This window comes from Cimex lectularius, unplaced genomic scaffold (genome assembly GCF_000648675.2).
Source record: "Cimex lectularius strain Harlan isolate CLEC.00 unplaced genomic scaffold, Clec_2.1 scaffold196, whole genome shotgun sequence".
In the NCBI taxonomy this organism is placed as follows: domain Eukaryota; kingdom Metazoa; phylum Arthropoda; class Insecta; order Hemiptera; family Cimicidae; genus Cimex; species Cimex lectularius.
In genome coordinates this window covers 884,973-948,879 of record NW_019392958.1, presented here as the reverse complement: position 1 = coordinate 948,879, position 63,907 = coordinate 884,973, and the positions used below count along the sequence as shown (strand labels likewise).

The following is a 63,907-nucleotide window of genomic DNA, read 5'->3' as shown; positions in this document are numbered from 1 at the left end:
CAGAAATCGTGAGATGCGGTCTGGTGTGATGTAGGTTTCAGAAAAACATTTTCTTTATCGTGCCAACGTTTCGATCTTTATTGAGCCCTGAAGATGATCGCAATAAACATCGAAACGTTGGCACGATAAAGAAAATGTTTTTCTGAAACCTGCATCATACCAGACCGCATCTCACGATTTCTAAATAAATATCGATTAACGGTCACTAATCACCACACGTAACTTTAACTTTTTTCTTTATGAAGAATGTATCCAACTTATTTGACAAAACGAACATTTGTATCAGGTACGTCATTTTTGATGAGTATCCTCACTTTATTGCAAATATCAGGTACAAATTATTATTTGACGATCGTGATATGCGATCTGGTGTGACTTAGGTTTAGAAAAACATTTTCTTTATCGTGCCAACCTTTCGTTCTTTACTGAGAACATCTTCAGAGCCTGGAATTTATAAACATTGTTTAAATTATACAAATACATGTAAATGTGAACCTACGTCACACCAGACCTCATTTTACAACATTCAAATAATCATTAACTATCGGTCACCAAACACCACCAATTTCAGGTACAAATCTTAAGCTTTTATAAATCCTAGTGATACCTGTTTCTACGAAGGACTCCCTTGAGGGGGGAAGCTAGAAAATATTTTGGTTAAATTTTGATTAATTAGCATTACAACCAAGGAATGAGGATAGCCATTAGACTTCAAGATCTTGAGTGCTCTCTCCTTACCCTCCTCCCAATATTGTTCATTAGAAAATAGGATTCTAAATGTAAATCTTTTGACTACAATGTTATTAAAAAAAACCAATATAGTAAGTATTTACCTGTCTCACAAATTGGTAATTGTTTGTATTTATAAAATATCTGTTAATTTATTGCTTTTAATTTGTTGAAAAATATAGGCCCTGATGATGACTTTGAATCCCGGGTCGAAATTTTGCCAATTTTAAATTTTGTTTTTATCCATGACCATAAAAGTGATCACACATCAATTTATTATTGGTGCGAAGTTATTTTATTTTCTATCGGATCGAAATAATGGCCAATTTCTCTCAAACAATCCTTGAAGTTTGTTTCCTTGAATACGGTAGTTGTTTTTTTATTCTCGTAGAAAATTTCCTTCTATTTTGGCCCATGTAGCAGATTCCGCAAAACCATGTAGATTTGTACAATACTTTTTTTAAATGACAATTTTGTCTTAGACGTTGCGTAACATTGATCCTATTTTTTCATTGTATTCCGATGGAAATAGCCAAAGGAATAAAAACCGACCTAAATTTTAGGAATGCCCCAGGATAACACGATAAAATTAAAAAAACTTTCTATAAAAGATTATCGAAATTGACGAATTGATTTAATATATATAATAAGAATGACATTGTCAGTCCTTTTTTGATTATTCAAGGATATTTGAGATCGCCTGTAACAAACATAAATATATTAATCTGTTGACATAGTTAAGATTGTTTTGTCCTGATGATGACCTTAAAATAGGTCGAAACTTGGCAGTAACAACTGCATTTGTTTTTTTTTTGTTGTTTTTTTGTCAAGACCTTTATCCTTTTTCGTGATATCTTCTTATTCAGGAATTCGGCCGTTTTTATCTCTGTTGAATATTTGATACTACCCGGCGAATTGGTAGTTTTGTGAAGCTTAATTAAGCTGTAAAGTAGGGGAACCTGAGCTTCTTGATTGGCAGTGTTTTTGTCCTTTCCGAAGTCGTTTTTCTTCTCTGAGATTAATCTTCTGATAGTTCATTATAACTATTGTATCCCATTTTCCAGCTTTTTCGAGAAGCAATTCTTCATTTTTTAGTTTCTTTTTATTTTCATTTTGTATTTTTAGAATTATCAGAACTTTATGTAAGTCGACACACAATTCAGTTTTATGTCCTATGATACAAATTCTACTTTTTAGGCTTTATTTGTTGTTCGTATAAAGTATTTAATTAATTACTTAGAGATTAAAAACATAAAACTATGACCTAGTTCACGTGAAAATGGTTTGGGTTTTAGACTTTTTTGGTTATGCATAAGCGTTGATAGCTTTTATTATCTTTTTTTTGCAATCTACGTAAAAAATGCTGTGAAACGATATATTTACATGGGTGATTTGAGCAAATAGAACAGCAAAAAAATATTAAAAAAATTCATTACAGTCCGTGGTCCGATTGACCAATTAACATTTTTGAATTAATTAATATTTATGAAAAGTGTTGGTTAAGATTAAAAGTTAGTGTCACAAGCGGGATTCGAACATACGAACTTCGGCTAAATTCGCCGCTCTCTACCACTTGAGATATCGTGACTTCCTTTTTACTATTTTTCAAATGTCGTGTAATCAGGTTTCGATTCTCGGCCACAAATGAAATTGCCACGGAGAGCTTTGGCCAAGTATACTTCAGTTTAATTATTACATCCATTACAGTTCGTGATCCGATTGACCAATTAACTTTTTTCAATTAATTAATATTTATGAAAGGTATTGGTTGAGATAAAAAAGTCACTGCCACGAGCGGGATTCGAACCCACGACCTTCGGCTAGGTACGCCGCTACTCTACCACTTGAGCTATCTTGGCCATTTCATATGTCGCCGAGAATCAAATAGATTACACGACATTTTAAAAATGGCAAAAAGGAGGAAAAATTCAAAAGGTGGGGTTGAGATGGGAAGTTAGTGTCAGATCGAAGTCACGATAGCTCAAGTGGTAGAGCAACGGCGTACCTAGCCGAAGGTCATGGGCTCGAATCCCATTCGTGACACTGACTTTTTTATCCTAACCAATACCTTTCATAAATATTAATTAATTAGAAAAAGGAAATTTTCCACTTTAATTTTTTTTGGCGAAACCAGAGCCTATTCCCAAGAAATGTTGGATACATGTCCGATCTTTTAGATGATAGAAAAAACTGCATGTGTATACAAAATACAGTACACACTCTTATTATTAATTATTTCTCTTTGACTTAACAGAGTGTGTTCGGGATAGCTAGATTGAAGATTTCATGAATTAAACCTATAAACCGAACAGAACATTAAACTATAATGGTTCAATATTTCGACACGTAGACGCGTGTGCAAAGAGCAATTAAATCTTTTGATTAAGGCAGACCGAATCGCTTTGAAGCTTTAAACATAAGATAGTGGGGTACCGAATCAATTACTGGGGAGTATAATATTGTAATTAATCTCCATAATTTATAACGTGAAAACACGACACACGCACACGTGTGAACACACCTGAAAAAATGTGTTTCCTCTTTATTTTAATAATTATGTATTGACTGATTTAAACGGTAAGATGCCTGACCAATATACAGTTCATTTTGAAGTAAAAATACAAATTTGTCCAAATGAAAAAACTGACAACTTATTTTTGGTGATACTACTTTCCAAAATATCGGACATGTATCCACCACAACTTGTCAATGGGTCCTGATTTGTCCCAAAAAATTTAAAAGTGGAAAATGTCCGTTTTTTATTATTTTTACTGGGCCGTTCTGTATGGTCAAATCAACGATGAAAATATGTAGTTTCTACAGCATTTTTTATGTAGATTGCAATAAAAACATAACAAAATCTATCAATTATCCGTAACAAAATATTTCTGAAAACCAAATATTTTTTCGTTGTTTAATTAGAATGTTCTATGTTTTTAATCTCTAAATAATTAATGAAATACTTTATCACAAACTGTTCAGGCTTTCTCACCCTACTTCTTTTTCCAAACGAATACAAAATTGCTTCCCATGTTTACATTTTCATTGCATAAATAAAAACTTATGACTTCCAGATAATATGTTACCAAAAAAATTAGCTATTCTAGTAATAAAAAAAATACTGATTTAGAGAAGTAGAAAGCTATGTCAAAGAGAAATAATNATTTATTTATAGGATATGTATCCAGCATTTTTTATGAATTCGCCCTGGTTTCGCCAAAAAAATTTAAAAGTGGAAATTTTACTTTTTTTAATATTTTTATTTTGCCGTTCTTTTTTCTCACATCAACTATGTAAATATACCATTTCAACCATTTCAGAGAATTTTTTCCTTTCTTTGTAATAAAAATATAAAAATGCATAATGTAAAAATGTTTAAAAACGAAAAATTTTTCGTGTAAACTAGTTTTTCGTTTTTTAATTAGATTATTCTATGTTTTTAATCTGTGTATAATTAATAAAATACTTTATCAAAAAACTGTTCAGACTTCCTCACCCAACTTCTTTTACAAAATAAAAACAATATCGCTCCTTATGTTTACATTTTGATTACATAACAATCAACAAAATCTTATAAAAAATTAGCCAATATAAAAATACTTATTTAGGCAACTAGCATTTTTTTGTCAGTTTCGAATGCAGGGCCGCTGGATTCGAACCCAGGACCTTCCTCTTACAGTGTGTCGACGCCTAAACATTAATATTAGGGATTATTATTGTTATATATTAATCAAAATTACTTATTACTGTTATTATGATGTATTCAATTTGTGTATGAATTAATTATTATGTTCTGTTCAAATTATCATAGTAGACTCCTCTGACGGTCTGAGAGAAGTTGTTGTCCGAGTGGATCGAAGTAACGATAGATCAAGTGGCAGACCAGCGGCGTATTTAGCCGAAGGTCGTGGGTTCGAATCCCGCTCGTGACACAAGCTTTTTCATTTCAACTAATACGTAGCATAAAGACTAATTAATTGAAATAATAATAATATAGCTATTAGCCGAAAATTTGGGAACTGAATATATAAAAATTAAAAATATTTGAGATCAATAAACAGATTTTAAGTAGTATTGCAGGTTTATTGCAGGCTGGCATCAGAACCCATAAATAGTAAATTAGTTAGTCATATAATCAAACAGAAATAATAATTATTATTAATTCTTTCTTGGAAGAAAAAAAAATTAAAAAGGGTTTGTTCTTTACAATTAATTAAGGTTTTGGTAGAGATAAAAAATTCAGTGTCACTAGCGTAATTCGAACCCATGACTTTCGGCTAAATACGCCGCTGCTCTACCACTTGAGCTATCGTGAGTTTGATCCACTCGGACACCAACTTCCCATCTGAACCCCACCTTTTGAATTTTCCATCCTTTTTTGCCATTTTTCGAATGTGGTGTAATCTATTTGATTCTCGGCGACAAATGAAATGGTCAAGATAGGTTCGAATCCCGCTTGTGACAATGACTTTTTGATCTCAACCAACACCTTAATTAATTGAAAAATAATTTATTTGATCAAGCGGGCCACGAAACCTAATAAAAAGTTATTCTTTACTATTTTTCACAGTTTCATGATGGTAGCATTTCAGTCTAAGATGCACCAGTTACAAAAAATGAAAACTAATAAACGTTAGGTTTTCGGAATTAGCTTTTACAAAGAAAGCGAATTTCACGTAATGGTAAAACCCTGAATTTATACAGACAGAGCGTCTTGCGGTCGAAGACAAATCATGATAGGGCCACATACGGCTTTTTCGGCCTCGATAAGGAGCCGATTCCATATGTAAACTGCCGCCTGGTGGATGTTAGGATGGAGTGTTGAAGTTCGTTAGACCCTCAGGTGGCCCGGATTTACATATGAAGGGCCACCGCTAATGAGGGAGCGAGGCAATGTTCGACACCTGGTTCTTAGCTGGCACAGAAACGAACATATGTTCATGTTATAACGTTGTGATAAACTGGATCCATTGAAAGCCAGCTCACGAATTCTAAAAACGTTTCTTTCCTCCGGTACGGCTCGTTAAACTCATATTTTGCTATAATTTTTTTTTTTTCATTCAATCCACAACCCTACCAAATATATTATTTAGTTTTCTTTTTTAATTGGTTAAGATGTTTTAAATATTTTTCAAAAGTCTTATTTTTAAATAATCAACTGTCCGAAAAAAGCTGATTGGCTAAAAAGGATAACAAGTACCATAAAAAGATCCATAAAGAAACCTAATGTTGGTAATATTGGATAATACTGGAGAACAAAATATAGGAACGTACGCATGGCAAAAAACACAACTTGTAAAATCAACCTAATTGTAGACAAAACAATTACTCATAAAACATCCTAATACGATCAGACAGTAAATCTCCTTAAAAGCATTGCGTAAAACCGTCATACACAAAAAAATTCGGCGAATGCATCAAAAATCTTCAAAACCTGAATATCTCGGCTGCAAGGCACAAAGGAATTCTGATGAATGAACAAGAAGATAAACTAGCCAGAGTAGGTCCTGCTGAACCATAAATAGACCCAGAACCCAGGATAAAGATAACACGATCAAACATTGGCTTCTACCTGTCAGAATGAGACCACAAAAAAAGCAGAAGTGGACGAACTGTCAAGTGTAGTCAACCCATGAGTAAAAAAATGCTCTCATCAAAATTGCCATATTTCTCTAATTAAATAAAGTGAAAAAGAATTATAGATTGATCACTGGCATCTGACAAAACACTTACACAACAGAAAAGGACCACAAACCATAACAAATATTTTTACAGGAGATGATCTTCTTAAATTACTCATAAAACATCCTGATACGATTAGACAGCAAATCTCCTTTAAATCATTGCGTAAAACCGTCATACACAAAAAATTCGGCTAATGCATCAAAACTCTTCAAAACCTGAATATCTCGAGTGCCAGGCACAAATATATTCTGATGAATGAACAAGAAGATAAACCAGACAGAGGAAGTCCTGCAAAATCATATATAGACCCAGAACCCAGGATAAAGGTAACAAGATCAAGCGTTGGCTCCTCCTACTCAGAATGAGACCACAAAAAAAGCAGAAGTGGACAAACTTTCAAGCATAAACCCATGAATAAAAAAATTCTCAGCAAAATTACCACATATCTTCAATTAGACTGAGTAAAATATAATTATAGAACGGTCATTGGCATCTGACAAAACACTTACTCAACAGAAAAGAACCACAAACCATAACAAGTATTTTTACAGGACATGATCCACTTAAATTCCTCAAAAAACTTCCTGATATGATCAGACAGTTAATTTCCTTAAAAGCATTGTATAAAACCGTCCTACACAAAAAATTCGTGCATCAAAAATCTCCAAAACCTGAATATCTCGAGTGCCAGCACAATTAAATTCTGATGATTGAACAAGAACATAAACTAGACCGAGGAAGTCCTGCAAAATCATATATAGACCCAGAACCCAGGATAAAGATAACAAGATCAAGCGTTGGCTCCTCCTACTCAGAATGAGTCCACAAAAATAGGAGAAGTTGATAAACTTCGGAGGTGTTTAGCATAGTAAACCGATGAGTAAAAAAATATCCTCACCAAAATTGCAATATTTCATCCATCAGACAGAGTAAACTAGCTTCTCCCTGTTAGAATGAGACCACAAAAAAAAGCAGAAGTGGACAAACTGTCAAGCATAGTAAACCCATGAATAAAACAATTCTCAGCAAAATTACCACATATCTTCAGTTAGACAGTAAAATAGGATTATAGAAGGGTCACCGGTATCTGAGAAAACACCTACACAACATGGGAATTTTCAATAATGACCTTATTTGTAGGCAATGCAATGAAGAAAAACAGCCGACGATATTATCATCGGGTTCGAAACCTTAACTAGAGTTCCAAGAAATCCTGGGAAATAGAATTGTTGCCGTCAATAATCTATTACTTCGTAAAAGTTGAAGTAAACTAAGGAACTGGGAAAAATATATTATGCCAAAAGACTGCAGGGCTTGGTAACAAAAATCCTCAATTCGTAGTATCCATCATCATTATCATTCTGAACCCTTTAAAAATTAAGACTTCGAATAGATAACCAATGGCATCTACGTCTAAAGGAAACAAAGGTAGAGCATATGCTATTCAAGTGAACAACAAGTCGATACCATACCCATGTGAAGAACGAAACGAACATATTCCAGAAATTACTAGCAGATTTGGACCACAAACGAAAATTCCCTATGTCTTCAAAATCTGACTTCTGTTTAATGTTTAATTACCTGTATTTTTCATTTCTTGTTTCTCTCCCATTCTTTTATTTATATATTATGTTTTAGTTTTCTTTCCTTTACTATTTCCTTTGATTCTCACTTTCATCTCATGAATAATAACATGTGAAATAGGCCCAAAGGATAAAAATCTAGATACGCTATGTATTTGAAAATGTTGACGCTGGTGAATAATTAAAACATTATACAATGCATGCTGCTCAATTTTTTTTATCGTAGAAAATTTTTGAGGTTTAAGTACGTTCCGCCTGTTAATGTTCACATTAAAGATGAATCTGCCCTGTAGGAAAGGGGGGACATATTGAAGGTTGCCTCCTCCTTATTTATTCAATCCATCCCAGATTCCTCATTGGGTGTGGTTCGTCAGTTCAGCTCAATTTATCGATCGGGTTCTGATGGAAATTTACATTCGAAATAAGCTTTGCCGTATTTGAACCACGCTGTTGTTTAAGCACACTGTTTAATCGTATATAACGCAAACTTAGATATTTTCAGCGGAAATATGTGTTCGGATAAATTAATTTCCCCCTTTTAAAATTTTGCGAGCTTTACTTAATTAGTTGTGTGTGTGTGTGTGTGTGTGTGGTGATTGGGCACTCTCAACATGCAAATGGCACAATTACGCAGAAAACAAACACTTTGAGCCCTGAAGATGATCTCAATAAAGATCGAAACGTTGGCACGATAAAGAAAATGTTTTCCTGAAACCTACAACACACCAGCCCGCATCTCACGATTTCTGAATAATAATGATTAATTAACAACTTTTAAACTTTTAAATCTGTCCTTTTGATACATATCTGGAAAGTATATAATTTTTTAAAGATTTTTTCAATGGCTCTATATTTTTGCTTTTTTGAATTCGGTAAATTTGAGAACCCTTTTGACTAAAACCCCTTTAACTAAAAACTAATTACTAAGCATTTTATTATTATGTTTTCCAACCTGGATATGCCTATTTATATTGCTAGTGTGCAGATGTTGAACGTCATCTTTAATTTTGATCTTCTTATGTAAGCACTGAGATTTTTTTAAATTTTATTATTTTGTACATAGTGCACGCAATATTGTAATCTATCACGACTTTTATTTTTTTAAATTTAGTAATTTAAATTTGTCGTACACTCTCTCAACTTTTTTTAAGTTTAGTGTATACCTAAAATACATATTTAATCATATTTGTAAATCTTCGAACTTGATATGAATAAAATTTTTCAAAAAATTTCATAAACTTTTTTCCTCGTTTAAAATAACTCATTTGTGCCTGCATTGAGAAGCATTACTGAAATTAGCTATTTTTAAGAAAAAAAGAACACAGAACGTAAACAAAAAATGAAAAAAACGACAGTTTAAATATGAGCGGCTTTATTTTATGGTCGTGTGGAAGTAGCGATAAGTGTCCGACACGCTGAAAGCCTCGGTGAATCTCTTTTTATTACTCGTAAAGCAAAGGCCCTTAAGAGAAACACACCTGGGCCTGGTTTTATAGTTCCAATCTCTTATTTCAGTTAATTCTATTGTCTATTGTAGAAGCAAACAGCATCAGGGGGCCGGCATCAAATGTAATTTGACTTTTGCTCACCACCCTGCTTTTTTTTTGCGTTGATGTTTTTATTTTGCCTTGTAAAAACGACGCTCCGACCTCCACAGCCAATTTGTCAGCTATTTAAATTTCCTGATTGAGAGTAGGTAATTTATTACATTCATCTTAGACCAAAGTATATTTAAATAATTTCAAAAATTATTTGATAGCGCGTATAATACAAACGACCAACTATTCTCGTTTTAAACATTAAAATATTTTTAAAAAATGTATACATCTATTTTTCATTTTCTACTAATCTGTCTTGATCTATCATTTTTTTGCCGTTGGCCGGTTTTCGCATCTTTTGGTGCAGGTCATCCAGCCCCAACTCCCCTGCACCATAGGTCCATTTCACGTAGCGTATATATACAGGGTGAATTGCTACTCGTGCTACAAACTTCTCCAGTAGATTCTTCACCCTAAAATGAACAAAAAAGTTCATATTGACCATGGTCCGATTNTGTGAAGACATGGTTTAAATTATTACGGCAACAATGACGGATTCAGAAGAAAAGCCAATCCTGACAAATGATGGACCCGAGATATGTGTCTCTAACTCTCTAAGGAAAGGAAGGTAATAGGAATTTTGCCTCCATCGTTGGTTATCCCTAAGCACCAGAGCTGATGGTATGGCTTGAGCTGGGGAATGTTACCCTATGAGATGAAAAACCCTAACCATCCCTCCTAGACTTTGCTTTCCTGCATACTCGGTCGTCCTTAAAAGGACAATGAGGATCTTTAACGTCCACACCTAGCCTTCCGGACTTATCGGACGTTTTGATTCTCAAGATGAAAGCTGACGCACCTCCGCATACGACAGAAGTGGGTTACTGCCGCAGCATTGGTGTAGAGGCAGTTCAGTCCCGAGAGGCCAAGACAACCTCGCTCCCCGCTGGCCCATTCCGAGTGGTCGGGTCCTCATTAAGCATCGAACCGTATGCCGCGCGCAAAGTGCTACCTAGGCCGAAATACATCAGCCTGGTCTCCCGCGCTATCCCTAGATAGAAAAGAAGAGAGTATTAAGGCTTCCCCAGCGTAGAAACTTCCGGATCCTCTCCGGCCGCGGTTTCGTTTAAAGTGGAATTGCTACCCACCCCCTAGAGGAGACTGCCTACAGCAGTGATAAAAGCCACCAATCGAGCACATTACGTTCATCTGCCACCAAAGCACACTCGAATAGGAGCAACCGATTCATTACCCATTTCCATCCGCCACTACTCACGCATTCGCGGGACTCCGTCAGCGTAGTCTGAGCATCCTCAAAGCGATACGCCTCGATTGTCCGATCCTTCACATCCCGAGAGGCCGGGTGAATAACAATGGTCATACGCAAGTTTCGTGCGAAGGTCACAGATAGAATACAGCTTCTTCTCCAGGTACCCGACAGGGGTGTCACCACGGCCAACTTCCATTCCCAGTGTAACAGGGGCTGAACCTTGGAACATTTCTGTTACCCCGTAGAACAGATGGTTATGCACCTTCTCACGTATTTGCAGACAGGACGGGGATTAACGGGGATTTCAACGGTGCTTATAGATTTTNACTACGGCCACGAATGAAACACAGCCTCTCCTCTAGGCTCCTTCCAGGGGTCTCGTCACTCATTGTGAGACCTTACCCATTCAGCTGGGCTTGAACTTCGAAAGAAAATACGCTGCGCCGCAGTTCAATTAGTTTGCACCCTCCCCCGTCCGTATATTGACAGGATATGGTACACTAACTCTGATGCAGCACCGGCCGTTCGTGGCCAGCTCTCAAACCAGCCACTCCCTTAACGCTTCTCGAGGTAGGCTAGTCTTAGCATCCTCGCAAGCTATACGCTTCGTAGGTTCTATCGTCCAAATGCATGTAGAGGCTGCTTAAAAGAGGAAACATGAGCCAGCTTGTGCTTTAGAGAGTGCGTCACGTTTACGTGCGTCACCATTATTTTGTGCCTGGAAACCCCCCTTGCAACCAAGGGTTGGGAAGGGTCTGCTGGAGTCTTCTTGGAGCCCCGTTGCACAGTCCCGGCATTTGGTTTGAGAAAAGGAAAAATTTATTAAATTAATGTAACAATTTGTATTAATTAACTAAATTTATTAACATACAAATAAGAATGACAGAAATACTAACAGCTACCTTGTACTATTTGGATGAACCGCCTAAATACAATTTAAAAACTATAATTCTAGGAGACAGATATATATATATATGGCGCATGGCGGGAGAAGATTGTGTAACTAATTGATAATTCATTTTGTAAGGATTATTGTATTATTGCATTGGATCATTACAATGAGGATGTGTCCAGGTAATGTACCGTATAATGAAACTGGAGGGTAATAGCTGCCAAGGGGAAGAAAGCCCCATGTTGTGCTCTCTGGGGAGGTTTTGGCAAAGAACCGTTGCTGCAAAAAGTGGTTGCACTTTTTCGAGTTATTGGATGAACTTGTACAGACTAGTCAGATAGTTGAGGAAATGGATCAGCTAGACCTTTGTCAGCTTGTCATGGAATGTGCGTTCTTTAGAGTGTATTGTCTGACTTGGGCTTCGATGCATCCTTTGTGAACTTTACTTGATTAAACGTTGTTATGAAATGTGAAGACATGGTTTAAATTATTACGGCAACAATGACGGATTCAGAAGAAAAGCCAATCCTGACAAATGATGGACCCGAGATATGTGTCTCTAACTCTCTAACTCTTTTTCTTTTCTCATCAGAATTGGAATTGGAATTCTCTTTCTTTTCGTATATATAATTCGAGTCTGATTCATTAGTTATTTTACTGATACCTTAAGGAAAAAAATACAAAATCGGTTAGAAGAACATAAACTTTTACAAGTTTCCAGACAGATATGGCGCTTACAGAAAATTCCCATATACTAAGTTAACGAAGTAGTTTTTGTTGGAGATATTGTCCAATTAAAATAAATATCATTTGAAAAATGGCAAAAGGAGGGAAAACTCATAAGTTGGGGTTGAGATGGGGAGTTGATGTCCGAGTGGATCGAGTTCACGATAACTCAGGTGGTAGAGCAGCGGCGTAACTAGCCGAAGGTCGTGGGTTCGAATCACTCTCGTGCCATTAACTTTTTTTCATCTCAACTAAAAACCTTAATTAATTGTGAAATAAATACAATTATATATAAATATGGAAATATTTTAAAATTATTCATTTTATAGTTTACATTTTACAATTCGTATGTTTTCATGAAACCCGACTTCTAAAAATGTATGTACATTTGTTGTTTCAATATTAAAATATTTATGTGTTTTATTAACAAACATATGTTTCCCACTAGGGTCGCAATACATTTACCATGGAGGTTCTTTTGCGTCCGCACTTAACTGTCAGGCGTTACCAAACGTTTAAATTTTCATGTTAGGAGTGACTCACCGCGCACGGTAAATCTGCTTCTTCCGTGAGGTCCGGTGTAGAAGCCCACATCATCCCGCAGCATGCTGCCGACATGTCGACTTTTCCCGNTAGAAATATAGCAAGTTATATATCTTTCCTTCAATAAAACCATATTAATTGTGTAAAACAGGCGAGGTATTGGATGTGGTTGTAATATATATATATATGGTTAACTAACTGCACCGTAATATTTTAGTTTGCTAAGCTAAATGCTTTTTTTTCTTAAAAGTTTTTGACACCTTTTGCCCTCAATCTCATTTAAACTTAACTTGCCTCCATCGCCCGGTAATGTTTATTTTGTACGTTTACGCTTCTGCAACTACCAGGTCCTTAGCATCCTTGCGTCAATACGTTAAATATAAAGGTGACCTTGAAATAGCGCAAACGTCTAATCTGCCGTTTTAATTTCAGTCCAATATATTTTATGTCGAACCAACAGCCCTCGCCACCGTCCAGTCTTCTTTTTCTTGATTCTTCGAGCAAACGTAAATGTAATTAGTGATCTTTAAAAGAATTCTACTAAATTACGAGAGTTTCTACCGAATGGTAAATTCGTTTCGCAATAAACTTGTGGAATTATTGGAAAAAAGATTTAACGTTTTGGCCCATGGAGAAAAGTTGCGTAAATTATTCTCAATTAAGGTAATGAATCAAAAAACAAACTTCGTAAACACTTCAAAGGAGAATATTAAAAAGCGAATAAGTTATTATGTACATGTAGGCTTTTTGACGGGAAATGTATTTTACAATTAATACAAAATATTTAATTAATTTTGTGATATTTTTATTAATTCAAGAAAAACACCCAAATAATGCTGCTTTCTCGATCTAGAATTAATTGAAATATTGCTTTCTCTGTCTTGATTTAGAACAGGATCGAGTCTGGCACTGGGGTTTCCTTTAGAAACTTGTTTTATTGAGTAGAAACAAGTATCATATAAACTTAGAATGTTACAACATAAATTTAATTTAAACAAAGTAGTTCTTATACAATAATACGATAGAGAAAGCTATTTTTAAATGTCCAATTTATTTACGTCAATCAGATTTTGTTCCAGCAACACTGGTTAACCGGCATTCTTTTCCCAGTGCACACCGTATGATTGATTATGTTTTTCGTATAATATGCATTTGAAAATAGTGTGGGATCATGTCTGCATGACACATTGGTCGCAACGGCTTGCTGACCTGTCCTCGAGGTCAAAGCTGTACTGATGTACGTGGCATTTCCAAGACCGGTATTATTTGGGTTCATTTACGATTCTGGGGTAGTTGAATTAAGCACCTTTTTTCACTGATGAAACAGTCAGATCTTGCATTTTAGGCACTTTGCCACAGTTTTTCACACTTGAGTGGACATTCACTAAGTCGCCGATTGATTGCGCTCTTGTATTATTCCAGTGCAACGCCTCCTAGGCGACGAATCCTTCTCATTCCGGCTTATTCCCACATGAGCACCTCTCCTCTCGTTAAATCGATACTGAGCAGTTCCTTACGAATGGTCTCCATTGAAAATCCATGATTCCAGAGCATATGGGAACGCCTGTCAAGCAGAAAAGTAAATAGGTATATCACACGTGTGTTTCATCCAGTACATACCTTTTAAAATTCTAGTAAATTACGTTACGTTATTGGAGCATATATATAACTAAAAAGCATAATGAATTATTATTTTATATTTTATATTTTTCATCTGTTTGAGGTTCGAATACCTTTGATGATTACGCAATGCTACCAATCGTTTGACACAATCAAAATCTTTCTGGGAGTACGGATGTAAAGTGGGGGCTCAAACAAGGATTCAATTTATTTTAAAATGAAACAACTTTCACCCCCATCAGCTCAATGTTGCCCAAACATTGTCTTACATATCCCATCCTTTAATCCTGTAAAGTGTCTCAGGCATATCATAGTTATGCGATCTCCTTTTTGAGGAATCGTGCTAAACTATTGAAGTGAGGCAAATAAGAAGAAGAATAACATTGATTATTTGCTACCCTTAATGTAAATAGGGTGATCCGTTCAATTTTTTTATTGTTGCTCACGGAAGCATTTTGAATCCTTTACTTTTCAGAATGGATGATGATGTTGATAGAAGTGTATACTAGGAAGCATTATGATTTATTTAGAGACTAATGTTGACCCGTTATTTTTATATACCTTCAAACTTCATTNAATGATTCTGTTGTGAACTACCATTAATACTAGAAGGAAACGTTTGTTTCTCCTCCCTGTTAAATCATGCTACTTTTTTTGTCCGTTTTAATTTTTTAATTTGGATGGAAGCCAAAGGTACAAATAATACCGAGTGTCTAGGTTTTTGTTTTATCAATGTCCATTGTGAAAATTTAAGCAGTAATGTGTGATAATAGATGTGAGTACAATTATTTTGAAACGTTCTAATTTTAATTAATTTCTTGAAATTCATGTTAAGGAATGTAAAGTTTTTGGGAAAAAAGTAAAATAATTTAATTAATTTTTTCTATTGGCGAACGTTTTCAGAGGAAATATTTTCTATAATTTAAGGTTTATAATCAACAACATACCTGACCTTAACTCATATTTACAATCTTTTCTGTTTTTCAGTGTCGAATCAATGTTTCATATGCCGAGATAGTATTTTTTTCAAATTTCTCTTGAGATTTTTTTCAAATTCGAACTTTGAGAAGTGAAGGTAATTTTCCTTTTATCCGTTTCTGTGCTGGAGGTCTCAAACCGTTGACCTGTACTTTTAGTGATGATATTTGACAAAGTTTTTGTTCATTTTTATATTTTCCTGTTTCATTTCTCTCTTTATTATTGATTATTGATGAGAAGGTATCGACCACTTGGTTGTGACCATTTGATGCATGATCAGTTTGCCAATTTTCGACCCCGGCTTCAAGTTCATCATCAGGACCTATATTTTAAATTAACAGTTATTATATAAAAACAAACAAATACCACTTTTTGGTACAGGTAAATACTTACTATATTGTTTTGTTTTTTAAAATAAAATTTGTAGTAAAAAGATATTACAAAAACAGGAATGGTAACTCTTATTAATTTATACATAAACAATTCAAAAACTCCAACCAAACAATTATTGGGAAGGACACGTGATAACATAATCACACCTGTGACGTATTTCTCATACAAATTGTAACAAACCCGAATGAGCTGGACTGATTTTTTGAAAATCCTTCTTTACATTACCAGAGTTCTTTTCCAAGTTAATGTACAAAGTCTACTTTACTTTTCTTCCTACTTCTGAAGATTCTTTAAGCAACACGACAACCTTATCAAAATCCAAATTGTGCCCGGTGTTGTGTGGATTTTTACAGTCATGTTTATGTCCATACATTCTATTTTTTAGCCTGCATGGTCTGACCAATATATTTGACATCCCATACAAGATACTCTATAAATAACATTTATGAAAAGTATTGGTTGAGATAAAAAAAGTCAGTGTCACGAGCGGGATTCGAACCCACGACCATCGGCTAAATACGCCGCTACTCTACCTGAGATGGGAAGTTAGTGTCCGAGCGGAACGAAGGCATGATAGCTCAAATGGTAGAGAAGCGGCGTATTTAGCCGATGGTCGTGGGTTCGAATCCCGCTCGTGACACTGGCTTTTTTATCTCAACCAATACCTTTCATTTCATACTAATTAATTGAAAAATGTTAATTGGACCACGAACTATGGATGGATCTATAAATAATGTTAGAATTGTTACATAACTTTAACTTAATCTTACAGAAAAAAGTTAAAGTTATGTGTGGTGATTAGTGACCGTTAATCGATTATCCAACTAAAAACCTTAATTAATTGATTAAATTACTCTTGTTACTGATGTTTTTTCTTCTCCTGCTTCTCAATCTTTTGTATTTGTATGTTTTAAGTCTTGGTTTCTTTTTCAAGGGTGGAATATGATATATTAAGAAAAATTACACATTTTGCGAAATAGTTTTTTTTCGCGAAGTTCACCTCTTCAAATATCAGAGTACAATTTTCGTCCATCCTCTCTCCCCCATACGAATGGCCCCGTGTTCTCGACGCAGGACGTGTTGGGAATTCGCCGGGAATAAACAAGCACCTCCTGTAACGGGTTCCCCAATTATCCCATTAGGGTTTGTGTGCGCACTAGGCCGACTCAGGTGGCCACATACTCAGGCAACTTATATTGGAAAACTTGTAAAGCTGGAATTAGTAACTAGTTAGATTGCGTTTTGTACTCTGCCGCGACCCGAGTTATGTCTGTATGCTTCTCCGCCGACGACGCATGAGCCACTTCTGACTACTCCAGGAAACAGCTTTACAATGAAAATTCAACTAATAAAACAAAAGCAGAGGTTGCTCGGTTTGTAAATAAATAAACATAATATATGAAAAACCTACTGTATTGTTAAAAATTTAGTAAAATAAAAAAACAATAAAATCCGAATAGTAATGGAACCGAACCTGTGTGAAATATTACGTTTACTTTTTCTAGTAAAATTCCTGTTTTTAAAATAGTCAACCTTTTTCTTTTTTCTTTTATGCCTCAATATCGTAAATAAACTCACCTGAAAACGAAAAAATACAAAATATATATAATTTATCTATATTTAATAAATTATTGTATACAGGGTGTATCAACTTCTACAGTCCACACATTTAATTTGGAACCGGTTAACTTTAGCAAAAATAATTTTGTACAAACCTCAAGTTGATTTTGGCTAAGAATCGCGTGGTGGTAATAATCATTTAACACAACTTTCTCACCTAGCTGGGAAATGACACTAGCTTGTTTTTTTAATTTATTTTATTTTTTTATTTTTTTTAAATGAGAATACCACATTTTATTTTACATTTCGATTCTAGAGCTTATTTTATGCCACTTTTACTGAAAGGAAAATTTTGATTGAATCGACCATTTCTGAGTTATGCCCGACTTTTTTATTTGGTAAGAAAAAAATACGTTCTCACTTGTTTTGACCGAGTTACGGATTAAAAATTCAACCATAGGAATTTTTGAAAAACTGACGAAATTTTTTTTTTTAATGAGAACCACATTTTATTTTAAATTTCGATTCTAGAGCTTATTTTATGCCACTTTTACTGAAAGGAAAATTTTGATTGAATCGACCATTTCTGAGTTATGCCCGACTTTTTTATTTGGTAAGAAAAAAATACGTTCTCACTTGTTTTGACCGAGTTACGGATTAAAAATTCAACCATAGGAATTTTTGAAAAACTGACGAAAAACTAAGAAGGACATGTTTTTTATTTTTTATAAAGTAAATTTTTTACTTTAATTAAAACAAAATTTTCTAAGGAAATGGACAAATATATTGTTACAGGTAATGCTGGCTGCTGGTGCGCGAGTCGGTGAACTGAACCAAGTCACTTTTTAGGTCCATCTTCTCTTCAGAGTTTGTTGTACTACTTAAGCACGTTCGGCATTTCGCCATCTTCTGCGAGAAACTCGTTACTTCCTTTACTAGTTCCTCACTGAAGATGGTCCAATGCCGAAACGCCTTTAAGTAGTACAAAAAACTCCGGAGTAAAGATGGACCTAAAAAGTGACCCAAGGTTCAGCAATGTAGAGTTGTTAGGAACTTTGAAATCATAATAATTTCACATTTATGTTTTGTTTGATTCTTGTCTTACAAATTGAGGTTTACATTTTTCTCTAGTTTCAAACCAAAAATCTGGACGCCTCCTATCTCCATTTTCTTTTAAATGGCGGTCGAAAGTTTGATTCATCGAGGAATCGAAATAACAACTCAGACCAGGGCCGCCTATTTGACGAAGTTATCGGAGACTTGGGAAAGTTGGCCGAGTGACTATACGGTTGGGAATTCGTGTCGTATCTCTCTGTTAGCCGAGGTTTTATCTGGGTCGAACTTTTAGAATGTGGGACGTTATCGGCTTACGTTCCCATATCGGGTGAGCGTGTCGACGGCGACGCAATGGCCCTCGGCTTGAACGAAGCCCAAAGCGCAGAAACACTCGTAGCCGCCTTTCGTGTTGACGCACGTCTCCGAAGACTTGTCGCACACGTTGGCCTTTTCGTAGCACTCATCGAAATCGACGCACATGCCAAACCTATAAATAAAAAGTACCCAGGTTTTATCAGATGTAAATCTAACCTCAAGCCCAGAGGCTAAAATTAACTTAAATATATTTTTAAAAAAGAAAAAAAAAGGAAGGAAAAACTCGAGAATTTACAAAATACGACTGCAACAGACGGATAAAACAAGATTTTTATAATACTTAAACATGTATGACCAAAAACTTTATTAATCCTATTATTTCCGCCCCCCTTCACTGATAATGTTCAGTATGTTTTGTTTGATTCTTGATGTACCATCTGAAATAAACATTATTTATTTAAAAGTTCAAAATAGTATTTTAATTAGAAATAAATTTAGTTTTCTGAAGATAGTGTACTAATGATAGTAATAACAACAATATCTGGGGGGCGTATGCGGCCGCAAGGCTTACGCGTTGATACGGCGCTCATTTCTGTAAGGTAAAGTTCTCGGGTTCGAATCCAGCGGCCCTGCATTCGGACCCGATATGCTTGCGAATGGGCTTTTTTCCAAAACACCGGCATACTGAGGGTTGATATGACCTCTGCTGTTGTTAACCCTCGTAAAAAATAACAACAATAATAATAAAACATAATACAATATACTTAATAATAATAACAATAATATATTCTCTCAAATATTATTTTTTATGTGTGGTGATTAGTGACTGTTAGTCAATGTATATTCGGAAATCGTGAGATGCGGTCTGGTGTGATGTAGCTTTCAGAAAAACGTGTGGCGATTAGTGACCGTCAGTCGATAATTATTCAGAAATTGTGAGATGCGGTCTGGTGTGATGTAGCTTTCAGAAAAACGTGTGGCGATTAGTGACCGTTAGTCGATAATTATTCAGAAATAGTGAGATGCGGTCTGGTGTGATGTAGCTTTTAGAAAACCGTGTGGCGATTAGTGACCGTTAGTCGATAATTATTCAAAAATTGTGAGATGCGGTCTGGTTGGACGTAGGTTTCGGAAAAACATTTTCTTTATCGCGCCAATGGGGTGAAAAATGAAACTCCCGGAGTTCGGTCAGACCAGGAGGAGAGAAAAAAATCGAAGAAAAACCGAAAAAATGAGACTGATTGAACATAAGAAAATTATGATTTACCGTGCCGAATGCAATAGAAAAATCAAGTAGAATAATAATATTTAGTAAACGTTTTATCTACAATAGCTAAGAGGATATCATTTGAGATTTTGAGAAAGGGTGTCTCACACTTATAAAATTTACAGAAGTCAAATTAAAAATGAAATATAACGTCATGAGAGTTAATAAGTAAGCAGATTTGTTTAAATAAAATCTTCCCGAAAACATTAGATAGTGATGGAAGAATCCTAATATATATTAATACACACTAAAAAATGTGGGTTTATTTTCTTGGATAAAGCAACTTCGGACTTCCTCCGTGCTGAAGGAAAACAGGATGAGGCGAGGGAGTGGGTCTTGTATTTTAAGGTAATAGAAAGGAAAAAGTGATAACTTTGAAAGGAATAAGATTGCAACCTGTAGCGTTAGATTTACTTGAAAGTATAGATTCAAAATAATTCATGGCTAATATTTCAAAAACTAAAAGACAATTTTCGGTGATGTAGTTGAGCAGGAAATGGGGTTTCAATTATGGGAGATAAGGAGCTGGAAACAAGAAACGCGTTTAATTCGTTGCTACCAGGGCATTTCAGAGAACGATCATTTTTGGTTTTATGACCAAGTTTTCTAACATTGTCTCATAGTGACTTAGGCGGGAGGATATGATCGAGCAATTTATGAAATGTCATTTTCTGCGATTAAGTACAGAATGCAGTCTGGTGTGATGTAGATTTCAGAAAAATATTTTCTTTATCGTGCCAACTTTACTCTCTTTAGTACTAAGAAAAGAAGGGATAGAACTTGAAACTTTAACTCCCGAAGTTCGGTCAGACAGGAGGAGAGAAAATAATCGAAGAAAACCCGAAAAAAATGAGTCTGTTTGAACATCAGAAAAGTACATAACAAAGTACTTTATTTCTGAATAATTATCGATTAATGGTCACTAATCACCACACATTTATACAGAATGCATTTCTTCCTTCATTTCTTAGCATTTTAAATCTAGATATATTCAATAGATTCTAGGTGAATTTCCTTTTATAGGCTGAATCACGAGGTTTAAAAGCAAATTTAATTTGTATGAAATGTAAAAGGTATAGTATTTATGTCACCACGTATGTAAATAATTGCAATTGTGTACTTATCTCCGAATTACTCGTTATGACTGGGAAGTTATTTTTATTGCCTCTATTATCCTCATTTCTTTCTCATAGATTTTTGAATGTGATGAATGCGGGTCAGTGGTTGAAATAAGTGGTCTGAAAGTAAGTCTGGGCTTTAAGGGTGGAAAGAGCGATTAACGGTCGATCCCCCTCCATTCATTTTTTCCGAATGAACGACCGGACGGCTATTTCAAACCAAAATATGGCAATAAATGGGATTTATACTATAATTACTCTGTAATTGTTTTCGCTTAAATAAGAAATCTGATGAAACAAAGCGTACATGTGATTTCTTTTTTTTGGGGGGGGGACAAATTGCCCTCGCGCATTCGATAGTCGGATCGCCTGAGGATTATGTAAACACAATGTAATATAACAATGGTAGATATTTGCAAATATTCGGGCAATGAAGCATTTTATAAAAAAAACTATTATTGCATAAAAATCTCATTTCTCCATTGAATTTGCAATTAAAATTTAAAAGGATTTGAATACAATGAATTTTTTTATGAATTGCGGAGTTTATAATTTTTTTGTGTGTGTGGATTGAAAATTGTATGCATATTTGTAAATCAAGATTAATTAACAATTGTTGTGAAAATAATGGATCCAATGCGATCGACCAACACACAATACCGAAGTTTTTGATGAATTTGGGTTGTGGTCAAAAGGAACAAATACTAGTGTTGTAAGAACGCCAAGCTTTCGACAGTTTTTATTGTCTTCCTCAGGGCGCTACAGTGACAGATAACAGTTAATAAAATAATAATACAATTTTTGTTTCATGTTTGCTTCTTACAGATACTCAGTCAATATGTAAACAAATGGTTATACATCATGTCGCTCATTTTTTACTTCTTCTTCACACATTTATTTTAAGATATATGTACATAAATAAATATGCAACTTGTTACAGGTACATATATTACAAGTGTTTTTCCAGATGAATTGCAATACTTGTTTTCACGTGGGAGGTTCTTAGAACTGCCACCAACAGGACTAAGTTTTTTTTCTTTTCTTTTACAAGGATTTCTTAAAAACAATTATCACAACCTGTTTATCTAAACCGAAAAAAAAGAAGAAAAAATTTAATTATTAGTTGGTGGCAGTTTTAAGAACCTCCCACGTGATAACAAGTATTGCAATTCATCTAGAAAACACCTGTGATATATGTAACTGTAACAAGTTTTTTATTTATTTATGTACATATATCTTATAATAATTGTGTGACGACGAGGTAAAAAATGAGTGACATGATGTATAACCATTTGTTTACATATTGACTATCTGTGAGAAGCCAAAATGAAACAAAAATTGTATTATTATTTTATTAATTGTTATCTGTCTTTGTAGTGCCCTGAGGAAGACAATAAAACTTATCGATAGCTTGGCGTTGATACAAACCTAGTATTTATTCCTTTTGATCACAACCCAAATTCAACGGAAACATTAGTGTTGAAAGATAAAAAAAACACTAAGAGGTAGAAAAAGTGGCCACATTTAATATTTTTAATTATCTCTTAGAAGTCCTCCGTTGATTATCATGCAACAATATTTTGTTCGTTTTTAAAATAAATAAAAGATAAAATCTCTCATTCGTGTTTACCATTGGATTTTCTAAATAAATTATTGATTATTCAAACTTTTTTTATTGGTTTTTTGATTAAGCTTTTTCTGACGTTCCGTTGGTTCGAGTTTTCTAAGCTGTATCAAATAGTTCGTTTATTCGTTTAATTTCAAATTTGTGTGTGTGATGGTTTTAGGCAATACAGATTCGGCTATAATTGTTTGAAGATGGAAGAAGTCATGCATTTGTGGCCAGGGTGCCTAACATTCCCACAACCACTGTCCTCAGTGTCCTCCATCGCTAACAAGATACTGGAGGTTACTCAAGAAGGCATAAATCAGAGAGATGATCGTTTTATTGCTACGAATGTATTTCGTAATCAACATTCTCATCTCACGGCATATTTCCGGTTTTTTAGTGGCTAAGAACAGTAAACATAGTATTAGTAGTTTAAAAAAACAAACAAGAGAACTAAGATACCAATGTGTAGTGTTTAGTGACCATTAGTCAATGATTATTTGGAGATCGTGAGATGCGGTCTGGTATGACGTAGGTTTTAGAAAAACATTTTTTTATCGTGCCAACGTTTCGATGTTTATTGAGATCATCTTCAGGGCCTGGGATTTATAAATAAATATTGTTTGAATTTTACAAATACATGTGGGTTGTGGAAAAAAATTATGAATTTATACAATGCTAGAAAATTTTATTGATTTATTGGAGTGCAAATGCTTTGATTGAATCTAAAAATTTTAGCATTGTATAAATTCTTTGTTTTTATTTACAATTTTCTAGCGTTGAATAAATTCATTCTTTTTTTAATCTAAAATTTTCTAGCATTGTATATTTCATTTAAAATTTTCTAGCGTTGAATAAATTCATTCTTTCTTTTTTTATCTAAAATTTTCTTGCATTGCATAAATTCATTCTTTTTTTAATCCAAAATTTTCTAACATTGTATAAATTCATTCTTTATTTTTTAATCTAAAATTTTCTAGCATTATATATATATATTTTTTTTAAATTTACAATTGTCTAGCTTTGTATAAATTTTTTTTCCCTCCACATCCTACATGTATTTGTAAAATTCAAACAATGTTTATTTATAAATCCCAGGCCCTGAAGATGATCTCAACAAAGATCGAAACGTTGGCACGATAAAGAAAATTTTTACCTAAAACGTACGTTACACCAGACCGCATCTCATGATCTCCGAATAATCATTGACTAATGGTCACTAAACACCACACACACACACACACACACACGTATTATGTTACTTTTATTCGCCTAATTAACCAGATATATTTTATATTAATTTAAATTCTTCTTTATTTTATAAAACATGAACCATACATTCCTGACAAAACATCAGTAAGAAGATACGATAAAATTGATTGTTTTCATTATTTTAAACGCTTTGAAATTTTTTTCTAAATTCGTAATTATTTTCTGTTCATTCATGGAAATGCGTTCGATCAAAGTGAGGCCGCTTTATTCGTTTTCAAGAGAGTAAACATTTACGTTTCCCGAGGGGATGTCAACTTCCATTCTCCATCGCCGATCTCCCTCTGGGGATGGAAAAAACAACAGTTCTCTCTTTCTTGATTGCCTTTTTTAAAAAAAAGGATTATTTCGCTTGTTTGAAATTACATTTTCTTGCAATTAACAGAGAGGGGGGTTTACAATTTATCAACTCGACAACTAAAAGCTTTTCAAGGGTTACTCCACGGAGGACATATTTAAAATTCGCTTAATTAAAAAAACACATAAAAATGAGGGAAAATCATTATTGCATTGGAGAGCTAGATTAAAACTTTTGGTTTTATATAAGGTTTTTAAAAATCGATAATCATATTTTTTTAGAAAGAGTCAGCCATTTTGTTTGAATAGATTCTTTCTTTTACAGCACCTTTTGCTTTAGCAATCAATTATGTTAATTATAAAATAAAATTAATCATGCCAATTTTTGTTTGTTATATAAATTATGAAACTGCAGAAGAAAAGGTCTATTAATTTACCTTGAGTCCCAGATGAAACCTGGCATGCAGTTGCAAGTGACGTTCCATCTGTTTTTGATCATTGAAGTCAAATCTCGATTTTTGCTCCGTTCAAATTTGCAGATTTCGTTCACCGTCGAGTTGTTCCTGCAAGGGTTGGTCGGCGAAGACTCGCACTCGGCCAAATCCCGAACATATTTGAGAGGACAGCAAATATCTGGGCAGAAACTATAAAGTATAACGTTAACTTGGCTGTTTTTTTTCTATTTTTGTTTCGTTGTCCTGATAATATATATCATCATTGAATGTTTAACGGGGAGAAGAAGAAAATATTTTTTTACAGATTTATTTGCATTGAAAGTTTGCATTGCTTCCGAATAAGCGAGTGTAAAGATTTTCTTTCATTCTTTTTTTTCTTTGAACTTATTTTGAAAATTTCTTGTAAATATTGGGCAAAAAATTGAGCCCATTTATATATTCGTATCGTAACTGTTTTTCTAAAAAGAATCATGTTTAATATCAGAGATATACAGATTATAACAATAAACCCTTTTTTAAACAGAACCCAACATTTGTTTTGGCTGTTGGATAGCTTCCAAATTCTGTTTTTTAATGTATTTTTGTGTGCTTCTTTTTATATTGTTTACTATTTCTTGTTACCCAAAATTAGATGATGCTGTTGAAACGTCGTAAAATTCAATCAATTTAATCGAATAGTACTAGTAGAAAAATTTACTAATATGAATGGTTTATTATCACATAAATAAGATTGCTCTTGTCTATTTTAATTTTTGTTTTTTAGCTTTTCACGTAACAAAATGTTCCAAATTTAACAAAACAAAAATAAGCAGTCGATGATTTACACAAATGAACGACTTGTGATAATATATATTTTTTAAATATTTATCCAAAGCTCATTTTTTTATAAAAAAAAATCTTTTTATATAACGGCGCTATGGTAATTAAATATAATTTTATGTACTTTTTTGTTGTTTTTGCTATTTTATACAGTACGCAGAATGTAATTACGAAGAAAGAAACCTCCTCAGGCAGAATTAATCTCCATTGTGTAATATAAAAAATACAATCTTGGTAAATTTATATATATATTACTAGAATTATTGTTATTACTAGAATAACATTTTTATTGAATTATTGTTTAAAAAAATTGTGGCCCTCATATCTCTGCTAGTTAGGGACGAATATATTTTTCTGGTTATTAAACTACCTTTTCATCAGGTCTAAATGTATTATTAACGGACAAAGATTAAAACGACTCAAAGAAGCGACATTGGACATGTGTCAGTTGTGATTAAAGCGGGGAACGAACTTACGCTATGCTACCCTACTCTACGCTCTGCGATCCCCACTGTCCAGATTCGTCGGGTAGCATCGAGTACAGTCGAAGACAAAAGAACCGGACACTCATATTTTTACTTCAAACTATATGTATTATTGTCGTTATATTAATTAAAGCATACTTATTTTAATATTAGCCAAATTAAGAGAGATCAAAAATTCATTAGTTTTATTTAAAAAAAAAATAATTTTAATGATTTTGCAGACAGTTGGTCAAAACAACGGAATACCGTTTATTGATAGAATGAATTTAACTAACGATTTATTTCATCGATTTGCTCATAAAATTTAACTAACAATAAATTACATGGTTTCGTTCATAAAATTTAACTAACAATTTATTACATGGTTTTGCTCATAAAATTACACCATTTTCGTCGCCTAGCGTCAGAACTCGACACTCATATTTTTCGTAGTTTATTTAGAACTTTGTATATGTAATTTGTCGTTATGTTAATTACAACATGCTGATTTTAGTGTAAACCAAATTAAACGAGATCAAAAATTCAGGAATTTTTAATTTACCAATTCCATGGAATACCATTTATTGATAAAATTAATTTAACTAACAATTTGTTTCATGGTTTTTTTCATAAAATTTAAGTAACAATTTATTACATGGTTTTGCTCATAAAATTACACCATTTTCATTGAATAGCGTCAGAACCGGACACTCATACTTTTTGAGCTTTATTTCGAACTACGTATATGTAATTTTGTAGTTATATTAATTACAACTTAGGGCACTCTCAACACGACACCAAATAATGACACATCTGCATAGAAAACGAACACTTTGAGCTCTGAAGATGATCTCAATAAAGATCGAAACGTTGGCACGATATAGAAAATGCTTTTCTAAAAGCTACATTACACCAGACCGCGACTCACTATCTCCAAATAATCATTAACTAACCGTCACTAAACCCCACACATTAATTACAACATACTTATTTTAATGTAAACCAAATTAAATGAGGTCAAAAATTCACGAGTTTTTATAAGAATTATTTAATTATCATGGTTAGTCAGAAAATTTATCGAAACACCTGAATAACTTTATTTAAAACAATTGAATTTAACTAACAATATATTGCATCGTTGTGCTCGTAAAATTTAAATAACAATTTATTACAAGGTTTTGCTCAAAATAGTGCATTAAGAACAAAAGAGGCGTTGCGATTATGATAGTGATTATTGTGATACACGCTGTGTGACTGACTGAACGCTTGACGTCGCATAGATGTGCACACCCTACCAAAACGAGACAAGGCGTCGAGTAGCATCGGGTAGCGTCGCATAGCGTTGCATAGGGCATGTTCCCCGCTTTATGCGAAACAATGTACAACAACGGGCCGCTGCTAGCTGACTATTCGCAGTGTAATTTCCTGGCATCCACATACTCACTAATCTCTTCTTTTGCCGTTGTCATAATCTTATTGTTGGCCTAAGGCGTACGTAATAATGAGTTGAAAGGCAGAAAAGAAATTGATCTAAAAAAACGACATCAAAACAATAAACTTTCACTTTCTACCAGACATATCTTTTTATTTTCAATATAAAAATATTTTCTCCGCTCAATTCTAAATGAAACTAGCCCTGCTAATGAAAATGTTTCGCTAGTTAAAAAATCAGCAAGGGAAACAATAACAACTAGATAACAAAGGATTATTTTTAGAAGAATTTCATCTATGAAAATGTTAAAATTACTTCATTTAATTAAAAGTGCTTATTAATAAAATGGGCTAAATGAAAAATTATAGAATTTAGTTAATTTTGATTTAACAAAAAAAAATTCATTAGTACAATGGAAAAACCATTGAAAAAAAAAAATAGAAATATATGATTTGAGAATATTAAAAGAGAATGTATACATCAACCTGAATGCTTTCCGAGAAATTATGACGAGAGAAAAAGTTTTTTTAATACAATATATTTAACAGACAATTCTTAATATTTGTAGAGCCATCAGCAAAGCTAAAAAATAATTGACTGTTACATTTACCTGTACATTGCACAGAAAAATGGTTGGGTGTCGTCCGCTCTCGGGTCTTTATTGCTGAACTCCAAGTCACCCCAAGCGCAGGATGCAAAAGAATCGCACGGCTCACCGAATGTGGCTAATTCTGGGTTTTCCTATAAAAACAATAAAGATTCTAAAAAATCACGTTTTAATACAAATCAGAAGGCACGTAGGGTGCGATATAATTTTTATAATCTTGGGTAAAATTTTAACGTATGAAACATTTTAAAATAAATAAAGTTTATTAATTTCTTATTAAATAACACAGTCAACATTTTAACAAACTGTTTATTCTGATTTTTAAAAGGATTGTTAATCAGACAAACGATTTTTTCATTTAAAAACAATTTCAGTCCGAGGTGCCGAAAGGGAACATTTGATTTCTGAAAACTTCCCTCTTTTATTTACAATTTGCCGATAAGAATTATCCCAATCTTATGTCCATTTTAGAACCTTGTACGATCTTTATTTAAGAACGATCCACCAAGCCATAACATTTTGTACAATTAAATTTTATATTATAAAAAACGGAAAGGAAGCTGAAGAAATAAAAATTAATGAGGGATAGAGATTGTAATGATCTAAAGAATAAGTGAGTGAGAAACAGAGGGAGGGAGGGAGGGAGAGAAAGAGAGAGAGAGAGAGAGAGAGAGAGAGAGAGAGANGGGAGATAAAAAAGAAGGAGCGAAATACGAATATATAAGTAGACCCATACATGTTCTAAATTTTTGCATACAGAAAAAGATAAATATAAAATGAATAAGACTCAAAGGCACAGAAAAAGGAGATACAGACAGAAAAGAAGAATTAATAAAAATAAAAGTGTAAGAGAGACAAATAAATCGATATGTAGGGAAATGGAGAGAAATCGATAAATTCATTCACTCAGCCAAGACGTTCCCCCCAAAGAAACATAAAGCTAAACGCAACTGTTCATTCAGTGGAGTACCAAATACTGACTGGTCCGGCTGGTCTTTGGGGATGGACTGGTCCGAGATGTCGGCCTGCGAAGCTTCGTGGACGCCCGTTACCCATTGGGGGGAGGCTGACCACCTCTCCACCTGAATTCACCCATACATCTGAGAATGAACAGCTTTGATCCGAAGTGTGTGCCGGTCGTTCGGCGCTTGAAGGTCCATCTCATCTCTTCTATCCATCCACCCAGGGGAACCATAGCCCACATAATGTGGAACTACTGTGGCAATGGTTGGTACAGTGGTCGAGGCGGGACGTGTAACCTGAAAAGGCGAGCGTCGTGTCCTCGGTCACTTCCCTTTCCCAATCCATGTCCTTCGGCATACTTCCTTGAGACCGCTTCCAATCCTTGGATGCAGGAGGGGTATCTAGGAAGAAAATGTTCTATGTCTATACCTGCTACATGGGAATGGCCTCGTAGTGGCTTAGTGGCGGTGCTCCTGGCGGGAACTGAGAGAATAGGCTGTTCTTCTGTCTGTGACCTCCGCCTACAAACTTGCGTCTGACCTTCGTTTCAACCCCCGGCCTGACGGGATACGAAGGATAGGACCATCGAAGCGTATAGCGTTGAGGACGCTTAGACTAAGCTGACGGAGTCCCTCGAATGTGTGAGGAGTGGTGGATGGGAACAAATAGTGGTTAGTGGTGCCTGCATGGGCTTCCTTTACCGAAGGGAGTCTCCTCTAGGGGATGGTTAGAAATTCCACTTTAAACAAAACAGCGGCCGGAGCAGATCCAGAAGTTATAATGCTGGAGGAGTCCCAATACTCTGGGAGATAGAATCGCCTTCTCTATCTAGGGAGTGCGAGGGAGACCAGGCTGATGCATTTCAGTCACCTTGGGTAGCCCTTTACGCGCGGCATATGGTCTGATGCACAATGCAGACCCGACCACTCGGAATGGGCAAGCGGGGAGTGAGGTTCTTCTCTATTTCTGTTCGACGACTTCTACACCAACGCTTGCTGCTCTAACACCCATCGGGTCGCGAGCGGAGGTGCGATATCTCACATCTTGAGAATCAAAAAGTCCGGTAAGGCCAGGTGCTACATACCGACGCTAAAGATCCTCATTGTCCTTTTAAGGAAGACCGAGTATTTGGAAACGTAGTAAAGCTAAAAGAAACGACTATATTTAGGATTAATATAATATTTAGATTATTACAATTAATTAAGGTTTTTAGTTGAGATAAAAAAGGCAATGGCCCGAGCGGGATTCGAACCCACGATCTTCGGCTAGATACACCGCTGCTCTACCACTTGAGCTATCGTGACCTCGATCCACTCGGACACGAACTTCCCATCTCAACCCCACCTTTTGAAGTTTCCCTCCTTTTTGCCATTTTTCTAATGCCGTGTAATCGGATTGGATTCTGGACGACAAATGCTTTAGTTAAGTGTACTTCATTTTAATTCATTAAATTCTCTAATTTCGTGGTCCGCTTGACCAATTAATACATTACAATTAATTAAGGTTTTTAGTTGAGATGAAAAAAAGTTAATGGCACGAGCGGGATTCGAACCCACATTCTTCGGCTAGATACGCCGCTGCTCTACCACTTGAGCTATCGTGACCTCGATCCACTCGGACATCAACTTCCTATCTCAACCCCACCTTTTGAGTTTTCCCTCCTTTTTGCCATTTTTCAAACACAAAAGGTGGGGTTGAGAAGGGAAGCTGATGTCCGAGTGGATCGAGGTCACGATAGCTCAAGTGGTAGAGCAGCGAAGATCGTGGGTTCGAATCACGCTCGTGCCATTGACTTTTTTTATCTGAAACAAAACCTTAATTAAAAATTAATTAATTGAAAAGAATTAAATTGGTCAATCGGACCACGAAATTAGTGAATTTAATGAATATTTAGAATGATCGATTTTAGTTGGTCGATTTTATTGTACGCTGTATGCAATTTTTTTTTAATTATTTAAATATAATTTGGTTTCGAGGCAAATATAAAAAATAAAAAATTCAGAAATTCAGTAAATAGCCACATATTCTTACCTCCAACGTAAACAGGCACATGTAGTATGACGCTGTCGTCCTCCATCTGAATTTGGCTATAGGACCTTCAAATAGATCCGTGTCTTTCGAATCCATATCACGCAAGGTTTTGCATTCATCGTCCGCTGCGGAGATTTTTTCTCGGTCTTTGTCTTTATTCCATCCGTTTATACGAACGACGTAACTCGTGTCTCTCACCCTCTGTGAAATCGAATAAGTCAAAACCGTGCTCGAACACGTGGATAGGTTGGCTTAATAAATCTTAGGCTTAGAAAGGATATATGTAAGGGTGAATAATCCGGCTATGAGTAGAAGTTATAACTCGGTTTGACTTTAACTTGTTGCTGTTCCGAAAACAACAACATTACAAGTCTGTTCACGTTTGTAAAACCGGTTCTAATGACCCGAAACCTTCCTTTGTCACCAAGAATCGATCCTTTTATGAAGTCCGATATCTAAAGCTGAATATTTCACGCGTTCCTTAATTATTAAACCAGAAGTGGGAAAGGTTATAAAAAAAAATTACAAAAAATATACCGAGGGTTGACAAAGATTGAGGGGTGGAAGTAGTGTTTTTCATTCTACCCATCAAATTCTCATTACCCAGTCCTAAGCAAACTCCCGTCTACAGTAACATACAGAATATTATTTAAGGTTTTTTTTCTCGACGGTTTTAAATCTTAAGCAACAAACGGAAAATACATTTAAAACCAGGGAATTAAATATTTAATCGTTTTATAAGTTTCAAAATATTTACTTGAACACATTGTGCTTTCTGTTACAGAAATCTTCTTTCCTCTTAACAATTTTACTGTATCACACAGACATTTTCGAAATTTTGTTTATTCGTTTGAGATGAGTTGAAATAAATTAATTATATAAAAACAATCAATAAAAATAATCAGATTACTTTTCTTTTCATTTTACTGGAATTTTGTCCTTTATTCTGATACTGTAAGTTATCTGGGTATTTTTCACGTGCATTAGATTAACTTAGTATTAATTAATTTAGTACAATATTTAAAAAAAATTGCAAGTTAGCAAATGCTACTGTAATTACATTGGCTGTTTTATTAGATTCCATAATTATAAAATATTTACAAAAAATATGAACTCAGTGACTTGAACTTTAGTTTACTACACCAAAAGAACTCAAACTCCATCCATCCAAGATCCGTCGAAAATTAGTCGGTACTCCTTTCTAAATATCAAATCTTACTATTCACACATCCATTTATTCAAAATATCTCAAATTCTAATTCACCCTTTCTACCGTGGTATGGCTTCCTAGGGACTTCAAAATTATCCCTCTAAATTTCTGAAAAGAAAGTAGAGATGTGCTGTGTTAAATTTTTATGTTTTTTTTTTTAAATTTCAGATTGGATGATGATGCTTTGAACTTGTACTTGGAATGCTTTGATGATGAAAATGAAACGCTAATAAGCAGGAGGTTTTGTATTCCTCCAGCCCTGCAGGCTTTTGGCTTATGGAACTTTTTCTAGTTCGTTAGTTCAGTTCAATTAAATCAATTTTTCTCTTAAGGAGTATAAGGTCATTGAAGATAATAATGCTGAAAATTTCTTCCTTCCTTTGTAAAGTGAAAATTGGTTCATCATTGGGTATATACTCATGTTGTGTATGTTTCTCAGACCGGCATATAGTCCTATCACTCCCTATAGGTTTACCTTCTCAAACTAAAATAAAGTTCTGGTCTAGTTAAATTACTTTAATTATAAGTTTATTGCGTCTGGCATCTCCGAAATTTTTCATTTTTCATTTTTGTTTTGTGTGGGCACGTTACTGGATGGAGTTGTATCATTTTTCAAATTGCAGGTCCTGGTTGTTTTTTATGTGTTTTTTCCGATCAATTGAATGTTTAATTTTTCATTACCCAGAACTCCATTGGGTCTTAACATCCAATAAACATTTTTACGTCTTAGTGCTTTTGGCTTCTTGGCTGTCTTATCTTATGCGGATTCTTTCATAACGTGGGAATTTTTTAACATTTTTAGAAGTTAAAATGGGGATCAGGGAAAGAAAAAATAATGCTTTTGAAAATGCTTTCCTTCGAACTTAAGTAGCAAAAAATGAGAAGCAACAATTTTTACGGGTTTTAGATTCCGTTGACACGGGATTGTGGCAGGAAGTACCAACGGTCCGTGAGCACATAAGCCGACAACTTGTTAATGGAAAATGCGTTACGGACAGCGTTTATTTTGAATTTCCAGTCCAAACAACGTCGCCTGCACGTCTCAAAATGTTTGCCGGGTGGATGTTGATACACTCTTCGTGAGCGGAGACGTCCCGGTCAGCGTGTTGAAAGCTTTTTATACAAACTCGTGAGTGATTTTATTTTTCGTCTCAACTCCTTTCAAACCTTATACAAGGCCGTTTTCTCTGTTGTTGCTATCAAGGAAAAAGGGGATTTTGTTATCGTGAAAATCAAGACGTACATACGTCCGGGCCCAAATTGAAAGGGCGTCGGATTGCGAGGGTTATTAACCGGACGCAAACAAGTGCTCTTCTCATGTTAACTCGGCGAATACGAGCCCTTGTTTACGCCCATTTCGGGTGCCCTCGTCTGAGGTTAAGCCTAAATCTCCTTTTTGCCTTTTAAATCACTAGGATTTTATTCAACTTTGCGTAAATCTCTCGTAACTCACAACAGCTTCAACAAGTCTTTCAGCTTTCAATTCGCTCCGTGTAATTAATTTACGTACAATGACTTTAAAAAGTTTTGTAAACTATATAAAATATACAGGAAAAAAGACATTCGTGGTCTAGCTTAGGATGTTATTCAATTAAGTAAGGTTTTTAGTTGAGATAAAAAAATCAGTGTCACGAGCGGCTTTCGAACTCACGACCTTCGGCTTGATTCGACGCTACTCTACCACTTGAGCTATCGTGACTTCGATCCATTCGGACCCCCAACTTCCCATCGCAACCCCACCTTTTGAATTTTCCCTCCTTTTTGCCATTTTTCAACTGTAGTGTAATCTATTTGATTCTCGGCGACAAATGAAATGGCTTTAGTTAAGTATAGTTCATTTTAACCCATTAAATTCACTAGTTTTCGTGGTCCGCTTGATCAATTAATACAGGTTTTTACACGGCAAAAAGGCGGGAAAATTCCAAAGGTGGGATTGAGATGGGAAGTTAGTGCCCGAGTGGACTTTTTTATCTCAACTAAAAACCTTAATTAATTGAATGATATTAATTGGTCAAGCGTACCACGAAAACTAGTGAATTTAGTAGGATGTTATGTTCACATAAATCTCATCTTAGTACAGTTGCCAAAAATTTTCTTAACCATTAGCCAGAATATAACTAAAAGGTACAAACTTTTTAAAATGCATTAAACCTGGAACACACTTACCCGATGCTACGNTAAAAAAGTTAATGGCACGAGCGGGATTCGAACCCACGATCTTCGGCTTGATACGCCGCTGCTCTACCACTTGAGCTCGATCCACTCGGACATCAACTTCCTATCTCAACCCCACCTTATTGTGTTTTCCCTCCTTTTTGCCATTTTAATAATTAAAGAAGTACTCTTCACTAAAGCTCTCCGAGGCCATTTCATTTATCGTCGAGAACCCAATCCGATTACACGACATTTGAAAAATGGAAAAAAAGGAGGGAAAATTAAAAAAGGTGGGGGTTAAGATGGGAAGTTAGTGTCCGAGTGGATCGAGGTCACGATAGCTCAAGTGGTAGAACCGCGGCGAATCTAGCCGAAGATCGTGGGTTGGAATCCCGCTCGTGATACTGACTTTTTATCTCAACTAAAAATTTTAATTAATACAAAGAAGGAAGCTACATTAAGGATTTTTCGTGAATCGGAGGACCAAATCCATGATAATTCTCCTCAGATGATCGAATAATCAGCCATACGGGATGTCAATGGTATGCAGAGCCAGATTTGGAGTTTTATCTTGAAAAACCCATGTTGGAGTTGATGCTTAGAAAGAATTTGACGTCATGAAGAGGAAGATTTAATATATTATTTTGTTTATTCCTCTTCCAAATTGTAATTATTTTAACATAAAAGTTTGTTACCGTTCTGTAGAGGAAGTTTCGAAAATTTAATTTAAATCTGTAAGAGTACGGTAGTTTTCGTTCATAAAATACCACTGTAATTCGTATGCCAAGACATCCACTTTAAAAATAAAACAAAAACGATTTATACATAATTGGCTATTGATTGATAGGAATAATGAACGCTGTTCGACTAGTTAGGCTATCATCATTCAGAAATTAGAAGGAGATTGCTATTATGGAGATTAAAACCTTTCAGGATAGGTAATTATTTGTTAATCGATAATTCAAAACTGTGCCGTTTGATGAAACGTACATTTCATGAATTTAAAGCCCAACCAAATGATCATCGCATTGATCAATACTGTTTGTTACTGTGAAAGCTCGGAACGCATGAACTAAGAAGTTAATTTTGAATAATTACTTAAAATTTGTATTATAAACAGTTTTATATTTTCAAATTGTTTTAACTTTGAAATTCAATTTTTTGATTATATGAATTGTTTTTGACAAATAAAAAATTGCTCTTTGAACTGATTTCTCCGCTCGGCCGGGCGTTTGATATCGACGAACTCCAAAAGGGGACGATATAAATGTATAAAGTTGATTCGCTGATAAAAATCAAGTGCTCCGTACCTAATTAAGTTGATTTTCTCGAGAGCCGAGGGGTCAGCGGAGTGAATAAATGTTCTGGAAGCGCGGGACACTAAATCGATCCCAGCCTATCAGACAATAGCTTCCTCTTTTCCGAGATAGTATTATTCTTCGAATGATGTTTAATAGTATAAATTAACATATATTTGCAGTAAAGAGAGCCCGTGGGCACGCGAACTGAGGAAGTCGAAATGATGAAATGGAAGGTTTATCCGATAAATTATAAACAAGAAATTCTACACGGATTGTAACTTGATAGAAACTATGGAATATTCTTTGTTTTAGCAATACACAATAATTCTTTTTAACTATGATTATTTCGAGATCGTGAGATGGTTAGTTAATATTATACAATCCTGATTGATATAAAATAAAATAGGAAATGGGGACAGATAGTATAGTTAAATTTTGTTCTAGAAATGTTTCTAGGCCCCACCAAATCAATTGGGCAAGCAAGATTGTCATATCGGGTGGCATTCCTCACGTTCTCGATAGGGAGCCAAAGAATTAAACCTTTCAATTAGGTATTAAAATATACTGAACTAAAAAATATTACATTCATTATCACCATAATTTGCATATTTAAATCAGAGGATGAAATTACAAAGGTGAGGAAGTGAGAAAAAAATAACTAAAATAGATGCAACGATGTTGAACAAAATAAAAATACACGAATTGGGTACGAGAACTCTTCTAATAAAAACGTAGGAAGAAATCGAAGTTAATAGAGGGGTTTGTTAATATTACACAACCCTCATTGATATAAAATAGAATAGGAAATTGGGACAAGTTTTAATTTTTATCTAGAAATGTTTCTAGGTCCCACCACATCAATTGAGCAAGCACGATTTTCATATCGGGTGGCATTCTTACACGCTCTCTATAGGGAGCCAAAAAATTACACCTTTCAATTAGGTAAGATCTATCGAGCAACCTTTCTCTACATGAAGGATACGCGGTCAAAAAGTATGTATCTTTGTGTCAACCGCGCGTGAGTTTGACATTATGATTTATATTATTACTTTATCAGGCTAAAGGAGAAGATGCAGTTTCATTTGTAGAGGTGGGAAGCTTATTGTTTATTCAATTAATTAAGAATTTTTGTCGAGTTTAAAAAGTCACTGTCACGAGCCGGATTCGAACCCACGCCCTTCGGCTAGATACGCCGCTACTCTACCACTTGAGCTATCGTGACCTCGATCCACTCAGACACTAACTTCCCATCTCAACCACACCTTTTGAATTTTCCCTCTTTTTTGACATTTTTCAAATGTCGTGTAATTGGTCAAACGGACCACGAAAATTGGTGAACTTATTGTTCATTATTAATTCGAAGCAGAAATGTGGCATAATGGCCGGCAAAATTTGTTACAAATATTTTAAATACTGCATCTTTTATTTTGATTTAATAAAATACCAAACTTTGCGTTAAACAGCATTTATGTACAACACGCAGTGCAATTACAACAGCGACTTGTAATTAAAGCATTATTGTTGTGAGTCTCCGACCGGTTTTGTGCTTTGAAATAATTTCGGCAGACAGAGAAGGGAAACGAATTTGGTGAAACTTTTCACCCGGACGGCAATGTTAAGCCTTAATTATACGCGATCATTTTATAATTAATCAAAACTCTCTTCTGTACATCAATTATTCCTTCTGGGCATGACTTAATTATTTTTCTCTGTGTTCAAAGTGAATGCCGACGAAACGCAACAAAACAAAAACAAGATGGGTTTCCTGTGTTCTTTTTTCTTAAATATTTCATTTCCTACTCGTTTATAAACAATATTTTTAAATTCACAAATTTTGTGGTCCGCTTGACCAATTAATACATTACAATTAATTAAGGATTTTTGTTGAGATGAAAAAAGTTAATGGCACGAGCGGGATTCGAACCCACGATCTTCGGCTTGATACGCCGCTGCTCTACCACTTGAGCTCGATCCACTCGGACATCAACTTCCTATCTCAACCCCACCTTATTGTGTTTTCCCTCCTTTTTGCCATTTTAATAATTAAAGAAGTACTCTTCACTAAAGCTCTCCGAGGCCATTTCATTTATCGTCGAGAACCCAATCCGATTACACGACATTTGAAAAATGGAAAAAAAGGAGGGAAAATTAAAAAAGGTGGGGGTTAAGATGGGAAGTTAGTGTCCGAGTGGATCGAGGTCACGATAGCTCAAGTGGTAGAACCGCGGCGAATCTAGCCGAAGATCGTGGGTTGGAATCCCGCTCGTGATACTGACTTTTTATCTCAACTAAAAATTTTAATTAATACAAAGAAGGAAGCTACATTAAGGATTTTTCGTGAATCGGAGGACCAAATCCATGATAATTCTCCTCAGATGATCGAATAATCAGCCATACGGGATGTCAATGGTATGCAGAGCCAGATTTGGAGTTTTATCTTGAAAAACCCATGTTGGAGTTGATGCTTAGAAAGAATTTGACGTCATGAAGAGGAAGATTTAATATATTATTTTGTTTATTCCTCTTCCAAATTGTAATTATTTTAACATAAAAGTTTGTTACCGTTCTGTAGAGGAAGTNTGAAGATGATCTCAATAAAGATCGAAACGTTGGCACGATAAAGAAAATGTTTTTCTGAAACCTACATCACACCAGACCGCATCTCACGATTTCTAAATAAAAAAAAGTTTCGACCATTCTTGAGATCATCTTCAGGGCTCAAAGTGTTTGTTTTCCGTTTAGATGTGTCATTCCTGTCTGTCGTGTAGAGGGTGCCCATACACACAAGAATGACACATCTACACGGAAAACAAACACTTTGAGCTTTGAAGAAGATCTCACTAAAGATCGGAACGTGGGCACGATAAAGAAAATGTTTTGTTAAAACCTACGTAACACCAGAACGCATCTCAAGACCTCCAAAAAATCATTAAGTAACGGTCACTAAACACCACACTTTTTTAACTATTGAGAGAATGTATTTATTAGCGTAAGTCTGGGTGGATCAGAAAATTGTGATTACTCGTATGGTCTGAGTATTTTGTCATTAAAGATTTTTTGCTACAGGGATTAGAATAGTCCACAATCTACCACAGACCCGGCGAAGTAGTTTATGCTAATATGTTGGTAGAACGTCAGAGGCATCTGCGTCATATGAAGATCAAAAAATATGCGAATCTTCATCTAATTTTACATATGGTTTAAAGGCTTCTCGCCTGTTTCAGATGTTCTGTCTGTTTGTTTGAGTAAATGATGGTCAATTGATTAATTCAAATTCTGTTCATATGTGTACATGCACAGATACACAAACGTACATACACACATTATATGTCACATTAAAGTTTTAGCAGTCAGGGTCTTTGGCCCACAGAGAAATACGGACCAAAGGCTGTTGACCGCTAGGTTATCATAAGCCACATACACACATAACACTCATTCCCATTTACATACCATTTACTCAATTAGGGTGGTAGAATGCTCGATATTACTTCATCACCACTTACGAATACATAACTAGATTAATAGAAGATCGATGGGGGCTTTAGTATTGAACGGACTTACATAATATTCACACTTATAAAAACATTTAACAGTGAATACAAAACATGATATCTATCGGTTGAATATACCATTCTTCAAAAAGCGGAACAAGGGAGCCGAATCATCTCTGCTCTTCACACGTTCAATTCTATCGAGTGGCATTTCTACACACTCTCTACATGGAACGAAGGAATAACACCCCCAATTGATTAAGTGGGACGTATCGAGCCACATATCGGACTGCACGCGAGCTTTCCGTCAAAGTGTCCGTCAACCTGTATGGCCAGTATGTGTACTCTTTTTTAGATCCTCCCAGATCCATCTATTCGTTATTTAAGAGATTGTTTTGCCAATTTAGCCACCGACGATGCTAATTCATATTTATCTCTTTTTCTATTAACCACACCCTCACACTAGGCATTCGCGCTAATAAATACACTCATTCTCAATAAACATGTCAAAAATACGAAAGGAGATATTTAACAATTATCAAAACAGAACCCGAATATTCATTGTCTACTCAAGCATATGCATTATTGTACCATCTAGGCGCCCATGAAAATAAATGGACAATTGAGAAATCGTTAACGCCAAGTTACGTACTAATCGGCATGGTCCACTTATTCGATACCTGATTGTTGCCAATATTGAGTAATTTTAATAAGCTGTTTTCGTTAGGAAACGCTACTTTAGTTTTGGTTAATTTTCTAAACTGCAGATGCTATCGGTCCCATTGTGCATTTTGATAAAAAACTTTTATAGAAAAACAAAATGCTTATCAGGAACTAACTGATTGACCAACTGCTCAAAGATTGTGACATACCACAAGATCTATTGGGCTTAAGTGGTTTGCTTAAAGCGGCCCATAGACGGTCAATATTATTGCACAATATAGATTGCACAATAGTTTGATGGTTGCTGCTTAACGTTCAGTAATTTGTACAAAACTTTGTTTGTGCAATGAACTTGAACAGTTTGAAGGCGATATTGAAGTTTATGCAATTTTTTTTACTACTTGTACTTCACAAACTGACTGATATTGCGCAATAATGCCAACAGACGTTGCAATATTTTCCAGGTTGTACAATATATTTACAACTTTTCGTCAATCATGCAATGTATTGCACAAACTTTCAATATCGTTTTCACACGATCAATTAAATTGCACAACCCAAAATATTGTGGTCTATGGGCCGCTTAAGGAGCTCACCAAATGTGCTTGAAGCTGAAATGGCGTTGCAGTGTAGGTTATGTTAAACTCGATCCTATCGTGCAACGATTCCGGCTCTGAAATTAACAAATCTGTCTCTCTGGCATTGGGGTTTAATATCTAGGGTGAAAAAGAATTGTTGGGTCCGTGGATAGCAAAAACGAAGGGGCATAATTTTGGCCGTCATTAATGACAAAGCTAAAAATTTTTGGTTTGCAGGGCTGAACGGCTTTCTTGACCCCATTTAGCCTCAGACAAGAGTACAGCTTTGTATTTGCCATCAAGTGCGTCATTCGTTGAGCTATGTTGACTGTAAAAACCGCAAGGCTGTTGCAACTGACCTGCGTAGCGCCCTCTATGTGGTTCCCCCCTATACACAGGTTCTGAGCGAAACTTGAGTACCCTTAGCCTAACGCAATCCAAATATGAATTTTCTTCTCCATTTATTACCAACCATCCCGTCGTGGTTAGGGTAATGCCAAGAACCTTGGGAATCGTCCATTACCAAGCATCCTCGAAGACCTACTTCTCCCTTAAATTCCCTTCCAGTCCTCTTTCCTTCTGTATTTTATAACGAGTACACTCTTAATTTCGTCTCTTGTTGTCCCCCACTTTGATTACGGAAGTGTTGTCTGACTCACTGTAGGACGACAAGCATAAAAATCTAAAGAATGGGTTTGTACGTGATATCTTTGAATCCACAAAAAGTGCCTACGTGACTGATCTGTACGCAGACTTAAAATGGTCATAACTTTCACACTGCAAGCAATACTTCCTTGGCTTCTTTCTCTATCTGATTCTAACTTACCATTCCCCACCATACTTGTACGATCTGTTAACTATTAGATTCCGTCTAATTCTCCCGTCTAACTCGTTCAGGCCCTTTTGACCTAAATCTTCCTAAGCTCGTAAACACAGAATTACTGCTTTCAGTCGTTACTTCCTCATCTGGGTCTCAAACTTATTTTTTATTTTTATTATGATTTTTTTTTTGGGGGGGGGTTTGGGGAGTCCCCATTACCCATGACCCTAGTATTGGTTGAATGGTGATACCAGCAGCACAAAACCGGAACCCGGGAAACGAAGACGAGCGCACCACCCCGCCACCAAGAACGGCCCCGACGGGAGGGGAGAGATGATTTTTTTTCCTGTTTCCTCACTGGAGGACGTGGATAAAAACCATGTACATAAAAAAACCTAATATGGAAAAGTCCAAGTCCTCGAGAGACAGGGGCTAACGCGCCCTGCATCCCTCCCGACCGCCGGCCCCGCACCAAAGTCTACCAACGAATAAGACCTCTATTCCACACTCTGTAATATAGTGGTACAGTGACCAATATACATCGTCTCTTTCTTCGGAAATCAGGGATTCCAGATTAAAGGGTCTACCGATGTCCTTCAAGGAGTAAATCCTTTCCAAAAACAATTTTCTTTCTTTTTCATATTCCGGACATTCCATTATGATATGATTGAGATCCTCCACAGTTTCGCACGTCGCGCAGTTTGGAGTTTCCCTCAAACCGATCTTAAATTTATGTGCGCCCCACAATCCATGGTTAATCCGGAAAGGTACGATTACCAAGAAGAAATGTCGAGAAGCCCGATACCCCTGAAACCATGGTGGGGGCACCACGGGGAACCTACACTTATACAGGTGTACGCCGGGGACTCATTATATAAATCCTGCCAGTTGCTAAGCCATTCCCTATTTAGTGCTCTTTTGCTATCAGACGCTGTCATTTTGTAATTGCAGAACACCCCAGGGTCTCAAACTAATAGAAATCCCTTCATCGCTCTATCTGTTCACTCGGAGTCCTTTTTTTTTAAATCCCGTCTTATTGAGTATTTCTTGTATTTTAAAAATTGGCACTGATGAAATTTAATTGCCCCTTTAGTTCAATTCCTATAGTGGTGTATTATAACTTTATACTATTTAAACCTCTATTTGGCTAAGTGTATCTGGATTTGACGGGAGGTCCGAGAGTTTTCTTAAGCTTAGTAAAAGTTCTTTTTATTGGAGTTTAGGCGCGATCGGGTGGGTAAGGTAATCTTATAGACCCCGCGGTCCCGGGTTCGAGATCAACGTCACCCTGAAATTTCTGACTCCTCCCCTTGTCTATTAAGGGTGGCCTTTGCATGTGGAGAAGTTAAGTGTCAGAGACAACAAAAAATTCCAGAAATTTTATTCTAAAACTTTCAGCCTAAGGGAATTCCTGATTTTGTTCTTTCATAAAAACGTAAGTAGCTAGTTAGTTTTTTTTCTAAAGACGAAATTTTGTAAATATATGTAAACGAATCGTCTTTAAAATAAAAGTATTTTCCGAAGCATAAATCGAACTTAAAACGAGTGGACAACTAAAAGGAATAAATTTACATAATTTGTATTCAAAAGTAGTGAAAAAAATTGCCCTCGATTGTTGCTTTTGCAAGAAGGGACAAAAACCAGGACGGCATCACGTTTCTTATTGAAAAATCTAAAATTGAAGGAATCGGGAACTCACCTTCGTCGTCCGTACAATCCGTAACCCATTCGACCAACTGCATATTACGAATAACGACCCGTGATCCTTTGTACGGGATGAAACAAGATTCTCCGTATGACCTGAAAAAAGGTAAACTGCGAGATCGGAAGTCACGCTTCTATGCCCTTGTTATGCTTTTATATGGAGGAGTCGCTCACTTGAATAGACAGTTCAAAAAGCCGGCAACAAAAGCCTAACTACCCTTGAATTGACTATTGTTATATACCACACCGTCCATACAGAAATCTAATTCAGCCTTTTCTCATCGTTTGATTTTCGCCAAAGACTACCTTAAAAAAGAATAAACTTTTAGAGACTATAGAAATATATTACTACGTTTTTACTGAACTCTAGTTTTACCCAAAGCAATGGGAAATAATTTTGTTAATTCCTATTCCTTAACTATATTAAATGGAGAAAAACCTGTTGAATTTTTAACCAAGTCAAAACTTAATCTTTTTCGCATTTTCATCCTGTTTCCCATTAAAAAAACTGTCAAACGAAACTAATTATACAGCCCTAAATAATCTTTTTGTTTCAGATATAATCCGCTCCAGTTACACGAAATTTCATAAAACTCACCATAAATCCTATAACCAAAAACGTCCTCTTAAACCGAAAAAAAACTTCCGCTGAGGCAAAATAAATATGTCAAATCTCTGGAAATTGAAAAGTTTTGGTTATGTCATGATTATTCCTACAATTACCCAAACATTCTCTAAAAGAGCAAAAATTTTCATAACATATCCCTTTAACCCTGTCCTATACACTACCCACTTATCCACCCAAGGGAAATTCTCTTAAATAAAAATTATTCATAAAACCAAACAAACCCAACCTTCTTAGTTTTACAAACCAAGGAATCAAGTTTTTAGAAAAACCGGTAAAGGAACGGCTCAAGCCCTTTGTTTCGAAATTCCCAAATTTCCCTCCCTGATTTCTCAAAACGACAGTTCCCACTCGGTTGTCACGGTATGGTATTTGTGCGGCAACGTGCGGTTTCGTTCATTTCGTGTTAATGCATGGAAATAGTAAAAGAATGTTTTAATCGTTTGTGTTGGTGATTGAAAATTTCACTTCTTTCCATGAAAATCTTGACGATGAAGTGGCACGGTGGAAATGTACGTCTCGTGGCTGTAAGTCCTATTTTAAGCGAAACAACCTTGATCATATGGATTAAGATTTTTAGTTGAGTTAAAAAGTCAGTGTCATGAGCGGGATTCGAACCCACGATCTCGGGCTAGATACGCCGCTGCTCTACCACTTGAGCTATCGTGACCTCGATCCACTCGGACACCAACTTCCTATCTCAACCCCACCTTTTGAGTTTTCCCCCCTTTTTGCCATTCACCTTTTTTTTGCCAATCCCGTTTGTGCCACTGACTTTTTTATCTCAACTAGAAACCTTAATTAATTGTAATATATTAATTGGTCAAGCGGACCACGAAATTAGTGAATTTACATTTAAGAATTAATTATGGTTTTTAGGTGAGATAAAAAAGTCAATGGCACGAGCGGTATTCGACCCCACGATCTCGGGCTAGATACGCCGCTCCTCTACCACTTGAGCTATCGTGACCTCGATCCATTCGGACACTAACTTCCCATCTCAACCCCACCTTTTGAATTTTCCCTTCTTTTTGCCTATTTTCAACGAGGTCACGATAGCTCAAGTGGTAGAGCAGCGGCGTATCTTGCCGAAGATAGTGGGTTCGAATCCCGCTCGTGCCATTGACTTTTTTATCTCACCTAAAAACCTTAATTAATTGTAATACATTAATTGGTCAAGCGGACCACGAAATTAGCGAATTTTATATATAAGGATTTCTTGGCATTTATTAACATTCCATGTATCTTTCCATGGTTGCTGATGGCTATCATTTGCACCCGGTTCGTGGATGCATGCACGTTGCATGAATTCGTGTGAGGCAAAAGTTGCGACGTTATGCTTTCCATATTTCATTTGTATAAAAGTACTGCACGAGGCCTAAGACACTACCTTGATACGTAAGGCTACGTCAGCCTTGATTTCAATGAAATCAGACTATTCGTTTTTTTAACTTGGAAAAATCTTTCCAAAATGTGAAATGTCAAAAATCCAACATATTGTTTTGCGTTTTTTTTTTCAAGTTCATGTATTAAACCTTTGTGCCAAACCTCGTCAAAGGCATACGATACGTTTATGAATAAAGCTGACATATATTTTTATTTTCTAGAGCTTTCTTTATAATAGTCCTAGTTGCCCAGCTAGCTACACTTTGTTGGTGAACAGCGACGCAAATCCAAAGTCCAATTTTCCATAAGATTGTATTACCCCCGTGCACATCTGCCCTTTGCCACGCAACGCTACCCTACTGAACACTATGCGATCCCCATTGTCCAGATTTTCGCCGGGTCGGATCGAGTGCAGCCGAAGACAAACGAACCGGACACTCATATTTTTATTTCAAACTATATGCATTATTGTTATTTATTATAAAGTATTAATTAAAGCATACTTATTTTAATATAAAGCAAATTTAGCGTGATCAAAAATTCATTAGTTTTTTTTTTCAAATTAATAGTTTGGTTGAAATATGTGTGGTGATTAGTGACCGTTAATCGATAATTTTTCAGAAATCTTAATCCGTTAATCAATCAGAAATCAATCAGAGACCGCATCTCACGATTTCTGAATAAGTTTGGTTGAAAATTGAACAAAACACCGGAATACCATTTTTTGATATAATGAATTTAACTAACAATTTATTACACATTTTTGCACTTACAATTTAACTAACAATTTTTTTCATGGTTTTGCTCATAAATTTACATAATTTTTCTCGAGTAGCTTCAGAACAGGACACTCACATTTTTTGTAGTTTATCTCAAACTAAGTATATATAATTTTGTCATTATATCAATTACAACATTCCTGTTTTAATGTAAGCCAAATTAAACGAGATCAAAAGTTCATAAATTTTCATAAAAATTATTTAATTATGATGGTTAAGAAGAAAATATATCAAAATACCGGAATCACTTTATTTAAAAAAATTAAGTTTAACAAACAGTTTATTACGTGGTTGTGCTCATAAAATTTAACTAACAATTTGTTACAAGGTTTTGCTCAAAATAACGTATTATGAACAAAAGAGGCGTTGCGATTGTGATAATGCTTTGTGATACACGCTGTGTTACTTGTACGTGACGTGCGCTTGACCTCGCATAGATGTGCACACCCTACCAAAACGAGACAAGGCGTCGGGTAGCGTCGCATAGCGTTGCATCGGGAAAGTGTCCCCGGCTTTACACATCTTTTTGTGCGTCCATGCAAAGGTACTTTCTGAGTACATTCACACAATATACTCGTTGTTCCAACATATTTTCTTGTTACGTATTTAGAGTGCGGTTGTAAAAAAAAATATAAAAATATAAATAAAAAATCCAGATCAATAAGTGATTCCTTTTGTGTCAAATCGGTTTTATACCTTTTCCAAAATTAGAATTAACGCCAGGTGAATTTAAACCGTAAAAGCCCCGAAGTAAAACAGTGGCGATAAATCAGCGGGATGGTACAGAGAGCGAGGGATCTCTCCTCCTTGCTTGCATGGAATGAGGGGTACATTTATTGGAAGGAATGATATAAAAGGAGGAATCGCACTCCGAGGACGTCCTCCCGGCGGCCACCATTAATATCTTTCCTTTCCATTTGACAACTGAATTGGACTTCTAGATATTACATTACGAGAGAACGTCGACGAATAGTTGAGGGAGATTTACAACGTCGGCATGTTATTGCATTACAATCCTTCGCCTGGGCGGAAATTCGGATTAGCCGTTGTATCCTCAGACGTACATTAAACATTGAATAAGAATATTAACTCAATTATGAAAGTTAATATTCTATATAATACATATCACTAGCTACAAAAGAGGCACAACATTTAATTTTGTCTTACTTGGAGGTTTGTTTTCTTCACAACTTTCATCAGATACCTGATGCATTCCGTAAATCCTTTCGAACAACTTCTGTGCACTTCCCAGTGCATGTTTTTCAGCGGAGGTTCTGGAAATTTGGCCGAGTATACGTACACCTGATTCGATTGCGTTTGAAATCTAAAATATAACCGAATACATGTATGTAGTATGTAAATTACATTTGACATTAAACTTGGACAACTAGTGAGCCCATGTCTGCCGAGTTTCCTTGTAACCAAAGTTTTAACTAGAGTCCTTGAAGTTTTAATTGGACGTCTTTATGGAATTGCAATTTGTTATGAACTACTTATGCATTTACTTAGTTAATAAATATTACTTTATCTGATACTAAACGAACATCATTTTTGAAAAGTTTACGACAAGAAAATTTACCTATCATTACAGACAATCATAACTAAATAATTCAGTTGAACTGCACATGACAGTGACTCTTTCATCTCAACGAAGACCTTAGATCAAAAGAATAATTATTTGAAATAATTAATATGATCAATGATGAACGCTAAATATATATAAATTATTAACTAAATTTTTTTTCTAAAAGAAAATATGTTTGTTGTCATAACGCATCGACATACCTATACATTTAAATCAGCTTTAACAAAAAATATAATGAACCATTGATTCCTAAAATAAACAGAAAATTGGTCAACATTTCTAAGATCTGCTAATCGAACTTTTTTAAGAATTAAAATGTCAATTCCATTCTAAATTTATAGCGTTACTCATGTTCTCAATAATTGAAGTATTCATCCATGGTATGTTAGACAAAAAAACAAAAACATAGTTTTTCTAGTCAATAATTTAGAATACTTCGTCACAACATTGATTTTACATTACGATTTAATCAAAACTATTAAAAACGTCTGGTGATTAGTGACGGTTAGTCGATGATTATTGAGAAATCGTGAGATGCGGTCTAGTGTGACGTAGTTTGCAGAAAAACAATTTCTTTTCATCTGCGGCACGATAAAGAAAATGTTTTTCTGAAACCTACGTCACACCAGACCGTATCTCACGATTTCTGAATAATCATTATTAAAAACCATAATTATTATGTGCCTTTTTCTTCAAAATCCTACTCAAATATGTAGTTTTTATCACAAAAGAATATATTCCACTATACACCCACTGCTCTCATTCAACATCACTCTTCTTATTCTCCCACTCACTTATTTCTTCATTTCTAATCTTTCTTTTTTGAATAATTTAAATATAAATAATATTTTTTTTATCTCTATCTCTTTAAACAAAAATATATAGTTTTTATCACAAAAGAATACGTTCCATTATTTATCACTTTTTCTCAATATTTCTCTCTTTTTATTCTCTCTCTCGCTTATTATTATTACATACTATATATACTTCTTTCTTCTTTTGTAATCTTTTTTTTTGTTGAATAAATTAAATATAAATAATAATTAAATTCATTAGGTTTTGTGGTCCGATAGACCAAATAAACTCTTTTCAATTAATTAATCTTTAATTAAGGTATTGGTTGATATAAAAAAAAGCAGCATCACGAACGAGATTGGAACGCACAACCTTCGTCTAAATACGCCGTTGCTCTACCACTTGAGCTATCCACACCTTTCGAATTTTCGATAAATGACAAAAAGGAGGGAAAATTCGAAAGGTGGGGATGAGATGGGAAGTTAGTGTCCGAATGGATCGAAGTCACGATAGCTCAAGTGGTAGAGCAGAGGCTAATCTAGCCGAAGGTCGTCGGTTCGAATCCCGCTCGTGACACTGACCTGTTTATCTCGACCAATACTTTACTTAAATATTAATTAATTGAAAAGCTTTAAATTATTCTAATTAGTATACATTTTTTGATAATTGACTTTAGCAATATTTGAAATATTTACTCTAAAATTTAATAAAGCATAAATTAAATTAATAAGTGTGCGGTGTTTAGTGACCGTTACTCGATGATTATTTGGAGGTCGTATTTACCTTACTTAAAGATGAATTAATTGTAATAATTAATAATTTTTTATATTTATCTCTATCTTTCTATATAAAAATATGTAGTTTTTATCACAAAAGAATATGTTCCATTATGCACTACTTACTCTCATTATTTCTCTCTTTTTATATAATTTATTTTTAATATTTATGGCTACTTCTTTTTTTTCATTTTTCTCAATTTGTCACTCTTTCTTTTTCACACACACAGACTCTTTAATATTCTTTTATTATTTAATCTTAGTCTTCTTCGAAATTGACCAAATTGCTGAGTCTGTCAATAAAACAATAATCAATCAATTCAATCACTTATTATTATTATACACTAGCTTTCTGATGGATAAAGGAAGACTAAGTTATCTGACAAAATGAAATATTAGAAAATTTATTTATTAAATATTCATAAATTTTTTATTAATTATTATTATTTATTTATTACTGTTTATAGCTGATTTATGTATTAATTGCTGATTTCTCTACAGGCTATTGGCTACAAAAGGTGTTCATTTTTTCAGAACTCACTTTGAGATGATTGCCATCAAATATATATTTATACGTACACATTTTTTACTCAGTCTCTCCTTTTTCATCGATATCGTATTTTTATTAATTTCTCTTGCCAATTATTTTCATCATTGTCTATCATCCTCCTTTGAATTATTATGAATAAATGCTCATTTTGTATATACTTTTCTTTTCTCTCTCATTCTCTCACTCTCTCTTTCTCTCTCTCTCTTTTGATCTCTCTCTTTAGCAGCTTTTTCTTTCTCTCTCCCTTATTTTCTTTTACGTTCGCTCTAGTTTCTCACTCCGTCATTGTCTTTTTATTTGTTACCATAACACGCGCACCGAATAATTTATTAAATTTTTCTTTCTCTCGCTAACCAATTATTAACGATAACTCGTACCCTCTTAGTCAATAAAACTTCTGATCATATTTTGCGAACGAAAATAAGTCATAGCATATCCAATTAAAATTTTTGTACTATTCTGCCTAACTTTTAATTCGATCAACGGAATGCGCAAAATAATAAAAATAGTTTGCGTGATACAATTTTTGAGTGGAAAACAATCGTTGCTATCATAGCTTGATGATTTATTTTTGACGAGCAAGGTTCTTAACTTTGTGTGAAGTATATACCATGAAGTATTAATAAATATTTCTACAAATCAAACTTTGTTACAAGTTACAATACTAAAAACTGCATTAATGCAAAACATCAAACTTTTTATTGTGAAACTACTCCATAATGTCACTTTGTGATTCACTTTATATGATTATTATAGAAATAAGATCGTATTTATTTTATCAAGGAAATAAGTTGTCAAATAAAATACCTTCTGTCGTATTCGTTAAACTTGTGAGACCTGAGAAAGAACGCAATATCTTTTATCGCATTCGAGACCCATTCTTCTTGAAGCATTCCCATTTCTTCGCTCCATACGTCGTTGGAGTTGGTGTTCATAGCGACGCTTTCGTCCGTGAAAGTGCATCTCCATTGGAGAAAAAAAATAGACAAAGTTGACAGCAACATGCAAACTCTTAAATGAATTTTTCAATTGGTTCATTTTTCATGTTTTCTTCCTTGTTTATGTTCAAGAAGATTATGAAAACAGCTGTCTTCGTAGGTTAAAACTATGGAAATGCTTTATAAAATCGTTCTATAGATTTTTTTTTTTAAATAAAAATTTTAGGCCAATTTATTTGGTCGGAATTGTGAAAGACAACGTTGTTCTTGAGTCTAATGGACCGAACCCTCTTCTCTCTGATTTCGCCTGCTTCGTGCAAGCACGAAGGTTCGTTTTATGGCGTAGGAGTTGGAAAATAATTTATGAATTTCCTGTAAAATTTTCTCGCTCGCCCTCGAAGGCCAGCCAGATTAGATCCGTGAAACGTTTCTATTTTTATACTGGACGGGTGGGTAGTTCCGGCGTGACAGTAAAACCGAATTTACAATTGACTACTTGTTTAAAAATGTATTAAAATTATTTAAATGATTCATTACACCGGCTATTGAACGAATACTCTGAACCTAATATGAAGTTTTTGTCACAAAATAGTATATTCCACTATTAAATATAAGTTACTACATTATATAGTCACTATTTCTTTTCTCTGTTTTTTCTTCCTCTTTTTCTCCCTATATAGTGTTTGTTGTGTGTCCTTAATGTATCTGTTTTATCTCACAATTCTTCTTTCATTCTTTCACTCACAAGTTCTGAACCTTCATATATGGGATTGAAGAACACACTTCTTACTCACTCTCTCTCTCTCTCTCTCTCTCTCTCTCTCTCTCTCTCTCTATCTATCTATCTATCTATCTATCTATCTATCTATCTATCTATCTATCTATCCATCCATCTACCTATATATTTATCTATCTAAAGATCTAACTATCTGTTTGTCTCTCCCTCGCTGTCTCCCTCTCTCTCTCTCTCTCTCCCCCTCTCTTTCTCACTCTGTCTCACTTTTTCTCTTTCTCTATTTTAGACTCTTTCTCCTTTTCCCTCTCTCTGTCACCATCTATTTTTTTCCTCTATCTCTCTCGCACTTTCTCCATCCAAAAAAGCAAACACTTAATAATTCATATAAAATTAAAGCTTCAAATTTTTTAAACTCAATACCGATACATATAGTTCAAATAAAAATAATAAAATCATTCAAAGTAAAATTTAAGGAATATTAAGTAAATACTTTGAATAGAATCGTACAAATAAGCATTTAACTTATTTAACATTTACGTAGTTAACATTACATCATACAGCTTATATAGTTTTATTTATTACATTTATTATTCTATTTTTTATTATATACTTTTACAATAATTTGTAAAACGTTAATACTCTGGTATTTTATTTCATTTGTAAATCATAAATTTATGTTCCAATTTTAGAAGGTTCTAGGGGTTCTAGTTTTTGAGGATCTTACGAAAAATCTATATCTAATTTTTTTACTCAAGAATAATATGCTCTTTATAAAAATGTAACTTATACGTACAAATTACTCTCACTTTATTCATTTAGTAATTTGGAGGTTGTGAGATGCGGTCTGGTGTGGCGTAGGTTTCTGAAAGACATTTTCTTTTTCATGCCAGCTTTTCGATCTTTGTTGAGATCTTCTTCAGGGCTCAAAATGCTTGTTTTCCGTGTAGATGTGTCATTCTTGTCTGTGAGGGCACTCTCAACACGACAGACAAGAATGACACATCTAAATGGAAATAAAACAATAATTTGTTATTTCTATTTTATGTCTGTTGTGACTATAAGCAAATATTATAATTGTGATTACATGTTAAGTGTAAGAAGGTCCTCGAGACCTACGTTTTGAGTGTATTTTAATAAATAAATTGTTAATCAATCATTTAATCTCTCTCTCTCTCTCGCTCTCTCTCTCTCTCTCTCTCTCTCTCCCTCCCCATTTCATTCTCTTAATTAAATTATATGCAAATAAAAAAATTACAAATATGATTAAATATGCATATGAGGTATACACTAAACTTAACAAACGATGAGNTTTATTTGTAAAATGATAGCTCGTATAGCAATTATTTTTAGGTGTTTTATATCTGGCCTTGCTGAACTGTACTTGTGATTTTTTGTTGTTGTAAATAAATCGCTAAATAAGTAGAAATTAACTTTTTTATTTTTATTAGTTTTTGTCAAGTTAATCTTACATACCTGGTTGTTATTTAGTAATGATGTATGAAAAAGGAATTGTTTTCTCAGGATTAAGTAGAGTAGTGTGATTGAAATCTACTATTGTATTTCACTTTAGACCTAAGAGCGATCTTGGGGACCAAATCTTGAGTGATGTGTGTATAAATAGGACGGAAATCAATCAACCAATATTAGTATATCTCTTTTTCTTTCCTTCTCTCTCTCTCACTCTCTCTCTCTTTCTCTCTCTCTCTCTCTCTCTCTCTCTCTCTCTCTCTCCCTCTCCATTTCATTCTCTTAATTAAATTATATGCAAATAAAAAAATTACAAATATGATTAAATATGCATATGAGGTATACACTAAACTTAACAAACGATGAGAGAGTGTACGAAAAATTTAAATGACTAAATTTTAAAAATAAAAGTCCTGATAGACTACAATATTGCGTGCACTATATACAAAACAATTAAATTAAGAAGATCAGATTTAAAGCTGACGTTCAAAATCTGAACACTAGCAATATAAATAGGCATATCCTGGTTATAAAACATTATAATAAAATGCTTAGTAATTCGTTTTTAATTAAAGGGGTTTTAGTCAAAGGGGTTCTCAAATTTACCGAATTCAAAAATGCAAAAGTATAGAGCCATTGAAGAAAATCTTTAAAAAATTATCTACTTTCCAGATATGTATCAAAAGTACAGATTTATAAGTTTAAAAGTTGTTAATTAATCATTATTATTCAGAAATCGTGAGATACGGACTGGTGTGATGTAGGCTTCAGAAAAATATTTTCTTTATCGTGCGAACGTTTCGATCTTTATTGAGATCATCTTCAGGGCTCAAAGTGTTTGTCTTNTGTTTAGATTAAAAGATATCACGATTTTCCGACGCCAGGACGTGATATCTTTCAAAATCGATAAAAAGCGAAATTACTCTGAAATGGTTGAGAATCGGACCATGGTCAATATGAACTTTTTTGTTCATTTTAGGGTGAAGAATCTACTGGAGTAGTTTGTAGCACGAGTAGCAATTCACCCTGTATATTTATCCATTACATTTCTATTCTTCGACATTTCTTTTACAATGTCTCTCACTCTCTCTTCTTTTCTTACCCTCACTCTCTCTACTTCTCTTTCTGTCTCTCCTTCTCTTTCTCTCTTTCTTTCACATATACTCACATACTTACTGTCACTTTCTGTTCTCTGTAGAAATTATTATATATTATCTTATATATTGTCCTCTAACTCGACATTTCAATATTTATTTTCTTTTCTATTCATATTTTGTGTATTAAAATAAGAAAATCATAATTTCCTTTTATTTATCTCTAAAAAACGTTTTCATTTTAACTTTCAAATGATATTTCTTAATCATATTTTCTAAAGGAAATTTCAAATATAATAGTATAAGTGGGAAGCTTAGGGATGAAATTCTTCTTAGCCGACTTGCCTCATAAAGGGAATAATGTAGAATGGCAAAGGACTTAGTAGGACTCAGTGGCGAGACGGTGACGTCAGTAAACCAAATCCCCTTCCCTGTAATTGGTTTTAGCCATTTATTCAACTAAAATAAAGTGGTCCTTTTAGCAAAAATATCACACAAATTGTACACGTGGTTGAACAAATTTTTTCACTTTAACATTGGCTGTTCATTAAAATAAAGTTTTAAACAAATATTTTATGGCCATTGATGGAAAATATAAAAACTAACCCCTCTGTCTGTTTTAAACAATGTTCCAGAGTAATTATCGTTTAGAGTAATATAAAATGCAAATCTATATTTAAATTACATTGAATTTAATTATACCATTAACAACATGGATTGCTGGTTTGTTTCAGAAGGAAAACACTAAGTTTTTAATTTAATTATAAAGAAAAAGTGAAAATTAAAAAAAAAGTTTCTCAATTTACATTTCCTCGTAATATTCAATTTGTTACTTTATACCCTTTCATTCGGAGGTGGAGAGATGAAAGGGTTAACAAGTTGCTAAAGATGTGAAAAGTATTTAAACATGCTCCCTTTGAAAAAGATGGGGGGGGGGAAATGTATGCCTGTCTCAAGGATTAATTCCATTTTTAATATGAAGATTTATTTTCTAAAGTATGCTAATCCTGATAAAAACCAAACTTGGGGGGTTATGAATAAATTAAAAAAAACATGTATTACACTTTATGGATAAATAATAAACGTCTTGTTTTTTAATTAAAATTTTAATGTTAAGAGAATAAGAGAAAAACGTACATTTAACTTAAAAACAATTGAAAATCCATTACAGTTCGTGGTCCGGTTGACCAATTAACATTCTTCAATTAATTAATATATGTGAAAGGTATTAAGATAAAAAAGTCAGTGTCAAGAGCGGGATTCGAACCCATGACCGGCTAAATACGCAACTCTACCACGTGAGCTATCGTGACTTCGATCCGCTCCGACACTAACTTCCCATCTCAACCTCACCTTTTGAATTTTCCCTCCTTTTTGCCATTGTTCAAATGTCGTGTAATCTATTTGATTCTCGGCCACAAATGAAATGGCCACGGAGAGCTTTCGTGAAGATATACACCAGTTTAATTATTAAATCCATTACACTTCGTGGCCCGATTGACCAATTAACATTTTATAATTAATCAAAAACCATTGTGAATATTGAAACAAACCAAGCGTTATTTTTTTACCTAGTCAGTGGTATGAAGAATTCTTTATTAAACTACTATAAAGCTGAATAATACCATCCATTTAAATAAGAAATAAATCCATGTATAAGAAATAAAAATTGTCAAGTTAATAGGTTTATTTGTGTAGAATTGGGCCTTACTAGGATCTGAGGAACAATTATGAACAATTACCATATTTATGAACTGATCTTTGGCCTAAGTCCGCTCTTAGAAGTGGTTAATGGAGGTTCTCGCTTTCCCACCAAGATCGATGACGAACTGTATTGTTATACAGGATCATCTCTTTATCAAAGTCGCTAATTTTCTAAGAAATGGAACTTTATAGAACACTAGCTTGAAATACTTGTTTAAAAACTCAAAATTAATGTGTTGAGCATATTATATAATAGGAATAATAAAAAAGGTAGAATAGTATATACTGTGTATACGTGAATATGCATATGTGTATTATGTATGTATATTTGTATGTGTATTGTGTATATATAATGTGAAATTTGTAAATAATTTAAATTGTGTGTGAATGTGTGATTACTGAGACTGTTAATAAATAAAATTATACAGGTAGATTTTTTGATATGACTGTAGGTTTTTAATATACTATAAAACCGCTTCTATCGTGTAAATATTAACCTACCATCTATTTTGGATTGATCAGGCTCCTTTATTTGTCAATATTTTTGAATATTGCACACTGCTAAATAATATCTGAGATAAAAAATATATTGTACAAAAGTAGACAGCATAAAAACTTGTACAAAATAAATATTTTTATTGAATACCAAGAAATCATGGATTGCACCACCCTAGTCATTATTGCGGAGCAGTAATATATATAGGAAAAATGAATAAACCAGATTGAAAAATAAAATAAGTTTATAATATGATAAAGCAATTTTTTTTAAATAAAAAACAACATACTAACCGGTAGGGGGCCGCAACGGTTTAGGCGTTGACAAGGCGTTCATCACTGTAAGGTAAAGGTCCCGGGTTCGAATCCAGCGGCCCTGCATTCGAACCCGACATACTTACACATGTTTTTTCTTTTTTCAAAAACACCGCACCGTGAGGGTTTGTATGACTTCTGCTGTTGCGAACTCTCGTTAAAAAAGAAGAAAAAAAACACTAATTGGTTTAGGTTAGGTCTACTGCTCACTTGAAACTGATTGTTCAATAAATTAAATATTAATAGTTAATGATTCTATCTTGAAGTAACTATTTTCAGCCTTAAAATTCTAATTATGAATAAAAATTTCAAGGCCAAGACAAATTTGAAAGAATAAAAAATACTTAGTTCCTTGCTCAACCTACCGAGGAATCTCTAATGATTTAAACGTTTAACCAACAAAAAAGTTTACTCATAAAATTCAAAATGTTTGCCACAACTAAAATGAGTTGTTATTTATTTTACTTTCATAAGCTGATAACAATTATAAATAAATTTTATTAGGTTATTAACTAATGATTATTTGGAGGTCGTGAGATGCTGTCTGGTGTGACGTAGGTTTTATAAAAACTGAAAAATGGCAAAAAAGAGGTATAATTCAAAAGGTGGGATTGAGATAGCAAGTTAGTATCCTAGTGGATCGAAGTCACGATAGCTCAAGTGGTAGAGGCGTATCTAGCCGAAGATCTTGGGTTCGAATCCCGCTCGTGCCATCAACTTTTTTATCTCAACTAAAAACCTTTTCTTTATTGTGTTTCACTCACTTTATTGAGAGTGAAAGTTCTTAACACGACAGACAATGACACAACTACACGGAAAACGAACACTTTGAGCCGTGAAGATGATCTGAACAAAGATCGAAACGTTGGGACGATAATGGAAATGTTTTTCTAAACCTACGTCACACCACACCGCATCTCACGACCTCCAAATAATCATTAAGTAACGGTCACTAAAAACCAAACACACACACACTTTATTAAATAATTCAATTCACTAGTTTCGTGGTCGGCTTTATATTACAATTAATTAAGATTTTCAGTTGAGTTAAAAAAGTCAATGGCACGAGCGGGATTCGAACCCACGATCTTTGGCTTGATACCACACCTTTTGAATTTTCCCTCCTTTTTGCCAGGTGGGAAGTTGAGGCCATTAACTCGAGCCATTGACTTTTTTATCTCAACTGAAAACCTTAATTAATTGTAATTTATTAACTAAACTAAATTGTAACTCAATTTAAATAAAAGTTGATTGTGTAGTGGTTTGGCGAATCAGTAACATTTTCAACTACTACTTTAAATTTTTAACAAACTCCTTTCTGAGTGACTACCTATTTACTCGTAAACAGCTTTTTACAGATAATGATACGAACTTTTAACTGATTAGTAATTGAACTAACCTCAGGCTTGGTACTCTTAAATTATTCACTGACTAGTTAAAATTTTTTTACAAATAGCTCTGCTTAAAATTACTGATTACCTGGCTAAATAATTTTTTCGATGCTACTAATGAAACAAATTTTAAATTGATATTTCAAAATACTTCAAAATTTACACTAGTTAATAAAATTATTGACATATATCTAGTTATTCATTTTACATAAATAACTCACATGTTTAATAATCTTTGATAGGTTACCAATGAAACGAACCAATAACTGATTGGTAATTTAACGAACCGTTGCCTCGTTAATAGTTCATTCACACTGACAAATAACACAGGTTCTCTGTTTCTTTTTTGGAGGAAATATGATTGTTTTATTACATACATTATTGACTGTTTTGCGTACATAGCGAGTGTTGAACGTGAATGTATATATTGGCGTGAATGTGTAGTATAAGAGTGCTGATTGCGGAATATTGAGCTACCCGAGGACTTCCAATTAGGTTAGTAATATAATAGGTGTAAAGGGCGATGTAGGAATATCGAGTACTTCACCACCCTCAGTGAATGGATTGTAAATTGTATAGAATGTATTTAAGAATGAGAAAATTGGGTTTAGATTTAAGAACTGGTTGGGTGTTGAAATGACCTAACTGTTTTTAACCCTCAGACTCCAACCTCGTTGGCTGCATGGATAAGACCGAGGACTGACCCTGGTCTACCATACCCGTGGGTGTCTGTAATTCATTGAAAAATGTAAAATCTGGAATTGCCAATAGACTGCAAGAAACGTTAGGCTCAACTATGAACATGCTCGTGCAGATTTGAGCTAATATTAATCAGTAATCAGCAATATTTTCAGGTTAATAATGAAATATTTCTCTTATTCGTAGACTGTTCAAATAAACAACTTTTTTTTACGAGGGTTAGCAACAACAAACCTCAGGGTGCCGGGTTTTTGAAAAAAAGCCCATTTGTAAGTATGTCGGGGTTCGAATGCAGGACTGCTGGATTCGAACCCGGGACCTTACAGTGATGAGCGCCGTGTCAACGCCTAAACCGTTGCGGCCACCGACGCCCCTAAATAAACAACTTGCAAATCTAGAACATAGGAACACGAACGACCAAAAATAAATAATTCAAAGTCTGTGAACAAATAACAATCAATCGATCGGCAAAAGAACTGTCATCACTTAATTTCTAAACTCGTTTCGATACCGTTCAACTGCCACATGAGGGCGGCGTTCATAAATTAAGGATTCAACACGACTGAAAGAAAATGCTAACCGACTGCATTTTCATGTCGCATGCAACATTCCTCCGTTGGAGAATGTTTTTCAGAAAAAGGGGGTCTTGATGAAAATAATAACTAATTTGGGAAAATTAGAAATCGAATAGAACTTTCTTTTAGCAAACACGAATTTTCAACAAAAACATTTTCAATTGATTTGGACATAAATGTAAATTTGTAAAGTAAATTGAAATATCAAAATCGCGTTTACCTCCGTTGAAAATAAAATGAATGCGATAAACAAGGGAAAGGATAAACTTTCAGTCTGGTTTATATTAATTTTTAATCCAAAAACCTATCCTTTGGTTATTTCGCATTTTTTATATAATTAACACTATGTTTATATTTTCCAAATCTTTGTATTAAACTTACGAAAAATCATTATTTTAAAAGTATTAAATTTATATTTTTAATATTTTATTTTCAGCGACATGCCTTTTTATGTCTTTTACCTCTATTTCAGAGTTTACGTTGAAAAAAAAAGCTTTGGAAATTAATTACATTCGTGCCAAACTATGTCTTTTTATACGTTTTACCCTTATTTCAGCGTTTAGGTTGAACTTTTTTAAAATTCTGTCTTTATATATTTTTAAATTAAGACATTTACACTATCCATAAAAAATATTAAAAAAATAAAGGAGAAGGAGGACAAATGTTGGGTTATCCGCGAGGAGATTTCTGGGACGAACTGGTTCTGTTTCTCAGAGGGCTTAATGAGACTTAATTTTTTTCAAAGTCGTCAAAAGAATTTAAAAAATGTAAAAAAAGGGCCAACTTTGGAATAGCATATTTTCTCAGCCTTTTAAGTATCAGACCCGGGCTAGATTAAATTTTTTAGAAAATGTTACGCCGAACAAGTTGACTTTTTTAAATGTTTGCCTGGGTTCAGTCGTTCATCAGTAAATTCAAAAATTCTGGAACATGTCAATTTTTGCATTTTTTACGACAAATTCAAATTGAGCTGGAACCAGGAAATCCGTACGTACATGGAACGGCGCTCTTTAGCAATAGATAGGAAAGCTTTCAATTGGTCACCTTGCACTTTGCCAGATTTCACAATTGTTTTCGAGTCATTCCCGATTTTTGCAATGAATTATTTTCGAGCGAAACTATACCTTTTTATATATTTTACCCCCGTTTCAGAGTTTAAATTGATCATTTTTTAAAGATCGGTTCTTATTTTTTTAAATTTTTTTTAAAATTAATACATTCACACTATCCATTTAAAAAAAATCCTAACTCAAGCAGAAAAGTGGGAAATTTTGGATTATCCGCTAGGAATTTTCTTGGACGAACTGGTTCTATTTCTCACAGGGTTTAGTGAGACTTAAACTTTTCAAGGTAGTCAAAAAAATTTAAAACATTTAAACAAAATGTCCAACTTTGGAAACGCATATTTTCTCATTTTTTGGAAGTATCAGACCTGCGCTAGGTCAAATGTTTTAGAAAATTTTACGCTGAACAAGTTGGCTTTTTTAAATGTTTTTTTAGGTTCAGTCAGTCATCAGCCAATTCAAAAATTCGGGAACATGTCAATTTTTACATTTTTTACGAAAATTTCAAATTAAGCTGGAACAGGTAAATCGTACTTGGAGCGGCGCTTTTTAGCAGTCGATAGGAAACTTTAATAAGCTTTCTATTGGTCACCTTCCACTTTTCAAGATTTCACAACTGTTTTCGAGGTTTCGCAATTTTAGGGCAAAAATAGTTATATATTGTAGTATTTTACATGCTCATGAAAAAAAACCGATCACTCCCACCCACTCGATTTTCAAGAATGTAAAATTTTTGAATTTTCAAATTTAAGTAAATTTTACGCTCTAAAACTTTTGTTCGAGGACTTTTTCAACAAATTGTCCTGTGAAGGGACAATTCTCACTTTTTCTTACTTTGGCTTTTGGTTTGAGAATTACTTCTGCTGTTGATAATACTTGTTTACATCATCACGTAAATCCACATTTTTCATCCCATTTCACAGTTGTTGTGGCAGTTTGGCTTAGAATAACGTATTGAAACAAAAGTTTTGTGGTAAAATCGGGACAGATAGAGATCGGGTTGTTCTATGAGCGGAAACGATTGAGAAATCGGGCAAAGTTTCAGGTTTTTTAAAATTTCCTATTGATTGCAAAAGGGCGTAGCTCCAGGGCGATTTCCTGGCTCCACAGATCAATTTGAAGTTTTCGTAAAAACTGTAAAAATTGATACGTTACAGAATTTTTGAATTTACTGATGAACGACTGAAGCTAGGAACACATTTAAAAAATATTAACAAGACACCTTGTTCAGCGAAAAATTTTCTAAAAAATGAGACACATCGCAGATCTGTGACTTAAAAGTTTGTGAAAATTTGCATTTCCAAAGTTGACAATTTTTTTCGTGCAAAAACCAAGTGGTCGGTTTTTATGGACAATGTAGTTAGAATTGTGTTCATTTTGTGTATGTTGCTTTGTGAGTTTTTTTTGTTATAAAAATGGAAAGGGGATGTGGTTGCGGCTTGATGAATTTTGACAGGCCTACTAGGGAGAAAAAAATGACGCCAATTCTGCCTTCATCTCCATGTAAGTCAATCGTAAAGGGGTGCAAGAAAAGGCTTCGGCCTGGAGGCGGCAAACGGGGCTTTAATTCAGCGAAGGGGGTTGCGGTAGGTTGCGCTGACTCCGAGCCCGCCGCCTCTCCAGTCTTCACCCGGCTTCCCTGGCATCGCCACGCCGCTCCCTTTTCGCTGAATCACGTGCTTCGCAGTGCCAATTTTGTGTTTGTGCTCAAGAAAGACTGAACGGAACGGACCCACGGGCTGATTCGGATCGGTGAGTGAATTTTTATCCGGATAAAATTCCGTCTGGTTTCATTTTTTCAAAAATCCTCTTACTCCCGCAAAATATTTTTTTTCTTCAAAATTATCAGATATTGTTAAACAAATTTATACAAATCGAATAATATTACTGGCACCACTAACCTATTTATAATATACAATTAATAAACCTATAACTTTATCGTTGGACAAAAATGTTATCGACATTTATTTCAACATATTTAGAAATTAATTAATCTTTTTATCTAAGATCTTGGTTGACATGAAAAAGTTAGTGTCACGAGCAGGATTCGAACCCACGACCTTTGCCTTCGAATCCCGGTCGTGTCACTAACTTTTTCATTTCAACCAAGACTTTACGTAAAAAGATTAATTAATTGACAAAAGTAATTTGGCCAATGAGACTACTAATTAAATATATTCAGAAATGAATCGCTCAATAAATAGCTTTCTAAGCTAAAATTTTTTGCGATAAATAATAATTTTCGAGGAAATTTTATTATGGACAATAATATATCATGTACTTGGTGATTTTTTCACAAACAAATAATGACAAAAAGACTATGAAATTTAACGAGATTTTGACATTGAAAAATAATTTTCTATGGAAATTTTAATATGTTCCATTTTTTCAATTAAAAAAAAACTACATGATTGTTATATAAAATATACATGCTTTTATCTTAGCACATCTATTGCAATCTATTATTCCGAAGATATTCATAATATATTTAAGACCTTAAAAAATATTTTATAACAAATAATAAAAAGATTTTAAAAGGAAATTTGGTTATTCCATATTTTATTGTAAAAAAACTTAAAATTCAAAATGAAATTTGGGCAAAAAAGCACAAAATTTTAATTTCTATGGTAAAAAATTTAAATTATTCAATGGAAATTATTTTTTTAATAAAACAACCTAACTTTTTTTAAAATCAGCTTTATTATGGATAATTCACTGTCAATAAATATCTCAAAACATAGAAAAATACCATTTGACAATTCCTTTTTGTCAGACTTGTTAAAAGCCGTATTCAGTTATTTTAGACAATAGAAAAATTCAATTAATCATTTTAATTTTTAAATTTATTATTTTTGTGATCTAAGGTCTTCGCTGAGATGAGAGTCGTAGTGTCACGAGCGGGATTCGAACCGAGTACCTTCGGCTCAATACCGCCGCTGCTTTAACCAATTATGCTATCGTGATTTCAAACTTCAAGACCTTAGATGAAAAGAATAATTAATATGGTCAATTATGACCGCTAAACCTATATGAATTTATTTTTAAACTTTAATTTATTGCGAGTGTGGGATTTATCCATGAGTGTTTCAAACAATAAGTTTTTGTTTTTTTTGCAATGTTTCGAGCATCTTAGTACTGTTTATCAAGGTGGCCAAACGACAGAATTTTACAATTTGACACGTAAAAATATTTTTCTATTTTATTTTAAAACAAACCTTTTACAAATGTTACAGTCTCTTTGCCTTCATACTTTAAAATAAAATTCATTGTGTTTTATAAATATGAATATTCAAAAAATTCTGAAACGTTAGAAAAAAGCTAATGGATAATGATCTATGTTTTTATTTTAAATGATTTTACCTATTTAAAACATTTTCATTAATGAGAAAATCAATCTTGTACGATCTGCATTTTTTCGTTTTGATGTTGTTGATGACGATGATGATGATGAATGGGGACTAGGAATTTGAAGCTTTTATTCTCCAGAATTGTAGCTTTCTTGATTTTTTATTTTATTTTCCCAGTTTCTTAGTTCTGTCTGTCGACTCTTTTTTTAAGAAGAACAAGATCATTGACTTGTTACAATTTCTTTCGTGGATCCCACGTTATGATGATCACATTCGAAGTTGATATGGGAGGCTGTTTCTTCCTCCTCATCGCATATTCTGCAAATGGTATCATCGTTGAACATGCCCATGTTATATAGATGTTTTCTCAGATGCTAGTGACCGGTTAATAGTCCCTTTTCTGTTCTGAGTCTGACCCGCTCCAATTGCACCAGTGAGTTTGCCAG

The 63,907-nt window shown here is 34.3% G+C and overlaps 2 protein-coding genes across 2 annotated transcripts in view; one reads left to right on the top strand and one right to left on the bottom strand.

Moving 5' to 3' along the window:
* Positions 1-14,427: 14,427 nt before the first annotated feature.
* LOC106666442 lies at positions 14,428-50,702 on the bottom strand. Its single transcript, XM_024229476.1, has 8 exons — positions 50,444-50,702; positions 47,098-47,254; positions 31,220-31,420; positions 28,229-28,359; positions 24,886-25,092; positions 18,889-19,060; positions 17,432-17,535; positions 14,428-14,530 (listed from the first exon to the last, which is right to left on the bottom strand). Exons 1-8 carry the CDS (start codon positions 50,638-50,640, stop codon positions 14,428-14,430), a joined length of 1,272 nt encoding a protein of 423 aa, XP_024085244.1. The 5' UTR covers positions 50,641-50,702.
* Positions 50,703-61,761: 11,059 nt separating this feature from the next.
* Positions 61,762-63,907, top strand: part of LOC106666554 (zwei Ig domain protein zig-8) — a 658,162-nt gene continuing 656,016 nt past the window's right edge. The window contains exon 1 of the mRNA XM_014393829.2: positions 61,762-61,866. The gene's annotated coding sequence lies outside the window, so the exon portion shown is untranslated. The remainder of the gene's footprint in view (positions 61,867-63,907) is intronic.

What these genes read in the sequence shown, in the direction of transcription:
- LOC106666442 (XM_024229476.1), bottom strand. Translation starts at nt 50,640, where the DNA reads ATGTTGCTGTCAACTTTGTCTATTTTTTTTCTCCAATGGAGATGCACT. An exon ending in TTTTTCTGTGCAATGTACAG is followed by an intron (nt 25,093 to 28,228) that starts GTAAATGTAACA and finishes TATACTTTATAG; the next exon opens with TTTCTGCCCAGATATTTGCT. An exon ending in AAACGTAATATTTCACACAG is followed by an intron (nt 14,531 to 17,431) that starts GTTCGGTTCCAT and finishes TCTGCTTGACAG; the next exon opens with GCGTTCCCATATGCTCTGGA.